Source organism: Aristolochia californica, unplaced genomic scaffold (genome assembly GCF_029961685.1).
Source record: "Aristolochia californica isolate CCGP_79_NKW_82.1479 unplaced genomic scaffold, dmAriCali1.0.hap1 SCAF_10, whole genome shotgun sequence".
In the NCBI taxonomy this organism is placed as follows: Eukaryota; Viridiplantae; Streptophyta; class Magnoliopsida; order Piperales; family Aristolochiaceae; genus Aristolochia; species Aristolochia californica.
In genome coordinates this window covers 35,012,899-35,064,121 of record NW_027181771.1, presented here as the reverse complement: position 1 = coordinate 35,064,121, position 51,223 = coordinate 35,012,899, and the positions used below count along the sequence as shown (strand labels likewise).

Sequence of the window (51,223 nt, the reverse complement as noted above, 5' to 3'; positions counted from 1 at the left end):
GGCTTCCCTCGCTTTCTCCGACCTTGCCTCTCCCTAAATGCCTCACAGAACGCGACGGTCATTCCCACAAATTCAGATGAACGAGAGAAGGACGACCAGATACTTTCTCTGTTTCAGACCGGCGGACGACGTCGACGGAGAGAGGAGACTCGTCCGAAAAAAGAGTTACGACGATCGAGGGAGTACATCTGCTCGGTTTGGTTCCATTTGGGCAGGAGATTTGAAATGTCCGGGAAAGAGCTTTTCCGTGGATGGGGACATGAAGTATTCTCGTCGGTGTTACAGCGACAGATTGATGAAATCAGCTTCGAAAGACGAGGGAGATGCTGTTTTTACGCATATCTCGGGCTACGCTACAGGTGGAGATTCAGTTAGCCAAGCGTCTGGGGAGGTACCTACTATGGAATCAGGTCCACGGAAGAGGAGCCGTAAGGCTTTTGCTCGGGTCGTTGATGCGCTAGCTTTCATAACTGTAGCGGTGAGGAGCCCCTTTTTCTCCCTTCTCTGTTCTGAGTTCTGATAACTGCTGCTTATTTGATTTCAAAGTTTAATCTGATTTGCGAGTGTTGATTCAAATCTCTAATGGCACCTCGAAGTTGTCGATTCTAAAGTTACTAATCCATTCCAAATGTTTTGGATTGCTTACCTTCGTCAATTACTTACCTGCGTTTTTCATTCTGTTTGCATGCGCACTTTTGATCCGGCCAGGAACTTACAAAATCGATTCTCTGTCCATCACAGCCTAAGAGTCGAAATGGGAAATCTTCGCAAGGGAAGAATCGGCCCTCGACTTTTTCAAGCAGAACATACGGCGAAGACAAGAACGGTTCCGACAGTTTTCCTACCAGAAGAATTCATTCTGTAAAATGCCCAGTGAAGCCCAACGAATATCCTCTACCGCCAAAACACGAGATCCAGAAGGTCGATTCATCCGGTTCGTTCTCCCTTTCTTCAATGTCCTCGTCTGCTTCAATAGCGGATTCCTTGGACTCTCTCGGCGAAAAGGGAAACAGAGGTTGCAGATATCACAGTTCCAGTACTACTGTTCTCTGCTTACTCGCGTTCAGTCTAACGATTATGATCCTCTGGGGCCGGCTCTGCGCCATTGTCTGGACGTCTGCTTGGCTATTCTTCGTTCCCCGCACGCGATCTGAGACTTCCCAGAAGATGGCGTACTCCCCGCCGGAAAGTATAGTGAAGTTGCCGGAAGTAGAAATGAAAGAGTATAAGAAGCGTATCATTATGGAGGGTTTGCTGGGAAGAAATCACTGTCGACCTTGACTCTACAGACTGAACAGAGTAATAATTCTCGGCGTGCGATTTCATCTTTCGTGTTCCATAGTTTTTGCTGTGATTTAAGGCCAACCCATGATACTTCGAGTCTTCGACGACCTGTTTCACTTTTTTTCTGCTGGACTAACCTGTAAAAGACGCCAAACCGTCCTCTCATCTCATCCGTCTGCCAAGATATAACTGATAGTTTGATCATCCATTAAAAGTTCCATTTGAATAGATAGTATCGTGGTTTCCGCTATTAAATTGTTTCTTCTTCTGTCTGTGTGAAGTTTGATTGCAGTAAAAAAAAAAAAAAAAACAGAAACTAAAAAAGGAGACAATTCTGAGAAGGGATTGGGGAGTGGGGACTCGTATACATCAGTCAATGACATGGGAAGAAGTGTTAGACTAAGGCTCATTAATCTGGCCAACTTTATCTTCCTTGACAAGTAATCTATTGATGAGGTGGGTTTCGGGCCTTTGGCGTGCTGATAGAATCAGGTCATGAAAGGGGAAAGGACGAACCGGATGTATTTCAGTGATCTGTAAAATAACAATGTCGAACCGCCAGATGGCCATTAAAGCTCGGGGAAAACGCTCCATTGCTGTAGAGCCGTTTAAGGATAATCATATATAATTTTAAACACAGTTAGAGTAAACCGTTAAAGGATGATTTTTTTATGTTTTCATTTCTTGATATTAGATAAAGATGAAAGAAGATTAGTGCACTAAGAATGTAGGTGAAGAAAAGATAAAAGAGTTATTCAAAGATGAATAATCTTCACTAGAAAATGGTTTTTCTTTTTCAACTCTCAAAGTGAATTCCTCCCTTATTTCCATTCAAACTAAAATATTTTTTTCTGAAAGTTAGTCTTCCTCCAAACACTATCTACACACAGTAACAGAACTGCCATGAGAGGCACATGAATCATCCTTCGTTCCATCGAAGAGAAGTTTCTTTAGGGCTCTTAGCTGGGACTCCAGAATCACGGCCGAGGAAAGTAAGGCAAGAAAACAAGAACGTCTCAACTGGTAGGCAACAAGCAGCCTGTCGAACAAATAGCTCTATTTTACGAAACTGGAATTCGTTACCTGCTGTCTCATCCCTATCAGTTTCATTTTCCTCACGTTTTAAAACCATCCAAAAGAGTCTCCTCAGTGAAAAACGATTTCCGGTTTGCCAATATGGTCTTCCATCAACGTTAATTCGGCGAGCATCGTTTGATTCCCATGATCGGTTTCTTTGTTTAGAGAAGATGATTTGGTAAAGGAAGCAAAAGAGATCAAGTTGGGTATAAAAGCGAAAGTCAGTGAAATATCATTAATCTAATCCGGCACGATAAACACGATCTCTAAACTAAATTGGTTTTCTTTGTTGTTGTTATCAGACAACACCCAAAGGCCAAATCACATAGAAATTGCCTAGCAATGAAGCCTACGGTGAATTAAGAACCATTAGCTCGCGATTACAGAATTTTTTCACACAAGTTAGCAAGATTTCTCAGACCATCTATTAATCTGAGAAATGGTGATGGGATCCAATGCTCACCATATGAACAGAAGAGCAGGTGGGATACATCCCTAAACCTTAAACCTTAAACGGCTCCCTTCACGGGAGTCTATACTGGCCGCATGAACAGAGAGAAGCAAATGAGATGCATTCTTAAACCCTAAACCTCGGACCTTAATCGGTTCCTTTGGCCTTCAGAGATTGACACATGCACAAACACTGAAATAGAAGTGTTTAAATTTCTTCCTTTTCATTTTATGTGATTGAAATCTGTAGTTCCATTGAAATATCGCATTCGAAAGCCCAAAAAATTCATATTCTAGTGTCACTTCATTTCTTTTCTAAAGCAACTGCATTAAAATTTAATAATACGATTCTGCAGCATGAACTTCCTTCTGTTGAGATGGCCGGAGAAAGGAGGCATGTTTCATAAACCTCCACTACGCCATCATGGGACACATGATAAAGAATAGATAACGAACAGATAAAAGGGATTCCTTCGGTTTAGAGATAAATTCTTTGTTGTATTTATCCCTCTTATTTAATTAAGCTTACCATTTCGGTTTTATCATTGTAAACTGTTGTATATAAATACCACTCTTAATCAATGTAAAGATGTGATTCAGTTCAACATCTCATACATGATTGTGATCGTCGTATACGAGTAAATATAAAAATTTGAAAAGCAAAAGATGTGTAGCTAAAAGTCTAAGGCATGAGTTTTTTAAAGACTATGTGTTGGGAGGAAGGAAGCTGTCCACCTTCTATGGCTCCATTTTGGCCACTTCCAGGTTTATTGGGAGAATTGCCCTTAAAAACCAACAAAAGCGAGCAATGGTTGTGCTTCAATGTCAGATTTGTTCACAACCAATTTGAAATTAGATCTTAATAGTCATTATTGGTTTTGTTGTTATTTACTGCACTTGGTTCTAGCTTTAAACAAGTGTTTTCTTTGCTAAACTCATGTCATTGATTAAGATAACTACACAATGTGTGTCACAAGATTTTTTTTCCCCCTTTATCAATGCTTGGGGCGGAGAGGGGCAGCTGTAAGATCAACTTCATGAAATTCAGAGTATAAAATGTAAACGGAAGGCCAGAAATCATACCTTCCTCCATACGATCAGATTCCATGTATAAATCACCGGCGTTCTGTTCTCTGCTTCTGTTTTGCACTTCTGCTCTCTGATCACTCTCATAAGATGGTGTAATTCTGAAGGGGTGAGTGAGTAACCGAAATAGGGGACCAAAACCGTAGATCACTTTAGCCAAAACTATATCAAGTTTTGTTACCGAGGGATTTGCAATTGCAGGGGCAGTTACAACTGCTAGAAGAAGTTGAGACCAATCGTGTCTCTATGAGAAACGGTTAACATTCTTCCACTTGGTCCATACTTTTAATATAATCTTAAACCCATCGATAATCTGCATTTAAGTAATAAATACATGAATCATGACGATAGGTCCTCTAATGACGAGTATTACCATCCATGTATTACAATGTATTTATTTCTTATCATTTATGAATAAACCCTATGTTTATTCTTGGTCCAACATAAATGAATTTTCTCAAAATTAAGGTGCACATAAATATGAGAAAAAACATCACAATAATTAAGAATTTCACTTAAATTACATTGTTCATACAATGAAAAAATTACATAATGGAACCAAATCCCATATTCACGACATGATCCTTGAATTTATGCCCTTACTCAGAGGATTAACTATCATTAATTCTGTGCTTACGTGTTTAACGACCACTTTCTTTTCTTTAACACGTTCTCTTATGACCAAATACTTTATGTCGATGTGTTTACTTTGACTTCCACGATTATTGTTATTGGCTATAAAATATTAGCTGAATTATCCCAATACATTCTCAATGGCCTAGAGATGGAATCCTTAATTCTAAGCCCAAAAATGAAACTCTTAAGTCATACACCATGTGAAGTAGCCTCAAAATAGGAAATTAACTTAGCTTTCATAGTGAACGTGGTAGTCAAAGTTTGTATGACACTTTTCTATGTTATAGCTCCACTGGCCATCAAAAAAATGTATCATGATGTTGATTTGCGTGAATCAATACAACCAACAAAGTCAGAATCTGAGTAGCCAATTACTTCTAGATTGTCCGTCCGTCTATACATCAACATGTAGTGTTTGGTTCCTATAAGGTACCACATTACTTTCTTTGCAGCTCTCCAGTGGTCTAACCCTGGATTACTCTGATATCGTCCCAAGATTCCTACAACAAATGCAATGTTAGGTGTTGTGCAAACTTGAACATACATTAGACTTCCAACATCAAACGCATATGGAATGTCCTTCATTTGTTACCTTTCAGGTCGTTATTCGGATATTGGTTCAAATTGAACCTATCACCCTTCACAACGTGGGATACACTTGGTGAACAGATCTTTATCCGAAATCTATCTAAAACTTTATTAATACAGGTTGCCTGAGACAGATCTAAGATACCTCCAAATCTGTCTCTATGAATCTTAATGCCAATGACATAAGATGCCTCACCCATATCTTTCATATAAATTTTTTTAAAGAGAAATTGTTTCACCTCATGCAGAAAACCCTTATCATTGGTTGTTAGAAGAATGTCATCCACATATAAAGCAAGAAAACAAATTTTACTCCCACTGACCTTCTGGTATATACATTGATCCATAATATTTTCTACAAAACCGAATGAAGAAATTATATTATGGAATTTCAAATACCATTGATGGGATGCTTGTTTTATTCCATATATGGATTTCTTGAGCTTGTAAACTAATTGCTCACCATCACTAGAGGGGAATCCTTCAGGTTGTTTCATGTAAACTTCCTCCTCTATATTTTTTATATCCATTTTTTGCAATTCTAAGTCAAAATGGGCTACTAATGCCAAAATTATGCATAAAGAATCTTTCTTAGATACAAGAGAAAAGATCTCCGTATAATCGATTCTAAGAGAATCCCTTAGCAACGAGTTTTGCCTTGTATCTCTCAATGTTGCCCAATAAGTTTTTCTTTGTCTTAAAGACCCATTTATATCCAATGGTTTTAACTCCATTAGGCAACTCAACAAGATCCCATACTCCATCACTCTTCATAGAATTCATCTTTTCCTTCATGACATTGTACCATAATTCTGATTCTTTGCAACTCATGGCTTGTGAAAAGAACTTGGGATAATTTTTTACTCCAATGTTGTAGTCAGATTTTTGTAAATACACAACATAATCATCAGGAAATATTGATCTCTTTGTTCTAGTAGATCCTCTTAATGTAATACCATCATATTCTTGAAAAAGTATGTGGTTCATCTAGTTGTTCAAAAGTTTTTGGCAACTCTTGAACTACCTGATCAACTGGAATGTCGTCAACAACTTGTGGAACTTCAATTATTGGTTGTTCAACACCAGTTTGCACTTGAAGGGTGCCGTAAACAATAACCAATCTATCACTTGAGGTGGAAGGTTGAAATTCTGAATGATACTTATCAGAAACTATGTTCTGAATTTGATTGCTCCCACTGATCAAGTCATTTTCAAGAAACTTTACATTTCTTGATTCCACAATCCTAATGATGTGAAATAGACAAAATTTTATTTATTTTATTTACACCTTCCTTTTACACAATCCTAGGATGCCGAGTTGGAGCGGCAAATCGCAAACGACTCAACCCGAAACAACTCAGACAAAATTACCATTAAACCTTATGAATTTAATCCATATGTTTCTATGCACTGGAGGTCGTCTTCAACCTCCAACTGCACGCAAAGACTAAGGTTCGTCGACGTTCCTAAACGACGTTGACATGGGCGGACCTTTCGAAATGGTCATCGGTGCAGACTCCGACACATTTCACCGATGCGATAACTGCCGACCTTCGCCCCGGTGAGCGCACAAAGAGGAGCATTTTGGCTGAGTGTCGTTGGTCTACCTTCGTTGAATTCGACGTTGGCCATTTTCGACACCATACGGTGCTTGCGGTGATCATGACCATGCAACGATATCTATTCGACGATCATATCTACCTTAAAAAATAACGCTCCTCACAGAAACAGAGAGTGAGAATGGAATTAATACGCATGATCAGAGGTCTCACTCTAATACCCATTGTAAGATCTTAACTGAATTTCTAACTTCATGAAATTCATAGTATAAAATGTAAATGGAAGCCCAGAAACCATACTTCCCTCCATATGATCATATTCTGCATAAAAATCATCGGCATTTTGTTCTCTACTTCTGTTTGGCACTTCCGCTCTTTGATCACCCTCATACGATTGTGTATTTTTGAAGGGGTGAGTGAGTAACTGAGATAGAGGACTAAAACCGTAGATCACTTTAGCTAAAGCTCCATCAAGCTTTGTTACCGAGGGAGTTGTAACTGTTGGGAGAAATGTTAACAGTGAATTGAATTGGAATAACCAAATCAATTATCAAACGACGAAAATAATATTCTCCCACTTTGTGTGAATCTATTGGGATGTAATTTAATAAAAAAAACCACATACACACAAAGAGCCAAAAAATTTTTACGTGGAAAACCTTTTAAAACAAAGGGAAAAACCGTGAGACCTAATCCAGTTAAAACTTCCACTATCCACAATGTTGTGTACACGAATATTCTCTCTAGATAACACTAGAGGCATACAATCAACAATAATCTCAAGAAAAATACTTTCTTGGCAACCAAACAATGTGATAGAAGAGACTTCACCAAAGAAGATGCGGTATTGTTCATGGCTATAAACACCAGAAAGGCTACTCTAAATCTGATCACCACTGTTCATATTGTAGAGCCTTGAGTTGTGAACGTGTCTGAAAAATTTTAGCTCGATCGGACCACAGACTATGCCGATCGGAACGTTTGATGGAAACTATAGGGCCCGCTCTATTTTGACAACCTCTTTATCTTCTCCTTCTCTCACACGCTCTCTTCACCTATTGACTGCAGCACTTAGGTTTTAGTAAACCTAAATAAGCTGGGCCTAAACCCTCTCTCCATATAGGAGGGAACCCACACAACAAATCTCCCCCTTCCCGACTATGTGGGGGACTCACCATGCTTGCTTTTGCTCTGCATACTTCAAGTTTTTTGCATAGGTAGTGGTTTTATCATCATATCTGACCCATTCTTATCAGTATGGATTTTTGCAATCTATAACAACATATCCAATGCATTACGAATCTAGTGATATCTCACATCAATATGATTGGATCTTGAATGAAAGGTTGAGTTCTTACTTAGATAGATGACACTCTGACTGTCACAATAAAGAGTATACTTTTCTTGTTTCTGACCCAGTTCTTTTAAGAATTTCTTCATCCATATCAACTCTTTGTTTGCTTTAGTTATGGCAATATATTCAGCTTCTGTGGTAGACAAAGCAACACATTTCTGTAGTTTGAATTGCCAGGACACAACTCCCCCTGAATAAGTAATTAAGGACCCTGAAGTGGACTTTCTGAAATCAATGTCACCAGCCATATCTGCATCTGTAAACTCTTCAAGTATATGTTTACCATTTCCAAAGCACAAACATACCTTGGAAGTACCTATGAGGTATCTCAAAATCTACTAAACTGCATTCCAATGCTCTTTTGCTGGATTTGAGAGGAAGTGATTGACTACTCCAACTGCATGAGTTATATTTGGCTTTGTGTATACCATTACGTACATTAGACTACCCACTACTGAAGCATATGAGACTCTTGCCATATCTTCCTTCTCTATATTTTTAGAAGGATCTTGCTTCGTGCTTAACTTGAAATGAGTAACAAGATGAGAACTAACTGTCTTAACTTTATTTATATTGAATTTCCTAAGTACTTTTTCAATATATCGCTCCTGTGACACACACAACTTCTTCTCTTTTCTATCTTGGTAAATTCGGATACCAAAAAATTTCCTTGCTCACCCCAAGTCCTTCATAGCGAATGACTGTTTTAATTGCTTCTTCAGATTTTTAATTCTTGAAGAGTTTCTGCTAACAATCAACATGTCATCAGCATAAAACAGTAATATTATGAAGTCATCATCACAAATTTTTTTGCACAAATACACAATGGTTAGAAGAAGTCTTCTTGTAGCCTTGCTCTTCCATAACTGACTCAAATTTCTTATACCATTGTCTGGATGCCTGCTTTAGACGACACACACAATCTTTTTTTCCTTTCACCCTGAAACCTTCTGGTTGCTCCATATAAATCTCTTCCTCTAAACCACCATGTACAAAGGCAATTTTTACATCCATCTGTTCAATTTCTAAGTCTAGGCTAGCTGTTAAACCTAGAACCACACGGATGGAGGACATCTTCACAACTGGAGAGAATATCTCATCAAAGTTAATACCTTTTCGTTGACTAAATCCCTTAACAACCAGTCTAGCTTTGTATCGTGGTCGAAAAGTGTGTTCATCTTGCTTCAATCTATAAACCCACTTGTTCTTCAAAGCTCTTTTGCCTTTGGGCAACTCAACCAGTTCAAAAGTGTGATTATCATGCAATGGCTGCATCTCATCTTGCATGACATCAACCCATTCACCCTTATGTTATTTTTTCATAGTTTCTACATAACACTAGGGTTCTCCCCCATCAGTTATTAACACATACTCCTTTGTAGAATACAAAGTGGAAGGATGTCGGTCTCTGATAGACCTCCAGAGTGGAACATTTGGTAGCATCTCTGATTCTAGCAACTAATCAAGGGTCTCATTCTGTAAGGGAACATTTGCGTAACTTGGACTCTGTTGGTCATCTTGAGTAGCATGTTCAACTTGTGCTGGCAAATCAGTCAATTGTACTAGCTCTAAGTCAATCGAACCATCATTGCACCATAACACTACTTTATCCGTCTTTTCAATATATTGTATGGTTTGATTTTCAATAAACACAACGTCGCGACTTCTCACTAGTTTCTCATCAACTGGATCATATAATCTATACCCAAACTCATCCAGGCCATAACCTAAAAATATACACTGTCGGGTCTTCACATCGAGCTTAGACCTCTCATCCTTAGGAATATGCAAAAATGTTTTACAACCAAAGACATGTAAATAATCATGGGTAACATCTTTACCAGTCCAAACTCTGTCTGGTACATCAAACTGAAGTGGAATACATGGTATCATATTAAGAACATGTACAACTGTATTCAAAGCCTCACCCCAAAAAAATCCAGGCAATTGTGCATGTGAAAAGCAAACATCTCACTCTCTCAATTAGTATTCTATTCATCGTTTGAGCTAAGTCATTCAACTGAGGAGTCTTCGGAGGTGTCTTTTGATGCCGAATACCTTGTTGTTTGCAATAATCATCAAATGGGCCTGAATACTCTCCCCCGTTATCAATTCTGATGCACTTCAGCTTCTTTCCAGTCTGCCTCTTAACTAAGGCCTGAAACTGTTTAAACATTTTCAATACTTGATCCTCTCTTTTCAAGGTATAAACCCAATACTTCTTTTGAATGATCATCTATGAAGGTCACAAAATACAAAGAACCACCAAGTGTTTTTGTCTTCATAGGACCACAAACATTTGAATGAACTAGATCAAGTATACCTGACTTTCTTGGAGGAGGAGAACTTTTGAAGGAGACTCTATTTTGCTTCCCTGCCAAACAGTGAGATAAGTTTTTGAATCATATTAGTGGGGAGACACATGCACGTATACTTTGGAATAAACTTGAACAATGCTCAAAAGACTAGAAACAATAAAATAGCTCTGATACGACTTTGTTGGGAGAAATGTTAACAGTGAATTGGAATAACCAAATCAATGATCAAACAATGGAAATAATACTCTCTTACTTTGTGTGAATCTGTTGGAAAGTAATTTAATAAAAAATCACACACACAAAGAACCAAGAAAGTTTTACGTGAAAACCCTTCAAAGCAAGGGGAAAAACCAGGGGACCTAGTCCAGTTAAAAATTCCACCATCAACAATGATGTGTACATAAATTTTCTTTCTAGTTAACACTAGAGGCATACAATCAACAATAATCTCAAGAAAAACACTTTCTTGGTAACCAAACAATGTGATAGAAGAGATTCCACTTCAGAAGATGCGGTGCTGTTCATGACTATAAACACAAAGAGTCTGCTCTAAATCTGATCTACACCGTTCAGATTGTAGAGCCTTGAGTCGTGAATTTGTCTGCAAAATTTCAGCTCGATTTTTGTTTTAGGACGTTGGAGGTTCTTTAGCTAACAACTTAGTTGCTTCTTTAGCTAGGGAAGAGGTCCCCTGGAAGCACTTGCTATGGGATTATTTCTTCACTTTTGACCTTTGTTCGGCTTTTATTTTTGTGTTCTTGCTTTTCACTTCATGTACTCTTTGCTCCCTGTGGAGTTAATTGTTTGAATTGAACTCCGTCTGCAAAACAAACAGGGGTATTTGGCAGGGACAATTGCATTATACTAAAGCAACCTTAGTTCAAATGATTTCCTCTACTTTCTTCTCTCTCTCCACGTCACCTCTATCCTTGTCTCTTTCAACGTTACCTCCATCCCAACCCTCATCTCTCTCGGCCAGCTCGCCATCTTACCGTGCTATCGTGCCCTCAATGCCGAACCCTCTCGCCATCAAAAGCCTCTCGCTGTCTCAAATCCTCTTGTTCTTCCTTCTTTCGGTTTCGATTTCCCCCTTTTGGCTTCTATTTTTCTCTCGCAACGACAAACCCCCTTTGATTACCCCTACTTGGTCTCAATTTCCCTGAAAATTTTCTCCCCATTTGGCTTCAATTTCCCTCTTGCAACAACTTTCTTCCTTCGATTTTCCTCTCTTCTTCGATTTTTTTCCCGTAATTATATTAATTTATATCTTATGTTTATTTATTTATTATAATCATTGATGTTAATACTATATTAAATTGGTGATTTAAGAGTGATAATAGATATTATTAAAGTAAGAATTTGATCAAATATCTACGCTAAAATCTATCTTATGTTATTAATAAAATATTATATTTATTACCATTAATACTATATTAAATTAGTGAGTTAAGAGTGATAACTAAGATATAGTTAAAGTAAGAATTTGATAAGTATCTAGACATTATAAAAGTATACACTTTTTGTTTAAGTATTCTATTTTAAAAATTAATTAAATTAGTAATTAAATTTTAATTCGTAATTATTGTACTACAATATATTTTAATTTATTAATAATACCCTATTTAATTATTTATTATGTTAATATATTTTAATATTTTATTAAATTAATTATTATGAAAGTAACCTTATTTGTTTAAGTATATCATTTATTTAAGTATATTATAAAAAATGACTTAATCTCTTGTTTCCATTATATTTTCCATTTTAGGCACTAACACAAGAAAATACATTCTAGTACACTTTACATCTATCATACTAACAGAAAATAGGGGAAAGGACCCCCACCCCTCTTGTTTCAAGTTCTAGTGGGGGAGGAACACCCTCACCATCCTTGCATGATGGTGGCTCCTCCCTTTCATTGTTGGCTACTCCTCTTGTTAACCAGTGTGATTCAATCTGGTTTAACAAGTTCAAGTTTTCTAACTTTGCTTTTGCCTTTTTTGGTCTAAATTTATATTTCTATTATTAATTAAATTGAAAAACATTAAAATTTAAAAAAACTTAATTTAAGAAAAAAGAAAAACAATGAAGAAAAAACTAGGGCCCTATACTACAATTGATAATTTGATATCTCATCCATCTCAGTCGACTGCAGACTCCGATTAACCAACTGCTTTCGCGGGAAAGTTATCTTGCGTAACTTCTCGCTGCTCATGGTTGTTCTCAATTTCTTCTCGCTTCACCATTTCAACGACGACACCGGATTTCGTTTTAGCCCACAGGCATCTTTCCGTCCCCGGGACATCTCCTCTGAAATTGTCACATGGTTGCGCCGTCGACGACATTGAATAGTCATCGAGCAGCGAATTTTTCCTGCCACAGTTCTCTTCTTTATCTCAGCCATGGCTTCAAGGCTCGTTCTTAGACCTCACTCTTTATTTTTTCTGTCATTTTCTCCTCAAACTTACTTTTTCCCAGTATCAATCTCCGTGAAATCCTCTGTAAATCCTCTATTTTCCTCTTTTTCTTCAACCTTGAACCTTACCCTAGATGGAGGATTACCTTACGGACCTTCTCTTCGGAAAGGGCGAATGCCGACAGAATTACCAATGCCCGTCGAGGAAGAAACTGAAGCGCAATCTCCGGGCCTGATTGATTACAATAATTTTGTTCGTATATTTGATGTTGCCGCAATTCGGGTTCCCGCAGATCAGTGCTTCGCCTTGGAAAGCCGCCTTAGAGGGCACCTGCTAAACTGGCCCCGCATTAGAAATGTTGCTCGGGTTCCTGGCGATGAAATGGACCCGGAGTTCAGGGACATACTTGCTGGAAGTTCTGACGAATCGGAGGAAGAAGAGAGAATTTCAAAGTCTTTGAGCCGCCGAATTTATGGAAAAGCTGATGGGGATGGCGAACCATTACCTCCCATTTTGTATAGAGAGAAACTTTCGAAAACGTTTAATTGTCGCGGCTTTTTGAAATTTAGAAATCTGGCAAAGATATCTCGGCCAAAGAAGAAGAAGAAGAAGAAAAGGGTGGATAAGGATGGAAATACATGTGAGAGACAGGAGAGAACTGGGAAGAATGATTTTGCAGTAGTGGACGTTGTAGAAAATGGAGACGAAAATGACGATTTTAGCAGATTGCTTGGAGCGAATTTCAAGGGAACGAGGTGGAGGACTTCAACAAGATTGTTACTTTTGGATGAACACTATGCGAATAAAGATGTAGAAGCGTTACCTCAAGCTGTAAAGGTGGCTGTTTAATAGTGTGTGAGTTGCTTCTGGTTTTTATTTCACTACACTGTGTTTCGATGTTGACTCATATCCATTTGTCCGTTGTTGTCCCTTGTTTTTCGTTGTAATTCAATAAAACTGGAAGTAAAAGTAACTGAACATTTCAGAATTCGGCATGGTTTCCCTTGATCGGCCAGCCAATGGGTGCTGACATATCTATCAGCTAAATGACCTATGCTTGGTTTCAAATATCTCGCATCTGTCAGGATTACTAAAATGTTTAAAAGAGTGGGTGAGTTCATAAATAGTATTTGTGTTCGTATTTGTGGCCGTGGAGGGGTCCCTGCAATAAGCCAAGCTAATTCAAACTATTAAACACAGTTTAAAGGCAAATAACTCATATTACTTACTCCATGCCTCACAATTTGCTTTTGTCCATGTATTATGTTCAGCATTAGTTAAGGATTGATGGATTCATTGTTGTTGCTTTGTGTCTCTGTGAGTCAGGATATTTTTATATATTTCAGGTTTCAAAGGTAATGCTCGATCTTCTTTTTTATATGTACAGGCCATCCTAAATGGAGATCCATTGCAAGGTGGAACCTTAGCGTGTGAACTTGTGCAATGCAGGCTGACTCTATTTTATAAGTACTGGCAGACAAATGAGGTAAACAACTTCCAGAAACCTCTTAATGTGTATTCTTTACCTAGTAGCTATGGGTACTGATAGAACCAAAATCATGGAAAGGAACTTAATAATTTTTCTGATATTATATTCTTTGTCTGCCTCCCATTTCATTGTTTTAATTGTGTTTGTCATTATCTGTGAGCCAATTTGTTCCATCCAAGCTTTTGCAAAGAACAATCCTTTAGTTTGTTTTAGTTACTTTTTTTTTATCAACTATATGTTAAAGACATACAGTAACTCTGTTTTACTTCCAGATTTTAGAGGAATTGTTGCCTGAAGGTATGATTATTCCTTCAGCTTTTGAAACTGTCGGACACATTGCACATTTGAACCTCAAAGATGAATACCTTCCTTACAAGGAACTCATTGCCCAGGTATGAGACAATGCTACATTTCTCAAATTTTATGTTATGCTTAAATATTTGGATTTGAATTGTTTGATTTATGGAATCAATTTTTTCTCTTTAGCCGAGTAACTAAGTATTTTTTCTTAAATAGGTAATCTTGGACAAAAACAGGCCAAAGATACAAACTGTTGTTAATAAGATTGATTCCATTCAAAATGATTACAGAACTATGCAGCTTGAAGTTTTGACGGGAAACCATTCTCTTGTAACTACGCTTGTTGAGAATGGAATTCATTTCCATGTTGATTTAGCAACAGTGTAAGTGTTCATTTTGTACTGTTAAAAATTGATATTACTGAATTTTTTCTTGTAAGAATATCTTATTAGATAAGAATACCGGAAAAGGGAAAATCCTAGATTGGTCTTGGTTCTGCCATGGCACTGAATTATAGTGGTATGATTGCATTTTCTTTATTGTGTCAATTAACTGTCTCGTGTGCTAAGGTGGGTCCATAAATTCCTCCTAAGGCAGGTATTGGAACTCAAGGCTTGCTACCGAAAGGCAAAGGCTTGTCAACAGCTTTTCAGACAAAGATGTTGTTTGTGAGTTTTATTTTGAATTTTTTTGAACTTCAGTGAGTATGAGGTGCTTAAAACTGTTGTCTCTGTTCTTGAATATAACATGAGATGATTTTGTAACAGGTGATGTGTTCTGTGGGGTTGGTCCTATTGCAATATCTGCAGCAAAGAAGGTGAAGCATGTGTATGCAAATGACCTGAACCCTTCTGCTGTTGAATATCTTGAACGTAATGTAGTTCTTAACAAACTTGACAGAAAAATTCAGGTATGTTCAGTTCCCTTTTTGACTAATATATGGCCCCACCAACTTCTGTTTCTCGCAGTTACTAAATTCTCATTGGTACTAATGGAGACAATTATGCTCTGTTCTTTTCATAATTTTTGACCAACTGTTTTATTTCCTGGTTTTAACATTCATATTTCTATGATACGTTTGCATGTTTTGGGATTTGGGTGCTGATAAATTTCTAGGGATTATATTTAGGTCTTCAACATGGATGGAAGTAGGTTCATAAAAGCAGTATTTCCCAGCCAACGATCTGAGCCTATTACACAAGTTGTTATGAATTTGCCAAACGATGCTGCAGAATATTTAGGTATCTACATCCTTGCTCCGTGATACACACGAATTTCTGAATCTAGCATTAGTGCTTTTCATTCTAAATGCCTTTTAACTTCTACTTACCATGTTAATCTTTTTTCTTTTTGATCCTTTCTGGAGCTGATTTTATGACATTCCCACTTTAACATAACTTATGACCATAAATGGATGATGTTTTAAGCATGAAGAAAAGAATTCAGTTCACTTTGATTGTAGATTTGTTTGATTTGCAGTTCTGTATCACTCTGAACTTTTGCCATGTAGTAGTAACTCTCAGCCTGCCCCGACTTTCCTCTATCATCTGTAAATGTAGTGTATTTCCAGTGCTTGATGCTTTCCAAGTGCAGATGCATTCAGGGGGGTATTTCGAAAGAAGCAAAAAGCCATCTTGCCAAAGATTCATGTCTATGGATTTTCCAAGGCACGAGACCCTGAACTAGATTTTCAAATGGTACTCTTTTCCAGTTCTGGAGAAAATTGTGACGATCATTTATTTGTACTATATTCTTTTACATTCTATGTCAACTGATTCATTGCTCCAACCATTGCAGCGGATAAGAAGAGTTCTTTTTGAAGTAGCTTTTGATATCGAGATGCATAGAGTTCGGCTTGTTGCACCTGGGAAGTGGATGTTGTGTGCATCATTCATCCTCCCGGATGCTGTAGCGGTTGCCCATGAAGTTTAACAAAGTGAATCTCCATCTTTTGGCCACAACGAAAGCTAGCACATCTTCAAGTGAAGCTTAGGAACTGGGAAGTATTTCATAAAGTTCATTCTTCCAGTTACATCCGACTGGTAAGTTAGAAAAACAGGATTATCATTTTGAAAGGAAAATAAGTGTAAACAGTCTTCGCTAGATAAGCCATTATGGGACAAGGCATGAAAAGCGAGGTTTTCATCCAGGAAGATCGAGAATGGTGGCTCTACCTCTGCTTCCTAATTTGTCGTCTCTAGTTGCTGAGTATTTGGAGTAGAAAACCTACTGTGCTATTATAGAGATGCTAGGAAAGGTTTTCGCTCTGCTCTCCTGCTTCAACAAACTCGATGCTAATCGAACTGTAAAAATTAGCCTGGTAATCCAATTTCTCCCAGCTTTCACTATTAGACCCAGAGAGGTTCAGGTCGTTTGATAACGCTGATTGTGTTTCTAGACCAAGAATGGTGAAGCTCGAAAGCTTTTTGGATTTTTACGAGCAATCTAGAGTGGGGACCAAAGCAAAAGTGCCCCAATGAAAGAGACCCACTTCCCATTTGTGGCTTCGATAATGTTGAAATGTATAGCTGTGTAGCGTGATCGGAGGAAACTGTATAGCGTGATTGTTTCCTCCGATCCCATGATTATATTCTTGATTTTATTCCTTGATTTTAGGATCTAAATTGATCCTAAAATCAACTTGTAATATATTATAAATAGCTTCCTAACGGAGAAGAATAAACTCATCAGAAAACCATTTGTTCAATCTTTGTTACTATTTTCGATTCTCTGTTTTTATATGGAATCAGAGCAGGAGAATTATCCTCTTTTCCGTCGCAGAAAATCGAAGCTAAGTGCTCCTGTAATCGCCGAAGGAAGAAAAAATTCGTCGGAGTTGCAAAACTCTGTTTTTTCTGCAACTCCGTATTCCGGCTGTCCCGACGCCAAAAGAACGTCGCCGATGCCCGACGACGATCGCTGAAGACCGAAGACAACCGCTGACGATAGTTCCACCTTCCCGTTATTACTGTCGATCACCACTGTCGCCGAGGGAAGCCGAATTGCCGAAAGAGAATAGAGTTCTCTTACGACGGTCCTGTAGTCGGAATCACGTCGCCGACGAGTGCCGACGAGCGCCGACGACGGCACCACCACCCTGTTCCGACTGAAGCTGACGCTCCACTGTCGTTGCCGAAGACGAAGACGAAGGTATTTTTTAACTTAGGAACTACTGTTCCTTTATTTTTCTTGCCGACCCAGACCGGCGGGTCAACCGAATCGGACCGAACCGGTATAAACCCGAACCGGATTGGACCAGCACTGGAGGAGCGGACCAGAATTGAATCCGCCCAGATCGTACCGAACCGGACCAGATCGAACCAGACCGGACTAAACCGAACCGGAACGGATTAGAAAAAAATAAAAAATTTCAGATCGATGGCCACCATTACAGGTGCATCCACCGAACTTATCCCATCACCACAGATTATAGTCCACCAAGATAATTCTGCGTTTCCAACTGGAATTATCCTCGATGAGACCAATTATTCATTATGGTCCCAACTCAGGGAGATGTGAATTGGCGCACGTAACAAAGCCGGATACCTCACCGGCGAAACAAAAAAACCAGCATCTGGTGATGGTAATCTTGGAGCATGGATTACTGAAAATCAAATAGTCAAAAGTTGGCTTATTGACTCTATGAGTCCATTGTTCATGCAGCTTTTTATTCGCCTCTCCACTGCAAAGGAGATATGGGAAGCAGTATCAAAAACATTCTATGATGGATCCGATGAAACGTGTATATTTGAGCTGAACCAGAGATCTTTTTCTACCAACCAAAATGGTAGACCGTTATCCACATACTACAATGAACTGGTTGCTATTTTCCAGGAGATTGATCATAGAACTATATCTCAGGAAGGAACAGTCAAAGGGCTAATCCAGTTGCACTCTGCAATGGCTAAGCTTCGGGTTCATATTTTTCTCAGTGGGCTTGACTCCGAGTTTGATCAAGTTCGTGGAGAAATTTTGCGAAAAGATCCCAAACTTGATTTGGAGAGTACATATGCATATGTCATACGCGAATATCAACAGAGACAGACAATGGGGAGCTATCACCCAGTCTCCGAGAACTTGGCGATGTTGGTCAACCAAAACCGACAAGGATCTTCAAGCAGTCGGAACCCTCAATCCTCTGGTAAAGGTAACAATCGTGTATGTATTCACTGTGGAGAAAAATGACATTCACAACACCGGTGTTATGAGATTATTGGCTATCCGGAGTGGTGGGATTTCTCGAACAATACCCGGAACAAGATTGCTGGGAAAGCTATGGTGACATCCACGGAAGATAATCAGGAGCTACCTACTGCAAATGTTGCCCATCCAGGTATTCTCGCTAATGCATTAGTATTTTCTGTACATTCTAAGAATAGACCTTGGATTATTGATACAGGTGCATCCGATCATATGACAAGGGATCCCAGTCAGTTACAATCCATCTCACCTTCTTCACAATCTGTTATTTCAACAGCCAATGGTAGTACCTCTCCTATTACTGGGGAAGGATCTGTTATATTATCCAATAATCTGACATTAGATACTGTCCTTGTGGTTCCCTCTCTTGAATATAACCTGTTGTCTGTTAGCCAAATTACTTCCACTCTTGCTTGTACTGTAACTTTTTGGTCCTCATTTTGTGTCTTTTAGGACATTCTAACCCGAAAGATTCTTGGTTATGGTGTTAGACGGGGCAAACTCTACTATTTGGAGTTGACAGAGAACGAGGGATCGAAAATCAGTCAGACAAATCAAGCTAGCAGTGAAGATAATGCTCAAACAGCTGTATGGTTATGGCACCGACGATTAGGCCACATTTCCTTTGGTTATCTTAAGAAATTGCAACCTCAACTTTTTTCAGGTTTGACTGATGTGCATTTTCATTGTGACACATGTGAATTGGCTAAAAGCCACCGTATTGCTTATTTCCCGAGTTTGAATAAAAGTTCTGAACCTTTTGCGGTTATTCATTCTGATGTTGGTGGTCCAGCCAAAATTCCTTCTATTTCTAGAGCTTGCTACTTTGTGACATTTATTGATGAATGCACTACAATGATTTGGGTATCTCTGCTTATCCAAAAAAGTGATGTGTGTCTAGCATTTCAGAAATTCCATACAATGATACATACTCAATACCAAAAGCAGATTCGTGTTTTGCAATCTGACAATGGTATTGAGTTTGTTAATGCTTCTCTCGAAACTTTTCTGACCACTCATGGAATTCGTCACCAGACTTCTTGCACCTATACTCCCCAACAGAATGGATTGATAGAAAGAAAGAATAGACAACTTTTGGAAGTAGTGCGTGCCTCTCTCTTTGGCATGAATATGCCTCGATTTTATTGGGGCGAAGCTATCACATCTGCTGCCTACCTCATCAATCGAACACCTTCTAGAGTACTTGATTTTCAAACTCCTCTACACAAGCTGCAATCCCTGATTTCAATTCCCCATCTTCCGAATCTTGAACCCCGAATTTTTGGGTGTACCGCTTATGTTCATATCCCAAAGATCTTGCGAAATAAACTTGATCCATGTGCCAAGCGATGTGTATTTGTTGGCGACTCTGATTTTCAAAAATGATATCGGTGTTATGATCCACACACCAACAAGCTCCATGTGACTTTAGATGTCTCCTTCCATGAATCAATCCCTTATTATTCAGGGGGAGTTTCTTGGACATCTCATCAGGGGGAGACTTCAAATGTTCCACATGAAACTAACAGAGATGCTGAAAGAGGTGCCGAATTTATTGAGTTAGAAGCGATGAATGAATTTTTTAAGTGTCATGATGTGCAACAAGACTGTGATTCTGTAATTTCACTTGAAGAACCCCCAGAGTTGCCCCCGTCTGCACCAACAACTGAAGAATCAACCCGGAATGTTCCTCCTTAGGTAAATACGAATCCTATGTTTGATGAGTCTAATGAAACATGTCTTCCTACAGAAAACATAACCTCTAGATATCCACAAAGATTGAATAGGAGAGTTCCAAAAAAACAGTATAAACCTGATCTTGAAGCCAAGACCAAATACTCAATCTATAACTATGTGTCCTCCCATAGGTTGACTAAATCGTATGCATTTACTGTTGATCAATTATCCAGGGTTTCTATTCCTAGTAATGTGCAGGATGCATTAGCTGATCCAAAATGGAAAAAAGCGATGAACGAAGAGATGGAGGCTCTACAAAAAAATGCCACTTCGGAACTTGTTCCCCAACCTAAAGGAATAAAAACAATTGGATGTCGATGGGTGTTCACATTGAAACTCAAACCGGATGGAAACATTGACAGATATAAAGCTCGGCTAGTTGCAAAAGGATATACGCAAAGGTATGGGATAGACTATCAAGATACTTTTGCACCAGTAGCTAAGATCAATACAATTCGTATTCTTATATCTATAGCAGCAAATCGAGACTAGCATCTGCAACAATTTGATGTTAAAAATGCCTTCCTCAATGGAGACTTAGAAGAAGAAGTCTACATGGAACTACCACCAGGTGTAAAAAGTGGTTCTTTGTCTCAAGGTAAAGTTTGTAAATTGAAGAAGTCATTGTATGGGCTGAAACAGTCACCTAGAGCATGGTTTGGGAGATTCTCGGCTACAATGAAGGAGTTTGGTTATAAACAAAGTAACTCAGATCATACTTTGTTTATAAAACACAAAGAAGGAAATGTAACAACATTAATTGTATATGTTGATGATATGGTCGTGACAGGAGATGACCCAGGTGAAATGCAAGCTTTACAGGAGTATTTAACTACTAAATTCGAAATGAAGGATCTCAGACAACTTAAATATTTTTTGGGGATTGAAGTTGCAAGATCAAAACATGGAGTCTTCCTTTCACAGCGAAAATATGTGTTGGATCTTCTAGCCGAAACCGGAATGCTTGATTGTAAACCAATAGAGACGCCCATGGAAATGCATCATAAACTCGGAATTCTTCCAGATCAAATTCCAGCAGATAAAGGATGTTATCAGCAATTAGTTGGAAGATTAATCTACCTATCCCACACAAGGCCCGATGTAGCATATGCAGTAAGCGTTGTGAGCCAGTTCATGCATGCACCAAGTGAAGAACATATGGAAGCAGTCTATCGGATCTTGAGATACTTAAAAAGTGCTCCAGGAAAAGGTCTGTTATTCTCAAAAAATTGTATCTCTAGTATTGAAGGGTATACAGATTCTGATTGGGCAGGTGATCAGACAACCAGAAGATCCACGTCAGGTTACTTTACTTTTGTGGAAGGGAATCTTGTCACTTGGAAAAGCAAAAAACAGAAGGTAGTATCAAGATCAAGTGCTGAAGCTGAATTTCGAGGTATGGCTCATGGTGTATGCGAGTTGTTATGGATACGGAATATACTGAGAGACTTAGGGATTGAATACGACAAACCTATGAATCTTCACTGTGATAACAAGGCAGCTATCACAATTGTACAAAATCCAGTTCAACATGATCGCACTAAACATGTTGAAATTGATCGTCATTTCATCAAAGAGAACCTCGATGCAAAGATTATACAATTCCCCTTTATTCAATCTGCGAGTCAGATAGCTGATATGCTCACGAAGGCAGTATCAGGGAAAACATTTTATGGTATAATTGACAAGTTGGGTTTGACTGATATCTATGCACCAACTTGAGGGGGAGTATTGAAATGTATAGCTGTATAGCGTGATCGGAGGAAACTGTATAGCGTGATTGTTTCCTCCGATCCCGTGATTATATTCTTGATTCTATTCCTTGATTTTAGGATCTAAATTGATCCTAAAATCAACTTGTAATGTATTATAAATAACCTCCCAACGGAGAAGAATAAACTCATCGGAAAACCATTCGTTCAATCTCTGTTACTATTTTCGGTTCTCTGTTTTTACAAATAATGAAGCTTGACGACGGCAATTCTGCTAATTAGTGTATCTTAGTTCAGATCCAATTCATCTTTCTTCTGACTCTTTCCTCTTCCGTCCCTACTCTCATGAAAGTTCTTCCTTCCAGCACTGCTTTTGGCACCTCTGGCTGGAGACCGTTTCTCTCCCTCCCTCTCCTTTCCATAATGACTATGCCCCATCTCGGCCATTGTTCCGATGGTTCCCTTTTGTCTCCAGAAGTGAGAGAACAAGCATTGAAATTCAAGTCGAGATTTAACACCCATTTTGCCCACAAAGTAGATATCCTTTACAGAAACTGCACTAGAGAGAGAGAGAGAGAGAGAAACCAGTTGCTTCAAACATCTGTACATTGTTACCTGAAGTAACAAGAGACCCTCTATTACTGTCCCTTCTTAAATCTTAACAGCATGCTGCATGGGGCTTTTCTGGTAATCCATGACAGTGACAACTCTCTGGGACTAAATGAAGAGTTTTCCAGAAATGAGGACCAATGAGATTACCCTGCTTAATCATCTCCACAACCCTGTATAACCCTAACATTTTATCTGATCCTAGGAATTTAATTAGTTCTTCTCTCTTGGTAAGCTTTAAATTTTCTCTATAGGTGCCCTTAGCTTGAATAGCTTAGCATATCCTTTCCCATATTCTTCAATATTGAACCCTGCAACCATTTGGAGAAAACTTCACCAGTATAAAACTTCCACGATTCAGTTCGTTCTTCAGCAAGTGGAGATTTTCTCGCTCCAGCGTATCCTAATTCGCGTCTTTGTATATAAGATTCCTTGATTGCTGCAAATCCATGCAGGTAATACATCTAATTTAGGGTTTACTCAAGCCATAAAGGAGAGGACCACGTACCCGTAAAAGCCAACTGAGGGCTTAAATCTGGAGCTTGCGCATCATATTCAAGTACCTCCCATGCTTTCCAAATGCATCTCTCCTTTACTCCACGTCAAGATCAGCAAATGGCCAAAACAGTAGTTTTCCGTTCGTCTTTATCCCCTTCTTACAGGACTGCCGGAAAGATCACTAAAAATCTCCATCAGATCGGACAGAAGCACTCGTTGTTTTCTAGTTGCTCACAGTCATAATATCCACGCTCTCGGTCGTACTCGTACATGATTCTCTCTCCTCTCCGTCTGTGCCACTCACCGGAAATGGATTTCGTTGGATTTACTGAGCTCTGCGTCGACTAGTTTTCCGCTTTATTTGTTACCGGTGCATGGTAGTGGTCCCCATTCGATTGTGAGATCTCAGTGGCGGTGGTGGTGATGGTCCCCTACCGGTGGAGTTATCCTTCTCCGGCAGCGGCACTGCCAATCATTCCGTGCAGAGAGCGATCCAGTCTCTAGACGACCCGAATCCCAGTTCTGTCGGCCTTGAACCGGAAAGCTCCATCCCTTTGCTTCTGACACGTGTTCAGGCCTTTTCCGCTTCACACGTGTCGACTTAATGGGAGGTGGAGACTGGTCGCTTTTTCCCAGCCGCCAATGATCGTACTCGAAATCATCGCCTTTGCCGCGTCAGATTCTCTCCCGGTAAATATAACCGACCGGCGGCGACCACTCAGTACTTGTATGAGCCTTTGGTTCGATTTCTCCCGTATAACTCAAGGAAATTTTGTACTAGTTGATTATTAGTACTGATTTTTTATTTTTATTAAGCTTTTCACTTTTTATGTTGGACTAGTTTACTCGGATTTTTTAAACTAAGTTAAAAAAGAGAAATCAAATTACAAGAAAAATAAGAAAAAATTTTCTCACCCTATTTAAGCAAAGAAAGCCCTCTACAAAACATGACTTTGAAACACCAGTTTTTGCTAGATTATTCAAAAGTGAACCATTACTTAAGTGACCCATACGTCGGCTATTTTCCATTGATGGTGGTCGCCGGTTACAACTTTACGATTTTCGTTGATTTGGTGATCTCTTTTGATGGAGAGGAGGTTATAAAAGGGAGTCTAGTTTACCAGAGGTATGCTTGAATGTTGTCATCGACGAGCCTCTACGATAGACGAGACAACGCCGTTCACTCTGTTCGCCTGAGATGAAGACACCAAACGCCGGAAATTGACGCCATATCAGAAGGTATATTCATGAGTTTCAATTTATGTTTTTATTGAGAATTTCATGATATAAAGATCATACAAAAACAACTTCATTGTAGTTTTGTAAGCGTACACCGATGAAGCACCCTCCTTGCATTCAATTTAGAACTATGAATAACAAGAAAAAATTTAACTTCCGCATAATTATACATTGTTTTATCTTTGACTAGTTGATTGGAATTTTTATTGCGATAATACAAGTTTATGATTTTTTATTTGAACAACAACTCGGGCACGAGTCAACTCAATACAAATCGAATCTTTAACGTCTTGTTTCAAATTTGAAAAAAAAATTAATGAGATTAAACGTATGAAAGATTCGAATTTCGCTAATTACAATAAAAACTGCAAATACAACTAAGCATATCTGCAAAGCTCGAATATTTTTATGAGCTAATTAAATGAATGAAACTTATTCACGTGCTATTCGGTATCCGTTTGGAGCAGATAAACATGTGAAAACTTCTTCTGTGGGTCTAAAACACTTGTGAAAACTTCTTCGGTGGGTCTAAGCCGGCACAGCCAGAAAATACAGACAAGTATTTGGTCTGGTACAGTGGGTCGTGGAACAGATTACACGAAGGTTTACCTCCAAGCGGATGCATGTCCATAATGTCGCTTCCCCTCTTTGTGAACCTGGTACAGAGCCTACTATGAAAAGAAACGAAACGGAAGGAGAGAGAAAGGAGACAAAATGAGATCCCCCCAAAAGCATGGCTTTTAATATGAGACGAGCTGCTCAAATCTAAAAAACCTCATCGAGAGCCTCTCCTCTCTCTCCCGCCTCCTCTGTAAAGACATACTTGTTTGGGCTTCTGGGTTGCTCTGTGAACTCCATGTCGACACCGTTATATATCTGGTCTGCTTTGAACAGGAAGTTCGAACAAGAGATGGAAAAGGCTCGGCACCCGGCTCTTGATGCAAAACTTGAGGTCGTCAAACGGAAAGGCAAGCGAGTTGGAAAGTCGGCCAATCCGCCGCGGAAGAAAGAACCGCAAAGAGGAATGGGCGTCGCGCAGCTTGAGAGGCTGAGGTTAGAGGAAGGATGGAAGAAGATGACCGAAACCGGTGAAACTCAGGTTCAAAATGCGATGTATCCATTCCCTTTCTCTTTTTCTGATCAGCCTCAGATCGCCGCGCCTGTGTCCCGGCCAACTCCGATAAGGTACACACTTTTTAACGGCTCTGCCAGAACTGCTGACTGCCCATCTGCAGCTTATAGCGCCAGATCGATGCCTTCCGAGCACGTTTCGATGGATCAGCTCGGTGCTGCGGCGTTGGAAGCGAGGTTTGAGCACCGTAACATCGTCTCGGCGGCGGAGTCAACGATAGAGCTCACTTCAATTCCAAAGACGCACTGCTTCTCCGGTAGCTGCGAAGTTTGCTCAAAGGTGCGACAGGTTTAAGTTTCCGTTAGATTTTCCTGCGCTTCTTTGGTAACCTGATCTTTTTGCGCTTCGATGGATTTTGTTGCCGTGTCTGTATGCAGAAGAAGCGTCCCTACGCCGATGATATAGCGTTCCAGGGAAACAGTCGCAGATCGGTGGGATACAATAAGGACGGCTGCCACTTCACAGATAGGAACTTGGGGAGTCGGAGGACCGCTGATGGAGAAATCGTCGATTTCGGTGAGACACGAGAAAGGCGTGCCTGTTATTTCGGAGCGCATGTTCATGCGGTAAAAACCCTAAACTTGATTTTTCTTCATTTTATTTTTATTTTATTTTATTTTTTCATTTTATCTTGCTCCTAGGGAGGCGGCCAGCAGACTGTGAACGAGACTGATGCTGCCTTTCAGACAAAAAGCAGCTTTGTGGGAGAATGCCAAGCAATGAAGTACGAATTCGTCAGTGGATCTTCTGCTGGACATGAAGCCACGAAGGGTGAAGCTTCCTCCTCGCCCTCGGCTTCTTCTTTCCTGGATTTGAATCTAAAGCTATCTTCCTACTAGAGTTGGAAAGACGAACTCTGTGCTCCTTCCCTCCGTTTTCGTGCCTCTCTCTCTTGCATGCATTTGATAGCTTAACAAGGCACACAAAGTACCTTTCATTCCGAAATAATTTCGAGAGTCAAAAATGGTTTTTCGACATTTTGTCCTCGGTTCGCTATCAAGAGATAAGCTCTTTTTGGTTTACTCGGTTCTTAATGTATCCTTCAGAAACTAAAGTTTTCGGTTTGGCTTTCAGAAGCCTTTGTTTGGCTTCCGTTGCCTCTTTATTATAACAATGTTAATCCTTTAGTTTGAATGGAGACGTGAAGAAATACAGGCAAGCAGAAGACAAATTATCTCGAAGGCGTCCTGCAATGAGAACAGGTTATGCTTTTGTTGTTTACTGTAGTGGCATACAGAACTCGCTATTTCAAAAAGCAGATTCAAACAGCTAGCTTGCTTGAGATTTGGTCAAGAAGTATTCACAGCATGATGCGAAACCGAGAAATGTCTCCTTTTCCTGTCCTGCTACCCAAACACTAGTCCATATCCCACACAGGTCAGATCCTTTAGTGCACTCTTGAAAATACATTGAGATGACTCACTCTCTTCCCTTCCGCTGATCAGCACCAAAGTCTGTGCTATGACGATTATGGAAGAGTTTTAACAATTGAAGGACGATCTAGAGCAAATTGTTACTCTCCCAGTATTATGATCGTAGGCACGCTGTTCGTCCCATGGTTTACTGCCCGCCCTGCAACTCTTTCCTTGTCTGGACAAGTCAGTTCGCAGACCCCAGTCCAAGCAACTGAAGCTGATCACCTTAGTTCTTGAAAATAATAATAATTTTTTATAAAAAAATAAAAATATATAAATAAAATATTATTGCAATTAGTTTCTATGAAGTATTTTTAAAGTAAGGAAACAAAACAGGTTTTACTTAAAATAAAATAATTAAAATTATGAGAAAATCTATAATAAATTTTAGACATCAACTTTGACCAGCTGAGTTTCTGAGTTTCAGTTTTGATCAATTACTGCATCTTCCTAGTAACTATGACATACATCGAATTGAAAATTATTGCATTCCTGCAAGGAAGAAAGCCCTTTATTCTCAGCTAATGACTTCCCCGTATTCAGTCCTGAGTCTTAAAGGAACGACAAAAAGATAACTCTGATTCGGCTAAGGATAGAAAATGCACAAAAGTAAATTATTTCGACAGCTTTTCAATTTGGCTGAAGCAATGGAGGCCTATGGTTAATTACACTTGCTAGTTTTGCTCCTCTTTTAATGGGAGCTCGGTATAAATTATCAACTCGGAAGTCCCTGCACCCTAGTTCTTGCAACCCACATATATATTCTGTATCTAGCTTTTGCAGTACAGACCGACAATTGGGTGGCATTACGGGGTATTATCATCCAATGACGGATGAAAGCCAGTTTTGGGTAAATTTTAACCTTTCCAGGTGAAAGGGTCTGCTAGCTTCCACGGGTAGGACTGCTGGCTGATGGAACCAAAGGCTCTGCTTGCTTCACATCTATATTCCACGAGTGATCAGCACAATTGTCACCGTTTTCCGTGCAAGAAAGATCGGGAGATTTGGTGGTTGTGGGGAAAGAATGAGGGTGAAGCTCAGAAAACGCCTTACTTCCTTCACCATAGCTTCCTATGCAGATTGTATCACCTCGGCCACTCCAAAAGCCATCTCTGACATTGTTAATCACCAATGTTCTTGACTCCTGCTCAATACAGCCAAATCACAATTAGCATAGGTCTATTCAACAATAAGAGCAACCAATAAAAACTTGTTTCTGAAGCTTTTGCACCCAAACAATGGAAAAGAGAGATCCAGAAATGAATGGTAACATTAACTTTAAAACAGAGAGAAAAGTGACATAACAACAAACCTGGCATAATGTACAACAGGGGCATACAAGATGGTATACACAATCATCCAAGGAACTGTCCTGTGCCTGCAGGAAGTAGGGAAACAAACATGTGCATATATCGATAAGCGGACGACCCAATAGCAGAAAAATAACTTTTACAATATAATCCCCAGATACTATGAATAGTAACTCAAAATCTTCAGAAAAGGGAAAGGATGCATTTTCAATTTTATTGATAATGTCAGGCAGCTCAAACTTGTTAAATTCAAACCAACAAATAATTAAGTAGCATCACTGTCATCATGGGGGACTTGTCACCACTATGTTGGGGTTGGCTAATTGTGGGTTCAAATTCATTTGCCAATACTAAACAAAAGTTTTAGCCAGGTCCATCAGTCTGACTACAGGTTTGCTGTGTAAGTAACAAAGTAGCATCAACAGTAAGCTAATGCTAACTGTGTAAATAACAAAGTAACATCAACAGTAGCATACCCTTATGTTAAACTGCTTCCTAATCTCTGTCCGGAAAAGGCCAAGATATGCCGCCAGTGACATGGTGAATGCAATTGCCAAGTAGAGAAAGCTATACCGCTTGGTAATAATGAAGAAAACGACGTTGAGAAGAGCAATTACAGCAAAACCAAGATATATAGAGCCCTACAGGACAAAACCAGAATTTAGTATATACATGGCAAATCAGAACACAAGCACAGAAAGTGGTGCTCAAATTTAGAGCAAGAAATGACATGTAATCTGGATCCCACTTCATATCTTGTATATATATGAAGATACTGCTTGCTTCTTTATTCATTTAGAGTAGCTAAGTTGTGCCTAGATAGAAGACTTTCAGGCATTCAATTGAAATAGTTTAGTTTTTAGTTTCATCTGCTCGTTTATTGCCATGTCCTTGGACAAATTCCAAGCTATAAATTAGTAATTGTTCACCTGAACAAAGCAAGACCCGAAGCCAGCTCTTCCCATATTCTTCCCAAATCTATAGCACGGACAACTGCAAAATATAAAAATGCATAGGAACTTAGCAAAAGCTTCTGAAAAGAATAGATTAACAGACTTGAGCGCTTCTTAAAGTTCCTGATAGGAAGCAAAATAAACATAAAGAGTACTATTACACCGAGCAAACTCTTACCACCTATAGAAAGCAACGAAAATCATTGAAAAATTAGACCGAACCTCTTTCCTTTAATTCTGTTCCTCGTTATATTTTATAACACAAAAACGCATTCATGACACAAGGAAATGACCCTCGATACATACTTTCCGGTTGGATCTTGAACACCAATATAAAACACATCCGTAAAAGCCACAAATTGCAGCGAGAGGACCCCAGCTTCCAATTTCCCATTTTTCTCTTCCAAATTTAGAACACGAGAAACACCAAAAACCAGGCTCGACAACACTGAAACATCCTCCGCATATTGAAACCAGCCAAAACACAAAACATAAAATAAAATAAAATAATTAAACAATTAAACAACGTACCACATCGTTTCAATAGCAATTGTCCTATCTTCAAAGCAGTCAAAAACCTCCCCCTCCCACATCCTCTGCACTCCGCTGAATCCCCCTCCACTCTCATCATCATAATCCCTCGTTTCCCCCCTCTTCCCCGCCAAATACCCCTGCGTCTGCAAAGCAACCGAGGTACAAAGCAGATCAAAATCCAACACGGCCATTCCTTCCGGCAATTCCTCTTCACCAGCACCCCCATTACCTCCCGCCTCTAACATATCTGCGTCCGCCATGGGAAGAGACGCTACGCTAGGGTTAGGGGTCTCTTGGCAGGCTCTGTCTCCCTCTTTGAGAAGAAACCGAAACTTATCCGCTTTATTTAAAAGGGCACCACTGTCATACACGAAAGCGCCCTTCTATGGAGGGCCATCGTGCGGCAATTTATACTACATTAGCGCGGGAGATCCAGGAGACCTATGATGTGACGAGTCTGGATTCCTGATTTGGAAATTAGACTTGCTTTGGAACTTTTAACTGTTCAAAAGCGCTCGTGGGACCCGCTTACTTCCATCGGGTGGTTCCGGTCTCGCCCGCGTGAAAAGTAGATTCTTCGTCGACGGCTGGGACTCTGTGTTCTGTCCTGTTGAGAATTTTTATTTATTTTTATAATAGACTAGATTTTCTTAAAGAATTTATGGGGTTGTTTTGGGAATTCTAAAATTGGTGAACGAATTGCTTGGACTAGGAAGTGAGCGGAGAGACGGGGAAAGTGCGCTCGAGAATTTCTTCTCCAATTCTCTTCGGCGACCATCACTCTCACTATCCAATCACGAATCTGCCAATGAAGCAGTGGCGGCAATGGCGGCGGTGGCGGTCACGTTAATCTCATCCACCGATTATCCTCATTTTTTTCGTGATTGTTGAAGCCATTATTTCTTCGATATTTAATAAATAAATAAATTGATTTATATAAAATTATGTTTTTTTTTACATTTAGTTCCTAAAATCAAATGCATATTTCAATAAAGATTATATTCTTCCAACAGTAACTTGTTTGTATACCTTTCTGTCCTAAAAGGTCGGTATTTTAAAATTTATTGGTTATGTGTTTAACATGTCTCGAGTTCTATTCCCAAGTGGAGCGTCTATGTGTGTTTTAATCCCTAGCATCCCGATAGTTGCGTGTGATTAGTCCCGACCGATGGCTGCGTGTGTTAATCCTGTCAACTGCACGGGGCGTCTACATGTGTTTAACCTGTATTTATCTTATATGCCAAGGTTATTAAAAGCAAATATCATATAATATCATTATTATAATAAAATATAAGATATATTTTTATTTAAAAGCTATATTGTGGGCTCATAAGATATGTTGAACTTGGGACTTGACAATTAGTGGAGGGTAGGACTCGAAAACTCTAAATTTGGTCTCACTCTACTTTGCTATCAAGGCATAGGAAAAGGGAATGTGAACTCCTCCAAACGTGGTCTGACTCTACTTTGCTATCAAGGCATAGGAAAAGGGAATGTGAACTCCTCCAAACGTGTTTTATAAGACAAAGTGTGGATTTGGAAAAAGAAAGGACTTACAAAAGTGAGTTTTACTTTTTATTTATATTTTTATTAATGGCTACATCATTTAAATAGTAGAAATCTATAAATTAAGGTCATGTTAGTGCCCTTTCCCCCATATCTTATAACCCAAGAAAAAAATAGAAATACTTTTCTTGGATACATATTTCCAATAAATGCTTTCCATAAGTGCCTTACCAATAAATTATTTGGAAAATCTTTCAAATTTTCCTTGTAGCTGTTAGCATTTTCCCAGAAAAATGGATGAAAATCTATGAAAGTACTATACAATACCATACTTCAATCAATAACTTTTAGTAGAATAAGATGTCTAATAAAATAAAAATCAATTTAGAAACTACTTTTATGCAAAAACAAACTTGTTATATCACATTGACCCACATTTGAGTTGTTGTATTGTCACAAAATTAATAAGCTAGTTTCGCTTGTTCATTTAACCTTCCTTCTCCTAGATACCAAGATTGTTCGCTAGTTAATTTCTTCCTCCACACCATCTTTGTCTTCTTCTTCCTCATCAAACCCTACTTTTGATTCTCATTTGAGTTGAAGGTATAAGTTCTTTCCTAACCCCTCCATGTAATATGATTAAGAGCAAATTGTTTGGTTATGAACACAAACAAAGCAACAATCAGTTTCAACTAGTTAGCTTGAAAGAATGATAAATGAAACAAATCATAGGGGCATAAAATAATGCCATCAATCTTGTTTGTGTTTTAGCCCCAGTGAAGAAAAGCCATTTGATAATATGGAGAGATGTATCAAAAGTAATAGACATAATGGAGGTAAGATTTAGTGAAGGGAAATCAAGTGACCCTTCAGATTCATTTGTTGACCTTGAATGAGATTCTACTTTACCACTTAAAGAATATATGAGAGTGATCTAGCATTCTAAAACCTGGTCATGAATCTGGAACAGGAGTTTTGGTCTGACCTGGAGAGTCTACAACTACACATATGATAATTATCTCCACAAATCCTTCAGCATCTGCATCTGCAGATACAGAAACTATTCAAATTCATTTCCTTTAAATGGAACTCCCATCAAGCTCTACCAAAAAAAACAGTTTTCTAAGAGTGGATCAAATTATACACTTACCCTGTCTTTTCCCATCTCTCAAGGTTGGAAGAAAATTCTGGGTTCTTCTACTGAACTTGAAAGAACAAAAGGGTCGTTCATTCTTCATGGGTATCTTCCCTTCCCTCTCCCTTTCTGGAAAGAAACTCAAATTCCTGCTCAACTTCATGCTCCAATGAACAAAACTGATTCAGACTGAATGTGGAGTGGGCAGAAGAGTCTAAAGAAGATTAGATGTGTGAGGTAACCTTTATTTTTGTCATTAGAACTCAAAACCAGTCTATAATTTCATCAAATATTTATACAAAAGCAGATGCATTATTGGTTTCAGCTCCAACATTCACCATGAGGTTAGGGCCACTGGAAATTTAGTATCCATGAAAATGAATTCAGAATTCCTAGTCAATTCAAATAATTACTTTACAAGAACCGAGAATCAGCCAAAGTAGGAAGCAAGAAGTGAAAGAGAGTTTCCCAAAGGAAAAGCAAAACCAGGCAGCACAAAATTTTCAAGCCCAACCTCTATTTCCTGCCCTTTCTTCTCTCCTCTATGATTAGTCAAATGGACGGAGTCCACCACTTATTGAATTAAATAAGCAGAAACTGACTCTCATCTCATTATTAGACCGCTTATATTACTTGGGTGTTGTTGCAAAGCGCCTGCACTTATGGGTCCCAAACCATAATAACGCATGCCAACAGTTAAAATAACAAAGTTGTATTCATCTCTGGTTATTTTAATTCGTCCAAATGAGTGTTTTGATCAGTAATCAACAACCCAGATGCTCCAGACACTTGTACAGTTCCTAAAACTTTGTACTAAACGATGATTTTAAGCTCGATATAAGTCCACTGATGAGCAGTAAAACTCGGGAGAGACTGACAATTGAGATTAGAAAACAGGGAAGAAGATGATTTGTCAAACATAAACTTTGGTAAAAGAAGCTAATGGGTGTAGGTGGGTTAGGCTCATGGGAGAGACAAAGAGGCAGAAAGAAACTTAAAATTTTTTATCTTATCCTCCAACCAGGATTCCTATCCCTGCCGTTTAATATATTACGTTAAGTCGTAACCCATGTCCCCTACTCTTACTTCCTGCTTTAACGAGTTGGGACTTAAAAACACTGGATTCTTTAAAAAGTCAGAAGAGGTGGTTAAGTCTAGTTTAATCCAAGGGAACGATCATCAGAACTGATAATAGATCATGGGTCACAAATGAATTTTCGTAGGAGAGAGAGAGATCTTAGAATTATGAATCGTTTTGTTTCGCAATGTAATCATTAACAATTCCATGTCACCGGCAGTTCTTGATTTCTTTCTGAGGACGTGCAGGAAATCGGATTCAACCAGCACGCGCAATGGGCCCCACCGCACCACCTGGTGGGGGCCATCGATTGTACCTTCTGGGAGAAGTAACTTGTACGGCAGTTATGCTTATCCGTTTCCAGTTTTCTTCTGTTCTCGAGGGAGAACCAGAAGGGCAGTTACTCGTGACTTACAAGCATAAGGACAGATTCTTATGAAGGAGACAACGAAAGAATCAAGGGTGTTCTTGTCATTTCCATTACGGCGGCTTAAATTCTACTGCAGTGTAAGACTCGCCCGCGGTTCCCCTTTCTGGCGTCGACTGCGTTTCTTTCACACCGGAGTTGGGACTTGAGCTTTGCCCTCGAGCGATCGACAGGATAGACGAGAACCAGGACGACCGGGGAAGTCATCGGAAGGAGGGAGAAAGGTAGTAAAAGGGAGTAAGGAAGGGACGAGGATGCATCCCCAACCACTGGAGACGACCAGCCACCCCACCATTCAGCCGTCATCACCGAGATTCCCTCTCTTCTCGACGTCGACTCCTACCGCCGGGGCGCAGAGGAAGATTGCCATCGCCGTCGATCTTAGCGACGAATCCGCCTTTGCTGTCAAATGGGCCGTCCAGAACTATCTCCGCCCCGGCGATGCTGTTATCCTTCTCCATGTTCGCCCCACTTCTGTTCTCTATGGCGCGGATTGGGGCTCCATTGATCTCTCCGTTGCGGCTACTGACACCGACGAGGAGTCACAGCAGAAGCTTGAGGATGACTTTGATGCTTTCACTACCACTAAGGCTACCAATCTGGCGCAGCCACTTGTCGAGGCGCAAATCCCTTTCAAGCTCCACATCGTCAAGGATCATGATATGAAGGAGAGGCTTTGCCTCGAGGTTGAGCGGCTTGGGCTCAGCGCCGTGATCATGGGGAGTAGGGGATTTGGCGCATCCAAGAGGACCAGCAAGGGCAGGCTTGGTAGTGTTAGCGATTACTGCGTTCATCACTGTGTTTGTCCTGTTGTCGTCGTCAGATATCCCGATGAGAAGGATGGACCCTGCACTCCCCGTGCTACCGCAAAGTCTGCCCCTGCCGTCCCGGTCGAAAAGGAGGCTGAACTTGAACCCTTGCCGGAGGATGAGCAGGAGTACCACGATGCCTCCGATGAAAAAGGTTAGAATTTTCGGCCCATTGTGCTGTTGCTTAATGCGTCATCGTTTACTTGTGGAACTATCGCTTCATCTCCCTCTGTATTTCACTGGTGTCCATGCGGGTTAAAAATTCGACGCTAACAAGAAGAATCTGCACTTCCACGAAGAATAATATATGTGAAGTTTACGGTTAATTTTATCTTTTGATATGAAATTGTATGGATTTTGTTCGTGAGAGTACCTAGCGCCGCGCTCCTTTCTTCATCGTTTATGATCTTTCTCCTGCTTCATGGTTAAGGCGTGTTTCGAGGTTACTGTTCTCCCTCATTTTTTAATTAGTTGGAGACAAATATGGAAGGAAACGTAATTCACTTTAAATCTCTGTTAGTCTAATGTGGTTTACCTTTTAGTTGTGACCAATAGTGCTTTCATTTGTTGTTCCATTGCATTGTCTTGGTTCTCAAGAAGTTGCTTCTGCTGAGAGCAATCAGTTCCGCTGTTTCTTCTGGTTTTCCAGTCTCATTATTCGTTGTTTCCATTTATTTAGAAGTGGACAAAATTTTCGTCCAAACTTCCATTAGGTTTCTCCTCTTCTTAAGATGAGTATGAAATGTTGTCATATGAGCTTCTTGTTGCTCCTAGGTTTTCAAAGTTAGGTCTGGAACTTACTCGTTTTGTAATGTAAATTAGCTGGTCCATTTTGTTGAGTGTTCTTTTATTCCTATCCATGTCTGTGTTTATGGTATCAGAAGAGCCATTAAAGATGCTCTGCAAAGTTCTATTATGTTCAAGCAATTTGAAAGTGATTCTGGATGTTTAACTCAGGTTGACTTGACAAAGTGGGTAATGCCCGCAATTTGCTTATTTATCTTCTTGCAGAACAGTTGTAAATGTCAACATGCGTTAGCTTTTCAATGGATCACAATATTGGAGCCTAAATCCTGGGATTTTGTATCAGCTAAGATATATTTATTATTTTAAGATAAGAGCCTGTCATGCGTACAACTCTTGCATAATTTTCTTGTCAATGATAATAAACAATAAAAGATTGATCAAATGGGTTCACATCCTTGAATTGCACTTGCATTGTGCAAAAGTTACCTTTTCTTTGGTAATGGTACAACCATGAATACACTGCCACTCTCTTGATAGTTCATATTGTACGAAAATCTATTTTTGTTGGATGTACTTCCATCTTCCACTTTTTGATAGTTCATGTTGAATGTAATCTATTCTTTTTGGGCATGCTCCCATCTACTATGCCCCAAAGATCATTTCTTCCTCATCGATGGCTGATGTTTAGGTATTATCAACAGTGTAGCCAGATAATGCACTGGTGAAATTACTTAGTACCTGTTCAGTCCACTTAAACAATAATGTCTAAATAGTCATTGTTTTTAGGAAAAACATTCTGGGATGTCATTCCTTACTTCAGTGAAGATGTTGGGCTTTTTTCCTTTAAAATACAAATGATTTCTTCTATACTTGAAGGGTTATGTTTCTTTGTCCTGTAAGTATTAGGCTCAACTACCATTGAAATGTTAAAACTGTTTGTTGCAAAATCTCATTTCAAAATGTTCTCTTTTGTATGTCAGATTGGATAAGGTGCAATCTTTGAGTTTGAAGCATTATTATGGGTCAAATACAGAACTACTGAGCTACTCAATTGCTTTTCTTGAAGAATATATGTCCATTAATGGGAAAAACAGAAAAAAAAACTTTTGACTGATTGAATGTTAGGTCATTCAAAAATTCTTACCTATGATCTTGGCTTTGAATTAACCCTCAACAATGACCAGTATCATGGTTGTAGATTATAAGAGGCAAGGATGAATGGAACTTAAGTCCCACAATAGATGTAACCTTCTTTTATGGAGGATAGAGAGCTCTAAAAATTTCCCCTACGGCACTTTTCTGCAGAATTGGCAATGTCTAAAATTAAGTAGTTATGACCTCACTGTTGGGTGAGCCTTCCCACTTTGATGCTCTGCTGCTTTTGCTCCTCCCTGTGGCTGTTTTCCCTCCTTTGCCTTTGTAACTCTCTGCTTTTTCCCTTCTGGTTTTTTCTTATTGAATGCTTCCCATTTTCTTTTCTTCATTTGAAAGTATTTCTAACCTTGATCTAAGTTATAGACCTATTGTTTGCCCTTTCTACCATATTATCCCTCATCGCTATTGTTTTTGACCATGCAATACCCTGCAGTTTCCTTTTCCCTGGTTTTTTGAATTTTTTACTCATTTTTAGTATCTTTGGAAGTGTTCAGGAGGCCCACACTTTCTACCTTTACTAACTGAAATATTGGGAGCTTATTAGTTTTCCCATCTCATTTTCCCTCTTTTCAAACATGATCTGTAGCTTTTTTTTGTTTTGAATGTTTAAAACTCTTAACTTTGATCACATTGAGTACATACATTTGGTCCACTGCTGGAAGTAACCTGTTAGTATATTCTTTTTCCATTTTTATGTCTAAACTCTGATTGATTGGATGCTTTCATAATGAAAGAAATTGTGAGAGTACAAATTACCATGGAGGTCATGGTGGTTCCAAGTTGTTGTTCAGCCTGTTTTGATTTCATTTATAGATGAAGTTCCTTGTTCTTTTTTCTGGTGTTTAGTTAAAATTGGTGTCAAAATCATTATTAGGGGCACAAAGCATGAGCTAATTGGTAAAATGATGGAATTCCTGGTGGCTTGCCTTAGTGACCTATACTCAATATATATGTCTATATTGGGATATATATAATGTATATCTTGAACAGTTGTCCCTTACCGCTGTTCATTGTTAAGACTTGAGATTGTCTGGTTGTAACGGTGCAAACAGTTTTTTAATTCTTATAATCATGAATTTGTGAACAATTGAAATTATATCTCTTTATGACCACCTAGTTAATGTATCCTGCTTTCTGAAACATCTCAAATTTATCTTTCGTCCCTTTTTGTTTGCTATGCTTCCCAACTTTTTCTTATTACCAGCTCTTAGTGGACGATCAATTGTTGTGCTCTTGTTGCTCACCCAACATCTGATCTTCTAATGGTTTTGTAATTGTTTTTCTTTTAATTTTTCCTGTTCTCTTTATAAATATGTGCAAATAGACAGCAATTTTTTCTCTTTTTGGTTTATTTCCATTTAAACTAGTCCACCACTACTCTGTTAAGGGAAAACATCACCATGGGTTTTTATGGAAGAGAAGCGAAGGGCCAAATATAAGGAGATGAGGAGTTAGCGGAAGAATAAATGTAAAGTTTGATGGTAGCTTATAGGAAACCATGGCCCTGCTGTCTGTGGTTGTGGCCTTGGTCATTATGCTGTGGTATCCCATCTTCTCAGAAATGCTAATTTCTCTGTAGCAGCAGCCCCTTGGAGACTAGCAGATCTCTTTGATGAGATCTTTGACATCTGTGCACTCAGAACTACTCAATGTAGTCACATTTCTAGAGAAGCCAACAATATTACTGACCAGCTAGCTAAGAAAGGGGTTTCTCTGAGCACCTTGCCATTGGAAACTCTTTCCCTTTGTAACTTGGGTTGTGTACCTTTGTACTATGGAATTCATTTTCTATGCTGAACAGTAAAGATTATCACCATTTTCACCAAAAAAAGCCCTGTATTCTTAAAGGAATAAAAAATTTACTTCAGTACTATTCTTGTTCTCATAATTATTGAAGGGAACTTTGTGTTCATGATCACTTGGATGTGGAAGAAAAGTGCTTTGAGTCTAGAACAATTTTTTGAAACTCTTGCAACCCTTCAAGCAGCATTTTAGTTTCTTGGAATTATTGCCCCACAAATTTCCTGGTAGGTAGTTCAGCTAAAAATTACAAGTCTGCAACATTGTGGTGTTGAGAGACGTATAACTCATTGTGTTTTCTTTTTCTTGATTATGTTTATGATTTCTCTCTTGATTGATTAAGAAATAATGTCACCATTCAAGATTTTTTTCAAATGGATAATAGGACTCAAGAAAAGTTATTAGCAGAAGAAAAAAGTAGAAAATCAAGGTCAATTTATCTTAGCATAAAACTTCCTGAAAACAAATGGTGATGTTCACAAGGGTGTTGTAAATGAGCCACTTAAACAATATTATTGTGTCAGGTCAGGCTGCAATTTTGTCACTATTGCACACGGAAATCAGTACTGCATTTTGATCAGTTTGGTGCTGAAGGTGATCTGAATCTGTATTTCTACTTAGAGTTCCTCAGAGAATCATGTCATTAAGTAGTTAAAGAGTCATATTCCATCAGAAGCTAGTCAGTGCATCGTTTTAGTACCATGTCAGTTATGAGTATCCGTGTGATGTGGACAGAGCTGATGCCTACCCTACTTGCACTCTGTTGGTGCCAGCACCTGGAGGAGTGTCCATGAATGCCTCATGGGGCACTACATAGCAGAACCTAAGCTCTGGATAGGTGGGTGTGCATGTCGAAGGCTGAGCTCATGTGATGCTCTATGTGCTATATGGCAGCACACATGGCCATGTGCTACCCAGGAGGTGTGGGGCCATATGCACAGCCCCATGGGTGAGGCCCCATATTGCCAGGCAGTTTAGGTAGTTGGCTGCAGTCCACTGTAGGGTACTAGTGAGGGGTTATCAGTTATGTGTGAGGGGGCATATATCTCTGTATGAAGGGGCACCTTCTCCTCATGAGCGAGCACCTCCTGACTATTAAAGGTGGGCTTTACACATGTCTATGTTACCTTGTATCATTCATTGGATAGTGGAATATACATTCAACTGTCCAACTCTGTCCAAATCTTTCTCCTGAGCTTTGTGCTAACTAAGACAAGTCGAGGTGCCCTGAGGTAGATAGGGTGCAAGCAAGTGCGAATTGAGCTAGGTTGTATGAGGTTAGTACTTTTAACCATGTGACATTCAGGGACATCATAAGTTTCCACTGCGTGTGGCAGATATGTATTGCAAATATTCAATCTTAAGCATTAGTTTGCCAATAAATATCTACTTGCACATATATATGCTTTTTACTATGTATACTTTAATCTTTGTCTTGTGGGTTTTGGTTGTCATGCATGGTTCTGGGATTCACGAGTTAGTCTTCAGCTTTAGATTTCTGCAACAGGGGTTGAAAAATTTAATTTTTCCTTTCTTGGCAAGCATCCTTATCATGTTTGTGCTAGCTTGTTTGACTTGTATGGGTAATGTTTAACTTCTGATATCCTTGAATTAATGTACATCTACCCCCAAAGAAAAAAAAAAGGAAAATTAGACAATTGTATTTGGGTGACAATCCTCTAAATATCATCAAATATCGACTTGAATGTACATGTGTCAGGTTGAGTTAAACAAGTGTCTAGCATGGTTATAGGAGAGTGCTTAGACACGTGACATGCTGATAAAATATAAAGAATCTGAGTTTGTTTGTCACTAAAGAAAAATATGGAAATTCGAAAGCTATTTTTATGTGATTATGAATGTTTCTTCAGCAATGATGCTCTAACAAGGTTATCTGTTGTCCTTTGCAACAGATGCTTGAAGGTTTCTTGGACATGGCGTGGTTTCTGAATTCCAGGTGAAATAATATGTGTTGTCCTATCAATAATGAGCAGCTTTCTCTTTGTTCTTGGTGTAAATCCTAGTTGAAGCTACTGAGAAGAGTCACTATTGATTGCTTTGTTATCTTTTAGTGCTCCTAGACCTGTTGGAACATGTTTTTTGGTATAATTTGTTTTCTTTTTATATGATAGTTGTATACATTTCTCTAATGCCTTCACTGCCTATACCTTGGAAAACTGAGCTTTTGCTTCTGGATTTAGGAGATAACTATCAGTTACAGTGAACAACATTAATATTCTTCATAACTAACATTCATTTTGGACATAAAACCTCGTTGTTATTGTAGAACAACGTGTTATCTCTGTTTTTCTATTTACTTATTTTTAGAGTCTTAGGAAGAACTACTACCTGCCACCTGTGCTACTTGTATACATGATTCGGTAGGTATTGGAATGACACTAGGTGTCTTCTCCAATGAATCTTGTCGCATGTGAATAAAAGTTTATTTTTATTTATGTCAGTAAAAGGGATAATCATGGATGTAAAAACCTAAGATTTTGTTCCAAGCTCTCTTAAACTGTGAGATAGCTTGGCCTAGTCTATCCGAGTTTTTTTTTGATTTACCGTTGCAATATCTGTTTGAATCGTTTTGTTATTTTCCTCATTGGGAAGTGTGTGTTTTTTTCCCTAGAAAGCGGCGAATTTCATTCAAAGCCAAATAAAGAGAATGAAGTTACAGATTAAAAGGGGTCCATATAATGAGAGATTGGATGGACATTACCTGATTTGCCAACATATCATTGGGTATCGTGTTAGCTATTTGCATGGTGCTAAAGCTCCATTTAAGTTACTGGATGATTCACCAGAGGTTTGACCTGCAATACTAGGTTGTCTGAGTTCAAAAATTCTTGATTAAAGCTTGATTATACTGTAGTATAAGCGGATACTTGTTTACCTCAAAGACATCTTTTTTTTCAAGTGCACTGCACGTTATGGGTCTAGAAAGATTAAGGAGAAAATTTTATAATGTTTCTTTTGTGCTAATGATGCTTGAGCTTTCCTTTGTCGCACACCTTTCAAATTTTGCATAGTGTCAGTAGACATTGTAGGCCTCATGCTTGAACAAAATCTCACCAACTTCAAGAATGACTACTCAGGCTTGGGTTTGTGGGAGAAAGCAGACGTTTGAGCTGGAATTTCATGAAGTACTTGGTGTTAAACATATTTATTTTGGCTCTTCGTTATATCATGAGATTACTCCTCATAGATGTACATAGATATTGAAATACATGGTGTTTAGTATTCATTGTTGACACACTTATCAACAAAAGGACAGTAATGGTTGGTGATAGGAGCTGGTAGTTATCCACCATCTAGCAACTACATATCCCCGAAGATATTTACTTTAAGATCTGTAACTAGAGGATGGCCTGCAGCAGGAACATGCATCTGCCTGTCTTGTTCTTAATCCTGTCCCAGGCTTGCTTTAATTTGTGGGAAGTCTCCCTTCTAAATACGGAAAGCCCTAGTATTCATAATGTATCCACAGTTACTCAACAGCATTGCAGGGGGGCAATACAATACCCATATGTCAACAATCACAATGTGCAGAGATACATTATATTGTATTGCTGTGCTTTGTGCAGATCGCTATAGATTGCTGATGTGTTAGGCAGTGATTTACTTTTTAGGTTTTACAACGCTCTGCAGAAAGTGAAGATGACTTATTCATGCAGGTGTGCGAGAGCTCGATCTTTCGAGTCCTGTGGAGCTGATTCACGCCATGGGCTTGCAAGGTGGTTGTGTTGATGCTGTACTTTCTCTACGCCATGGACTATGCTTGATGATATGATGGTATTGTTATCTTTTGAAGATGGGTCGTTTGGATTTCACAGCTTGTTACATATCAGTCCGTTTAAACTTTAAACAGTTTATTTTTTGCAAATTGTTGCCTGCTTTTTTTTATCGTTTTTCATGTTGCTTCGAGTGCCAAATGGTTTTCTTGTCTCCCTAGGGTTCTTTTTGGAGCTTCAAAATTGTGCCATGTTATGCAGTGCGTATTCACGATATAGGATACGACAAAAAAAAAATTCGTTAAAATCTTTTTCAGTAGCAGTGCTGGTATCCCCCAGATAAACAAGAAACACAGGATAGTGCATGAATACAAGATCATCGGGGACCTTCTACCGGCAAATTGTGAGAAATAGATGGGAGTTGAGCTTTGAATTAGTTTTTTCTTGACGGGTTTCTTGTTCCCATCAAGCCGTTTGATGTGCCTACATTTCTTTAACAGTCTGTACCCTTTTTTTTTTTTATTGGTTGTGCATCTGTTTTCCTGCCGGAGAAAGCTTGTCCGGTGGATCATTCTTAATGAAAGCATCTGGCATCTGCCGCAGGGTCCCCTTGTGTTTATAAAAGTTTAATCTAATAAGAATAGTGCTTTAGTAGTTTAAGTTTAAATTAGCAGGCTAGCATGTAGTCATTTCTTGCTACGGTTTTTCTACTCAACAGGTATCCGAGATTTTAATGGATTGAACCCAGCTTCGTTTTGGATTTCCTTTCCTCTGCGGGTAGGGGTAGGTGTTTGGACGGGAAACCTGGCCGGAGCAATAAACTGATTAGTTGTTCATGGTAAACTAAGCAATAGTTAATGATACGATCAACAAATGACTTGTTATTTTATCATTAAGATCCATCAGCCTAAAAATTCAAAAGTGAATTGAGGTCAGGATATTCCTGAACCAGTATAACAACTTCAATATCCCCTTTATAATTGTTTCTATTTTCCTGGCAAGCACGAAATTAGAACTAATCTGAACGAATAATAGCATAACAATATCAGTTGCACACTATTCATAAAATATTTCCTCTAGCGTTTAAAATAACCAGACATGACTCTAATCGAAGACATCTCCACGAATAAAAGAAGTTCCTTTGTGGAGAATGAAGATTTACCATCTCCAGTTCAATTAACGAACGGACTTAAGCAACTAACAGTGTGCCAGCGCTATGAATCCTACGCACATAGTCACTTGGCTGCGACACCAATGAATTGCTTCCAATGTGATAATTAGTTCCTCTCGATGCAGCTGGAGGTAGGCGTCCATGTCGGCCCTTCGATGGTTTAGGTGACATAACACCATGACCTGATCGAATATGGCTAGAGGAAGATGCTATCCTATGAGTAGCCACACCCTGGTTTCTCCTGCGTGAGAGTTTATGATCCGATATCCCCCCGCGATCATGCTGATAAGCAGTCATGGATCGAGCAGATCTGTCTGAGACTTCTTTTGATGAGCTAGTTCGGATTCTTTGCACGTTGAAGTATATTAAATACGGAAGAAGGCTCTGTAGATATTTCTTCAGTTGATCATCTCCAACATTTCTCTGAGCAGGGTTGCCATCCAAGTTAAAGGCTTGCAATGAGTTGTAATTGGACGCAAGCTGTCCCAGACATCTTGTGGTTGAGATTTTGTTGAACCCCAGGTCCAGGATGCTCAATTTCAGTAGACGGTGGAGACCTTCAACCTCACTGATCTTGTTCCCCGTAAGATAAAGCTCTTTTAGAGAGGAACAAGATGCCAATCCTACAGGTCAAACATAACATATTAGCTGAGATCAACCAGAATACAAAATTGAATATATTGGTTAAATTGTTTTTGGTTAACCACCTAATGGCAAATCTGAAGCACAAAATGGAAAGGTATATGCACATTTAGTAATAGTAGGTACGTTTATTTCAAGAGGAGAAAATTGTATTGAAATAAGTATTACATTTCCAAGTGTCAAATATCCTGAAAGTGGAGCATGTATCTTAAAGCAATCAGTTACAGGAAGGCCACAATACAACATACCACGACCAATTCTACAAATGTGGTTGTAGCTGAGATCCAAGACACGAAGACGAGAAAGCTCTCGAAGACCTTCGATAGCAGAGAGATTATTTTTAGACAGATTTAGAACATGAAGACCCCTAGGAAGCAGTCCAGCAGTTATCCGAACTGACAAAAAAAAAAAAAAAAAAAACAACCATGTTAATCAACACGAAAAATGAAAGAAAAAAGAAAGAAATCAATCTCTGATTCTCTAAGAAAACAATGATTATCAGGATTGAAATACAAAAAAAGATACATCCTACAACGGGCAGGACAATCATACCTATGGCATTGCCTGACAAATTTAATAACCGCAAACTAGCAAAAGCACCAAGAAATGGCACTGCAACCAACCCAAGATTTGCCATCTGCGCTGATGAAGATGATGGAACCAGTGCAGAGACGTACTTGTTAGCCGCTTCCATGTCAGGTGAAAATCTGTAGTCAATCTTAGCAATTATCCCACCATTTATCACCTGGGCATCTCTCTTAGAAGCTGATTTGGAACACTCCCCAAGCTCAGGAACAGGGACGCTACCATCAAGATCAATTTCACTCACCCACTGTTCAATCCTCTTCATGTTATAGTGTTTGTGAGATAAAATGTGCCGCTCGAAATATGACAGTTTTGGTTGATGGTTATTTCCTAGACCTGTCTCTTCTATTTCGTTGGGGATCTGGTCATCCAATAAGCAGGGAAAGTGGCAAGAATTATGTCCATTAATACAATGGCCGTCAGACTTATTCTTTCCAATCTCAAAGATATTATATTGCTTTTCATCTACAATTTCAAAAGATCCACCACTTGGGTTTGAGAGAACACAATCTTTGCCTTTGGGAAAAACATGAGATGTATAAAACATATCATGACAAGATGATGCGCTTTTGGAATTGTGGGGGGTGATAGAGTATCCATCCTGACTACTTAAATGCTCTCTCGTCCACCCAAATGTAGCACTTAGACCATTAAAAGACTTTGAACGAGCAAGCTTGAATTCCTGAACTGGTGAATCTACTCTTAGGCACACATTAAGGTTAGAGAAAGAAAATGATTTTGCAACCCTAGGAGACAAATCAGGTGTAGTATGGCATAAGGAGTAGTCAGCAGGCCCATTAGATGGCTGACCGTCAACGTTTTCATGTGCCTCTCTGTCTGAATGGTTTAAATCTCCAATAGAGAAGGGACCTATATGATTTTCCAGGTCAGTGTTTACAGCAAGAGAAGAATTGATGTCCACAGTTTCTATATCCTCTTCCAGGTCCATAATTTCCCTATCCAATCCACTTCTTAGGGAATGGCTCTTTCTGAGAAATCCCTTATTACAAACCACTCTTTTGTCCTCTGGACAGCTTTCATGATTCATTTCTTCTGATTTCCAGCAATCCTCGGGAGGAGACTCCGTACTGGTATCAGATGGATTACTTTTAGACATTGGCAGATGTAGAGAGCTTGAACCTGAAGAGAAAGTGGAGTGCTTTGTGGTCTGATCCGGTAATGAGACTTGAGAGTCTGTTTTTATTGTTCCCACAGATGGTGGGAGAGATCTCTAAGACATGAGAAAATTTTCTTTTAAAAATACAAGCCTCGAAGAGAAGTCCCCAAATGAAATGCTTCAAAATAACTGTGAATTAAATAAATTCAATACCTTTGATTTGTGGTAATAATACGAAGAAGGGCAACACGAAAACCTGACCATAATGCAATCTACAGGGTTCAGCTCAGCTTCATTCACTCTATGATTATTTTCAAATCTCCAAAAAAGAGCAGTCAACCAATATACTATTTTGCCCATGTATGGATGAAAATCAGGGCTACATAGGCTGAAGATGTTAATACTAAACAGTCAACAGGAACAAACAAGGTACTCTTAGCACATAGCAGAATCTGGACCAGAATTACCTTAGCCGTAATCAAGTGAGAGGCCTTCCAAGATTCGGCACAGCCTCCAAATGTAGGAAGACTTTGAGTCCCACAAGAAGCATGAATTTATCAATGACTCAAGGTCGCCCCACACCCACCAAGAGGTGTGAGATATATATATGTTTTTTGCAGCGGCCAGAGTGAATAAAAAGCTTGATTAACTAGAATGAGCCGACCCCAAAGACATAAAAGTGAGATGCACCTGCAGCAGAAAAAAAAAAGGGTGAAAACTTTTGGGTTCTAGAGAAATGAGAAAGTGACTCAATACTCTGATCAATTAAACAGTTACAACTAAATAAAAATTAAACAGCCGCTAAATTTCCACAATCATATACTCGAGAGCTTTCCTGTTTCTAAATTGTTTTTTAAAAAACTATTTTGCATTGTAATAAGCATATATGACTATATGCATTCACTAGACAATTTTCATCATTCTGCCAGGCTTTGCCTACGATCCATATATAGGGCAGGTACAAGAGAAAATTCAAGATAAGTGATTACTTTATTGCTATTGATTCATATCTTCAGTATGCAGGAATGAAATTTTGGATTATAATCTGCATGACCTTCTCAAAATACCTAACTGAAGCAAAAGACGTGCATCCTGCTTATTTAGGGACTGAAAAAATTTGCATTCAACATATGGTTCCCAAAAAGTTCAAAGGATTTCTGTTTTCAATTGTCCTTCCAAATCATCAAGTCTCGTAGCAAAGGAAAATAAATAAGTCCCATGGCATAAAACTGGGTTCAATACTAATGCAGTTTCAAAGCATTTAGAAATGTTTCACTGTTTCTCATTCCCTTAACCATGTTTTAATCACTTAACAATAAGAATTTGTAGCATTCTCAGACGAGTCAATAACATAGATGATGGTCATCAGCAGCATATTATCAGAACATATGCCACATGACCACTTGACTCATACACCTGAATGCTTGCCAATTGGCGACGTGAAGCACATGCCTGTCTCATTTCAACCATTAAAAATTCCATACAGATGTTTAGGCCAGGTTTTGTTATTTTCATCTACTTACAACACGAACTGGAAGGAGAGACAACAAATTCGAACTGGAAGGAGAGACAACAAATTAGCTAGCTTAATTAAAAGAGATTTTTTTTTTTTTTAGAATATTCTGGGCACTGAAATGGAAAAAAATTGCACATGTCACACGAAGGAATAAAAAATCAACAACAAAAAGAGCCAGGAAGGGCGTAAGAAAAAGTGATTTACACAATGACAACAATACCCGATAATATTTTTTCTTCGAAAAGGGAAAACTATTCAGATATCAAGCCAATGCACAAACAAATAAAATTCTCACTTCGCCTCTGTTAAGAATCCGAAAACGCCCTTCGATAAAACAAGCAATCTGGCATTTAGTTACCCGTCACAAAATGGTCCAACAAAAAAAATCCACCAGCAAATTAATAAACAAATAACAGAATATAGAACACACCTTTTCCTGGCCAGATTTGTGGTGGTTATCCTCTAAAACATAAACTTCGCCCTACGAAGAAAAAACCAAGGCAAACCAATAATTATTTGGGTCTTTGATAACCAGAAACATGCTCGATGTAAGGTAGAGAGCTATTTATAGGGCAAAAGAGAGGAACGTAAAACCAGATTTTCTTCTTCTCTTCGTATTGGAAAAAAGTATTTATTTATTTATTTATTTAATTTTGTTTTTCTTATATTTCAGTTTTCTTTCTTAGAAAAGCGGCATTCAAGGACCAACGGAGATGCCTCCACACTCGACATGTTCCGTTGCAGATGATCTTTTGTTCGAGATAAATGAGGAATCCCGCGCTCATCTTCTCCTAAATGCCCTGAACGTTTCCTTATTTACTTCAGTACCCCTCCAAACAAATTTTTTTGTTTTTGGCTTTTTGGCATATTATAGATTTACCTCTTGTAAATTACTACTTGCAGATTATCGTAGGCGTTGTTGTACCTGATGAAATACCTCCAGAAGGGACGTAAACTGAACTGTCAACTTTTGGATTTACCCAGAGCCAGATTTGCCGTTTTTTTCCAACTCTTTTTTCTCTTCGTCTACTCTACAATCCTCTTTTCCTTTCTGAATGATCTCTTGTGATGACAACATTGGTTTTTTTTTTTTTTTTTTTGCGTTTAGCTAAGAAACTCTTTCTTTAGTTTTTTGGCTACTGAAGACAGGAATTAATGTTACTCTGTTTGGTTAAGCTTTCGTGATTTCTAGAATTCAAAACCCAACGGAATGGTGAAAATTAGGCAGGTGCGAAGGCTATTTCAAGTCAAAAGAGAACCGTGAGGAAAAACCAGTTGCAGGCCCTCCACTCCTTTTTTTTACACTTCGCATCTTCTTCGCTTCACCAACCGTTTGCATTCCCATGTTTGATCAAATCTCAAAAGGCAAATCCGATCCCTGACCTCCTCCCAGTAGCTTTATTCTAAACCAGGCGGATTCCTCGTCTTTACAGAGACGTAAAGCTAACCCCCATTATCTTTCCAAAAGCCATGAGCATGACACCTGAACAATCTGCCTCCATCGAAAGTTTTAAAAGGTGGATTAGTGGGATTTAATATCAGTGCTTTGCTAACCCAATCATGCATCGATTTACGCTCGCTAGAACCTCGCACTCCATTCTGCATCAACACTACCTGCTTCGTGGTCGCTTTCCAGGATAATGAAACTGTCGAGAGGCATATAAGCATTACTACTGTGGGCATCATATCATGGTTTCGACGACAGCAGACTGCAGCCTGATTTTTATTTGGGTTGCTCTATTCATCTTCGATTCCTTCATCCGCATAGAGGAAACAGGGAGAAGATAGTAGATAAAAATTCCCATATAAAATGATGTTATGCTTTTTCTTTCAAATTGGGATTGGCTATGGATTTCTTAGGCTCCATAAAACTGATGGGGAACTGCCACATTGCCTCCCAAAATGATTCTTGTGGTTCCTTGTTGGCTGCTTTCTATGAAACGGAAGAAACAAATTGGGAAGAAAATATTAGATAAAAATTCTCAGATAAGATGATATTTTGTTTTTTCTTTCGATTTGGGATTGGCTACTTAATCTTTAGGCTCCATAGATTCCCAAAGTGATTCCACCTTTATACCATCATCTCTCACGGAAGGATTAGTGGGGAGCCAACACACACCTCTCCGGTGGAGAGGCAACATTGAGGCTTCCTTGTTGGGTACTTTCTATGAAATGGAGGAAACAACATATGGAGAATATATTAGATAAAAATTCTTAGATAACATGATATTTTGCTTTTTCTTTTTAATTGGGATTGGCTACAGAATCTTTAGGCTCCATTGATTCCCAAAGTGATTCCACCTTTGTACCATCATCTCTTAGGGAACCACAACACACACCCTCCTTATCGATTGTTTTTTTTTATGTAATGGAGTTAACAATATAGAGAGAAGATATCGGATAAAAAATTCCCTAATACGATGGTTTTATATATATTTTTTCTTTCAAATAGGGATTAGCTACGGATTCTTTAGGTTCTAGAAAACCAATAGGGGAACTGTCACATTGCATCCCAAAGTGATTCCACCTCCGTACCATCGTCTCTAGGGAAGGATTAGTGGGGAGCCAACATGCACCTCTCTAATGGAGAGGCAACATTGTGGCTTCCTTGTTGGTTGCTTTCTATGAAATGGAGGCAACAATATAGGGAGAAAATATTAGATAAAAATTCTTAAATAAGATGATATTTTGTTTTTTCTTTTGAATTGGGATGGGCTACGAAATCTTTAAGCTTCATTGATTCCCAAAGTGATTCCACCTTTGTACCATCATCTCTTAGGGAGAAACATCACACACACACACACACTCCTTGTTGATTATTTTTTATTTGTTTGAAGATAGGGCCCAAGCCCACACAACCAAGGAAGACCCACATATCCAAGTATGGCCCAAACCCATAAGACCAAGGAAGATCCACACATCCAAGAGGTAGAAGATGGGCTCAAGGCCCATAGACCTAAGGCTCACAGGCTCATACAATTATGGCAAGATGGTAAATAAAGGATCATCGCATAGAGATGGCATTAATGTAATTAGGTTAAAGTTCCAGGGTCAAAATCCTAAACTTTAAACCCTAAGTTTAGGGTTATTATTGTAATACAATAGTTTCATTAATTTATAAATTGAGTTTCAGAGGGAGGGTTAAGACATCAAATCCATAACCTCTTCTTCCTCTTGTTTCTCTCAATGGGTCTCTCTTCTTTTTTCTCCATAAGCTAAATCCATGGAGTTCTTAAAATCAACATTATGTAATGGAGTAAACAATATATAGAGAGAAGATATCAAATAAAACATTACCTAATAAGATGATTTTATATTTTTTTTCTTCTTTCAAATAGGGATTGGCTACAAATTCTTTAGGCTCAAGAAAACCGATGGGGATCTGCCACATTGCCTCCCAAAGTGATTCCACCTCCGTACCACCATCTCTTAATGGAGAGCCAACATGCGCCTCCTCTCTATTGGAGAGGCAACATTGTGGCCTCCTCATTGGGTACTTTCTATGAAATGGAGAAAACAACATATAAAGAATATATTAAATAAAAATTCTCATATTTTGCTTTTTCTTTAGAATTGGGATTGGCTACAAAATCCTTAGGTTCCATTGTTTCCCAAAGTAATTCCACCTTTGTACCATTGTTTCTTACGGAGCCACAATGCACCCTCTTTGTTGACTGTTTTTTATGTAATGGAGTAAACAATATAGAGAGAAGATATTAGATAAAACATTCCATAATAAGATGATTTTATGTTTTTTTCTTCTTTCAAATAGGGATTGACTACAAATTCTTTAGGCTTTAAAAAACCAATGGGGAGATGCCACTTTGCCTTCCAAAGTAATTTCACCTTCTTACCATCATCTCGTAGGGAAGGATTAGTAGGGAGCCAACATGCCCTTCTCTAT

At 38.9% G+C, this 51,223-nt stretch overlaps 4 protein-coding genes across 7 annotated transcripts; 2 read left to right on the top strand and 2 right to left on the bottom strand.

Annotated features, from left to right (window-relative positions):
* The first annotated feature begins 12,518 nt into the window (after positions 1 to 12,518).
* LOC137942611 (tRNA (guanine(37)-N1)-methyltransferase 1-like) lies at positions 12,519 to 16,745 on the top strand. 3 transcript variants are annotated; one of them, XM_068788319.1, is made up of 9 exons: positions 12,519 to 13,606; positions 14,157 to 14,255; positions 14,531 to 14,650; positions 14,775 to 14,941; positions 15,156 to 15,226; positions 15,326 to 15,468; positions 15,688 to 15,799; positions 16,152 to 16,255; positions 16,356 to 16,745. In XM_068788319.1, the coding sequence occupies exons 1-9, from the start codon at positions 12,755 to 12,757 to the stop codon at positions 16,488 to 16,490; spliced, it is 1,803 nt and encodes a 600-aa protein (XP_068644420.1). In that variant the 5' UTR covers positions 12,519 to 12,754; the 3' UTR covers positions 16,491 to 16,745. The 3 variants fall into 3 exon arrangements, with proteins under 3 accessions (XP_068644420.1, XP_068644421.1, XP_068644423.1); XM_068788320.1 differs by lacking the exon at positions 15,688 to 15,799 and having other exon boundaries at positions 16,356 to 16,443; XM_068788322.1 differs by lacking the exons at positions 16,152 to 16,255; positions 16,356 to 16,745 and having other exon boundaries at positions 15,675 to 15,793.
* Positions 16,746 to 27,624: 10,879 nt separating this feature from the next.
* LOC137942757 (uncharacterized) lies at positions 27,625 to 30,249 on the bottom strand. The gene is made up of 5 exons (XM_068788499.1): positions 29,895 to 30,249; positions 29,340 to 29,403; positions 28,887 to 29,051; positions 28,413 to 28,478; positions 27,625 to 28,244 (listed from the first exon to the last, which is right to left on the bottom strand). The coding sequence occupies exons 1-5, from the start codon at positions 30,155 to 30,157 to the stop codon at positions 27,984 to 27,986; spliced, it is 819 nt and encodes a 272-aa protein (XP_068644600.1). The 5' UTR covers positions 30,158 to 30,249; the 3' UTR covers positions 27,625 to 27,983.
* Positions 30,250 to 34,138: 3,889 nt separating this feature from the next.
* On the top strand, positions 34,139 to 42,502 carry LOC137942610 (universal stress protein PHOS34-like). Its single transcript, XM_068788318.1, has 3 exons — positions 34,139 to 35,006; positions 40,468 to 40,511; positions 42,232 to 42,502. The coding sequence occupies exons 1-2, from the start codon at positions 34,298 to 34,300 to the stop codon at positions 40,473 to 40,475; spliced, it is 717 nt and encodes a 238-aa protein (XP_068644419.1). The 5' UTR covers positions 34,139 to 34,297; the 3' UTR covers positions 40,476 to 40,511; positions 42,232 to 42,502.
* A 734-nt stretch (positions 42,503 to 43,236) lies between these two features.
* Positions 43,237 to 47,949, bottom strand: LOC137942608 (uncharacterized). Of its 2 annotated transcripts, XM_068788317.1 has the most exons (6): positions 47,750 to 47,949; positions 46,017 to 46,493; positions 45,479 to 45,917; positions 44,654 to 45,448; positions 44,350 to 44,496; positions 43,237 to 44,082 (listed from the first exon to the last, which is right to left on the bottom strand). In XM_068788317.1, the coding sequence occupies exons 2-6, from the start codon at positions 46,161 to 46,163 to the stop codon at positions 43,478 to 43,480; spliced, it is 2,133 nt and encodes a 710-aa protein (XP_068644418.1). In that variant the 5' UTR covers positions 46,164 to 46,493; positions 47,750 to 47,949; the 3' UTR covers positions 43,237 to 43,477. The 2 variants fall into 2 exon arrangements, with proteins under 2 accessions (XP_068644418.1, XP_068644417.1); XM_068788316.1 differs by having other exon boundaries at positions 44,654 to 45,917.
* Positions 47,950 to 51,223: the final 3,274 nt, after the last annotated feature.

Coding starts and splice junctions, on each gene's coding strand:
- LOC137942610 (XM_068788318.1), top strand. CDS start 34,298: ATGCATCCCCAACCACTGGAGACGACCAGCCACCCCACCATTCAGCCG.
- LOC137942757 (XM_068788499.1), bottom strand. CDS start 30,157: ATGGCGGACGCAGATATGTTAGAGGCGGGAGGTAATGGGGGTGCTGGT. Junction 28,479..28,886: donor GGAAGCAGTTTAACATAAGG/GTATGCTACTGT, acceptor TACTTCCTGCAG/GCACAGGACAGTTCCTTGGA. Junction 28,245..28,412: donor CCTGTTGTACATTATGCCAG/GTTTGTTGTTAT, acceptor TGTATTGAGCAG/GAGTCAAGAACATTGGTGAT.
- LOC137942611 (XM_068788319.1), top strand. CDS start 12,755: ATGGCTTCAAGGCTCGTTCTTAGACCTCACTCTTTATTTTTTCTGTCA. Junction 14,942..15,155: donor CATGTTGATTTAGCAACAGT/GTAAGTGTTCAT, acceptor CTCCTAAGGCAG/GTATTGGAACTCAAGGCTTG. Junction 15,469..15,687: donor AACTTGACAGAAAAATTCAG/GTATGTTCAGTT, acceptor GATTATATTTAG/GTCTTCAACATGGATGGAAG.
- LOC137942608 (XM_068788316.1), bottom strand. CDS start 46,163: ATGGGCAAAATAGTATATTGGTTGACTGCTCTTTTTTGGAGATTTGAA. Junction 44,497..44,653: donor TTTGTCAGGCAATGCCATAG/GTATGATTGTCC, acceptor TTTTTTTGTCAG/TTCGGATAACTGCTGGACTG. Junction 44,083..44,349: donor CATTTGTAGAATTGGTCGTG/GTATGTTGTATT, acceptor TTTGACCTGTAG/GATTGGCATCTTGTTCCTCT.